This window comes from Hetaerina americana, unplaced genomic scaffold (assembly GCF_022747635.1).
Source record: "Hetaerina americana unplaced genomic scaffold, ioHetAmer1.1.p SCAF_24, whole genome shotgun sequence".
NCBI classification, from domain to species: domain Eukaryota; kingdom Metazoa; phylum Arthropoda; class Insecta; order Odonata; family Calopterygidae; genus Hetaerina; species Hetaerina americana.
Window position 1 is genome coordinate 6,613,968 of NW_027286808.1, and position 72,089 is coordinate 6,686,056.

Genomic DNA, 72,089 nt, shown 5'->3' on the forward strand with positions numbered 1-72,089 from the left:
TAAATGTCCTCAGATTAATAATAGGCCAGAAAATGCAGCATGGAAATGTCAAACAATAGAAGTTTCTGAGGCAAGATGCACTGTCCTGCATAATTTTTAAAGGTGTTTCCCTGAAAATGTTCCTACCTGTCTGGCTTGTGGTTCTGAATAATGGTAAATATTTATGGCTTTCTTGCTGCTTTATACCTAACCACTTATACTTAACCACATAAAAGGAAACAGTTTATACACAAAAAATATTTTTGATTTGCCTCTGAATAAGAAATCAATCATGTTTTCAATTAGTCTATTTCATGAGTAAAAGTGTCATATTTTCATTCACATACAGTGCATTTTTATAGACAGAAAATGTACATATGTACATGGTTAATCATGAATTTCAAGTAAATTTCATTGCATGATTATTTTCTTGAAGAATACAAACTGACATATTTAATCAATTACTTTACAATATATACAAAGAAATGTGATGTGATTCACACTAGCATAAATGACATGAGAAAGTATTTACATGAAAATTATTCAAAATAAATGCGAATTAAATCATTCATGTGAGACACCAATTCCCCACCAAAGCCGCGACTGAACAGTGATTGGATTAAGGTGACTCTCTCGTCAAGTGTCATGCAGCCCACCAGAATATACTTGACAGTCCCTTCTAAAAGGCCTAGGTCTTCTGGAGCCCTTGAACCACAAATGCCTTCTGTTCCTAAACACCACATGTAAATCTTAGCAGCTGACTCTGGACATAAATAATAATCCAATACTTGATTGGCTAACTTTTTACAAAACACATCTGGCAATAGGAAACGATCAGCAATTGAGACAAGCTCTAAAGCTCCGTACACTTCCTTTGGTTTATCAGCCCAATGACATGCATTTCGGGAGCAACTAGTCCCATTTATATTTTTACTGAGGGAATGTAAAGTACTAGCACTCTTTTTGATGCACTCAATGTCCCTGCACTCACCCAGATGGTGCATTATGTAACTAAGACAAGAATGCGACACACCTGGTAACTTCACTGACATCCCTTCCGATTCTACAAAGTTTCCCTGAAGCATGGCTCGAAACACAGGAGAAATGTTTGACATACCCTCCCTACTGGTGACAATTGATGAGCCATCATCAAGGGCAAATACAATCTCATCTGGGCTGCCATTTGGCTGATAATTTATTTTCTCCAAATGCTGATTTGAGGTGCTCGCTCCTGATCTTATTCCATCAGGTTGAGAGCTATTTTTCTCCAAAATGTTCAGGGAATGATTTTTTATCACCTTCATGCCAACAAATTCAGCCAAGTAAGACAGCCCATCTACAACAGCATTCAAAATGCTTACATCCTCCTCTTCATCCTTGTCTTCATTCTCCTCCCCACATTTTTCTGAGGGAATAGACTTATCATCACATTTTATGCTCGTGTTCCCAAAATCCTTCAGTATTCCCAGCAGGGCTATTAATCCATTACAGCCAAGGAGAAGCTTGCTCAGCATTTTCTTGGACCTGTAAAAAGGATAATTATTAGAAAAATTTAGAGAATTTCACAACATACACTTATTACTCCACAACATCAAAACTTACAACAGGGTCACCTTATAGAAAAATAGAAGTGCCTTGAAATTCTGCCATTTCTCTACATCGAACTTCACATCATACAACTTTCATGCAATTCTTTCCTTTGGATCAAATAAAATTTTGAATACAATTTAAACAAAATTTATCTGGACCAGGAATTGAGTCACAGACCTTGAATTGCTGGACTGATGCTCCACCAATCAACTTATTTTTTGCTTGGTTCTGCACACTTTCACCGTGCCTAGCATTTGTCTTTTATGTGTGTTTATAACTCCTCCCTATTACTATAAATGCATATGTTTTTGCATTTGGAGGGTTTTTGTTTGAATGTATACATGTATTGATGCAACAATTTCAGAGAGTAAAAATCATTCGCCTGGACTGGGACTCGAACCCGGATCCCGCAATGTCCGGTTGAGTGCTTTAGCCAGTTAAGCTATCGAGGTGTCCTCTTAAACTCTGAAATTTTGGGGGCTTTAAAGGAACAAGATGTTGTGACGAAATACCATACATACAGTGTCACATGCATTTGTAATCATGCACAACGCGTTACAGTCCACAAGGGCATTTTCAATATCTTTATCAAAGCCTTCAGCTTATTAGAGGCTTGAGGCTTCAGTGGAAAGATTGAGGTCTCCTGTCCTCTGAATTGGCACTACATCACATGTAAGGTGTAATGTAGAAGATCCAAAACCACTTTGGGGTAAATTATCCACTTTTATCTAATTAATAGTAGCATATATTTTAATCTTCCATTTTGAAAAACTGGGAAATATTTGGATTTTATATTTAATTACATCAAATACAATATGATGCATGATACTGAAGAGTTCATTAAGCTACATAAAAAATTTCACTTTTATCAAATTTTGAAAATGCAAATGCTAATATGGATGGATGGGGTGTAATTTCTATTTCACAATGCCAACATTTCATAACAATATTTTTCACTAAAAAGAGAACTCACTCTACATATGTAATAATCAAATAAGGAAATGACCACCATGTAAACATTACCCAGTTTAGTATGCTTAATGATAAGTTTAATTTTACGATACTATATCAGTTTATTCACTTTAAACTGGTTATATGAACATAAAGTTAGTGAAGGCAAAATCTCATTTGATTAACTAGTATTATGATCACAATTAAATGAATCTTGAATCTCCCATTCTTAATTTTCCTGTGCAATTAACAGTACTGCTTACCTTATAATAAATGGAAGGGATAATGCAATAGCCATGCGGTGTGCACTGTCTCCTTTCAGCAATCCATATGCTAATTCCCCTTCACCATAACCTGATTCAGCAGATTTTCCCAGGTCCAAAAGGATTGATGTTCCAAAGGAACGTAGACGATGGCATTCAGAACATTTTTGCCAAATCCTGACATCTTTTCTCATGGGCACTTTACCAAGGTTTTCATCACTTGTGGCCTCTTCCTTGTGCAGTGGAGTTGAACAAAACCAGGACCTCACTGTCAACACAAATCTTTGGTTTATCAAAGGAATTAAATAATGATCGTTTCTGAAATGAAAAGAAGAATAGAATAGCATTAAAAAAAATTCAATGTTCAAAAAGACAATTTTGAAGGGGAAAGAGGTGAAATAGGAATAAAATGCAATACATAAACTTGTACATAGATAAACGTACAGTAATCCCTAGATTAAGTGTTCAATGAAGGCTTCATCGAAAAAAGGTCATTTAAAGTGATGTTCATTTGATAGAGGGGTAGTTGCATTCTATTGTTTAAATGGTATCAAGAATTATGATTTCAACTGAACACACATAAGATTCATCCATGCCTTCTTATCTGTATATATTTACACCCCCAATATCATGATACTGAATTTTTTGAAACAATTCATCTGAACAGACATTACAACTACAAAAGGCATTACTCAACACAAAACACTGTGATCGTAGTAGGCATTTGGCTACTTGTACTTGTGGAGTGCCTATACGAGTATGTTCTGAGCAGGTAAGCAAAGGGTATCCCAGAAAACCACTCTTATATTTATGCATATTATGCTCAAGTAGTAGTAGTATTTAGGGGAGGCGACCGACAGCTGAGGTCATTTGCCCCATAGGGGATGGACAGGAAGGGATGAAGGGTGTAGAGAACCCTGGCGTCGGCATTAGCCTACTCTTAATGAAAGGTGCCAAGAGGTCCGCAGCTTAATGTCCCATCCGTCAGACAGCATATTCACTCAAAGTGCCCTCCACAAAGCACCTCAAGTAGGGATTGATATACCACTGAAAAATATTCAACACTGCCAGCATTTGAACCTGGGCCCTCTAGGTGGGAAGCCAGTACGGTAGCCATTGCACCATCCGATTCCCCTTATTATGCTCTATCATGTCCCTCTTGTCATATGAGATACTTTCCCTAACTTTTTTCTCTCCCTCAACCTCTTCCTCTCTCATGCTTCCTCTCCATTTCACACTTCCTCAGTATGCTCCTGTCATCCCCACTACTATTCTATGACCATAAATAAGTTGATTTGTAACTAGGACCTTGTATGGTATATCATTAAGGCATGCGAGTGATAATGCATCTTGAATTTACTAACCTACTTCTAACTTATTCAGACAGGAATTACACAGCGTTTTTCTCACCTTACTATTCTGGATAGGATCCGAGATGCTGTTAAACTGTAATGGGATCGAGGATCTGGATTGACTAAGTGAAAGCCTAGAAGTGCTGAAAAAGTATTGTAAGATGCCAAATCTTCAATTGGCTCTTCAAATTGAGATGCATGTGACAAAAGCACAAAGAGGTAGTCAACAAGGCTCTTTTTATTCTTGGGTTTTTCACTTTCCTCATCCAAGTTCCCTTGATGCTCATCCTTATTCAAAGTATCCCCTTCCTCCACTGCACTGTTGGCAGTGGCTGGTTCTTTTTCGTCAATTGATAAACTGCACTGCATCTGTTCAAATGAAAAGCTGGACTCTGACACTTCACTTTTCAACAAGGATGAACATTTTTTCTTTTGCCTGCTTACACCCATATCTTCATTTTTCTCATTAGTTTCACTCCTCACTCTCTTGTTAGATGTCACTCCAGTGTGTTTGGTAGATTTTCCCTGCTCCTAAAATGTGGGAACAAATATAAAAGAATTAAAACATACTCTAGATGAACAAATATAAATGACTTATATTATGATTGACAAACTTTCTAATAACCCTATCCTGTCAAATTATTAACTTTGAGAAAAGGTTAATTGGCTTAATGACCAATCACAAAAAATAAAGAGAAACATTTATCATGGCTAGGAAGTTAACAGGGAGCTATTTTATGCCCAATAGAAAATTCACTAAAGTGAACTCAAATAGGGGTCCACTAGGTGCTGAGACCATAAGGTCCCTAAGTCCTGGAATGGGAAAACGTGCAGATTACAAACAAAAAGAGAAATGGTTTCCGACTTGGGTGGTTACTTCACCCCTCTCACCCAAGCATTCACCACATGTAACCGCAGCACTTATTTGATATTCTTGAATCTGACTAAGACTGGAAGTAGGCAAATGCTAAGAAGAGCTGAATGCATGGGTAAAATCTTATCATGATAAAGATTAGTATTAGTTTGGATATTAATATTTTCTAATTGCTCGAAATTCACCTCATGCCCTGTTCCTATTTAGAGTAAGATTTTAGCATCAAAATGATTACAATACAGTCGAAGTTCCTAGTAAAACAAAAAGTTTCATCTCTATTAATGAAGCAGAGTATGTTCCTGTTTCCTGTCTTTATTTTATGACCAGTTTGTTGGTGTATTAGACACCAAAACCATCACCCACCAATTTGTACACACTAGTGAAAACCAGTTCATGCTACAATGTTAGTCTCTCGTAATAATAATTTCTGGGGTCATACAATGCCACTTGAATTTTATGAGCTGAAATGATTTTATGAATAGTACTTATTCAGAAATAATAATTCACAAAAATTTAATTAAGTTTAATGAGGTAGTACAATGAGAAGGCATTCCTGAAGTCAAGTATGTTAACATTATACTACAAAGGCTATTTAACTAAATTAACTTGACCATTCACAGGGTGCACGAATGAAAATATATATTAACAGTGTAACCTCTTCTGTGTAAACCAGCATAGACATTTGAAGTTTCTAACATGATTTTGATGGTATAATAACAATGCTGCAATTTTCCTCTTTAAATGATGCATGCTAAACCTATGCCGCAGTACATTTTGACACCTGCAGCCCTACCATATAACTGACAATAAATATAAGTATTTGTTTTTTATGGGTCCAGACAGTGACGCAATAAAAAGTACTTGATGTCCATGCATTAATTGAAGTCAGTCTGTCAATCTCAGTTAAAACAACCTCATTTGGCAGACAAATAATTTTAATAGGACACATTTGAATTAGCCTGAATGACTAAGAGGGGCTCAAATTAATCAGTATAACTAGCATTCACACTGTACAATTAATTACAATCCTAAATCATATCAATCCATCCAAGTTACATACTTTAGTCATGCCCTCACAATCCTCTTGACCACTGTCATCTGAGACATCTTCATAAACAGGAGAGTAAACTTCATCCATGGCACTGGCAGCAGTGGAGGTACCAGGAGATGGGGCATCAGAAAGATCTGAGCGAGGAGATGAGGCATAACCACTCGTACAGCTACTTGAACTCCCACCAGAACATGAAGATGCTTCAGGGCTGAGAGGCCCATCTTGAAACTGGTGAAATGAAGTGGGCAAAGGCATGGGAGATATGGGGTTTTGGCTCTGAAAGTAGCCACCAAATGAAAATGAGCTGCTGGCTCCAGCCCACGGGGATGCTCCACCGATGGAACCACTGGATAAATTGCATTCAGCACTGGCACAACTGCTTCCATTCCAGTCATTACTGCTAACAGATGGAGGAGACCATGAAGATGTATTTCTGTGCCCTTCTTGCTCAAAGCACACGGCCTGATAACTTGGACTGCTTATTCGGAAAGTTTTCTGTGTAGAAATTTTTCCTGGACTGCAGAGAAGAAATGAACATTGCACCATGATAAATACCCAAAGGCACAATTAGCAGGTTGCAATCAAATCATTACCGTAAACATACAAAATCTATAATATTCTTGGCAAACCGAAGCTTACTCTGCTAATGAAAAGACTGAAGCATTATAATAAAAACATCATGTATAAATAAAAATTATGGCAATACAGTATGTTGAAGTAGCATCTGGAAATGTGCAAAAAAAACTAGCGTAATATGGCTACAAAACATTAAAGAACAATTAATTTTAACCGTTTACTATAACATCTTCAGCTCTTCACAATTTCTACCTTACTCAGGGCATCTCACTGTTGGCTTATCCTCAGAAAATTAGTTTTAGTACATGAGGGTTAGCAATAAAAAAGTGAAACTTTATGCATGGGCCAAAATATTTCATTTACTATTTTACAATAGTTCATCCTACACACCAATCCCTTTCAGAACAGGTAAAGTAAAAAATAACCTGATTAACAGTGATTTAAAAAACTTGACCCTTTTCCTGATTCCATCCAAATTACCCCGCCCTTGAATGCTTCTTTTGCCTCTTTCACAATCACAAATAATGCCATGTATACTCTTCTGTTGCCTTGCTTTGAGTGCCTCTTCCACGATACTGAATGGCTATCAAATTAATTAAAATTATACTTAAAAGTTTCAATATTTTTCTGAGCTTTTCATAGAATTGAAAAATTATTTTCCTCCAATAAACAAAGATACTTTGCATTCCATGCACATCTTCAACAAGCACAACTAAATTTTAAAATTATGCAATTTGAGCTCCAGGTTATAAATACCTTTTTGAAAGTTTTTTGCCGCATCCTTCACCAGTTTTGATTTCTGGATTGGCTGATGGTGAACTCTGATAGGAGTCTTCAACTGATGTCTGACGATACCTACTCCTTGCGACCGGACTTGAATTGGGAATTTGCAGTGAATTCCTACGTTTTTGAACATCATCTCGTGGTAGAATTCTAGGGAGGAAGGTGTGAGAACGGCGACTTTCTTTCAATTTGACAGCAATTGCATCGCGGAGCTGATCTGCACAGACATGAATCAAACCATGGTCAACAAGCTGCTTGAATGCATTATCGTCAAATGCAAAGTTACACAATGCAGCAGCAACAGGACCATATTTATCAACTTTCAGGTGTATCATCAGCTGGTTCAATCCACCTTGATCACGCAGCTTCATTCGATTGACAGATTCACGAGAAAAGAGGCATAACGTTGACACCAGATCTGTAAGCAAGAGGTTAATGTTCATCACAATACCATTCAGGTGAGATAAAAATTTAAAAAATGTTGTCCAATGGATGCAACAAATTACCTCTTTGCTTCCACTCATTGTTGAAGTCCAAGTTGGACAAATATTGGAGTTGATTAATAACAGCATTTATTGCACCAGCATTTCCCAACAAAGGACGCATTTCAGGAACCCGAGCAAGATTCGAAAGACAAGTGAGAGCACTCTGAGTGAGAGATGATGGTGATTTTCGGACTTTGGATTCATCAACCAAAGCAGGAACTTCAACAAATGACACTAAACGTTGAAAACAAGCCCCATCCCCTTGCACCTACGGAAAAACAAAATTTTAATTAGGTGAGATTAGAGTCTAATGGGCTGCTGGTCACTGACCTGAAAATTAGACACTCATTCCACATCTAGGCAATAGCTATGTCTGAATTTCCTACAACCCATACCACAATTTTGTGTGTGACATAAGGTTAACAGAGTAGAGAACATTCAAGCATTATTTAGGAAGAACTGGAGCCTTCCAATTTTACTGCTGTATGTGGAAAAAGATGGAAAAGAGAACAAACAAAGAAGGGCTAAGCATAGTGGGGGAGGAGAAAGGATTTTTGGGAGACATCCATAGGAGGCAGGATGGGTGGATGCTGAGCATTTTAATTGGAGATGAACTATTGAAGACTGTGATATAGGGGAGAATGTTAGGTAGGCGAGTTAGGGGGTAGAAATGGATAGACATGTTGGGCAAAATGAAGGAAAGCAGAAAGTTTACAGAATTGAAGAAGAGGTAATTAATGCAGTTTGGGCTTTCAGGTTGTGTACTAGTTAGATGTAGCCGCAGACTGTAATGATGTTTAGTTGGTGTCCATCCAAAACCTACCATAAATGGTAGACTAACAATAATAATATATGCATGCAAATAAAAATGGGATATTTAAAAAATGATGTACTTCATACAGTTATATTATGTAGAGAAAAAAAAGAAGAGTAAAACATTATTTTGTTGACGAAAATACATAAATATTGTTAAAATTGAGCAAGAAGTGCTTATACTGCCCTGGAATGAATTTAATTATAACATATGAAGTCAAACAGTGTACAGCAGGCACTAATTTACGCAGCGTTAATACTAACTCACATTACAGATATGGATCACATCCCTATGTCATTATGTTGCAAAAAAGAAACATGAAAATTGTCCTGCTGTGGCTTGGTTTTTAATTTCAAGATCTTTGAATACCAATTTACAAAGAGTAAATATGGTTTTAAATCCAAGGTTGCAGATGTGAAAGAGGTACTTTGCCAAAAGTCTCAAAACAGAGTGTGGTGATAATAGAAACACCAAACATTTTAAATAAATACCTTTTGGCGATAATTTTATTTCAAAACCACCTGTCTCCAAGAATTTAAATGGACAGGCCAATGGAAATATGTGCTTTACCAACACACTACATGGTTAATGATGGTGTATAGAAAATATCTATCTATGAGAACTTCACAACATGTAAAAGAAAATATTATATACTTTGATTGACCAGTTGGTCTTCACATTTTTTATGCATGCACCTTCGTTATGGGGAAAATGCCAAAAACTATACTTGATGTTATTGAACCGGGCACTAATGCTCAATACCCTGTTACAAAGCAGATTATGATAGTGGGCTGAGAGGTACAGTCTTCGAAATGATTAACTATGGAAGTTGATAATTTGTCTCTAAGGTAGGAAGATGGTCTGAATGCCTATATTCTGTTAACAATGAAATGAGCACTGTTTTATGGCAATGCAAGTGAGACATGCTTTTGTTAATTAGCTACCACATGATCTAGTTCACTGCACTTTGATTCATTACTAATGTTAATCTTGCATCATTTGTATACAATGGAAGCCACTTATGATCATAAGAAAGCACAACGATTTTCAATTTTACACATGTATCGGAATAAAAGGAAAGGATTAAAGAAGTGGGGGCTCATTTACACGATAGGACACTTAAATAACCTATAGAGAGCGTGTCTCTCTCCTAAAAGCACTAGGGAGAAGGTTTTTATTGGAAGATCCCAAAAAATGGCCTTGGTCAAATGAAAATGATAAATACACTTCACATAAATTAATTTCATTATGAGTGACCCCAACAAAAAATGAAAACTTTCCAATTTGAAACTGGTATGTACATTTTAAGGCTGTATAAAAAGAATCATGGCTATTACCTGTAAAGCACATTCATCTGTGCAATACTGAGTCAACGTGGCCAGGGCTTTCAGAGCTGCTTTCTGCAAAGTCACACAATCAGATAAAATAAGTTCTGCAACCGCACGAACGCCACCTTGGTTTACTATCTCTCCTCTGCAGTCAGGGTTCTCGCCTAACAATCTGAATAAATTTAAGTTAGTTAGTTTTGTTTCAACAAAAGTATTCGATATTACAACACATCGGTAAAATTACTACATTTATAAGCACTTGCCTTAGGGCCCGGACGGCCATTTCTTTAGTCATATCACTAATGTGGTTCGAATCTACAGCAGTTCCATTAATTACATTGTTGGTTTTTAATATTTCGATGATAATAGGTACAGCACCTTCTCGACAGACCACCGCCGCTATCTCTTGATGCTGGGAAAGATTTGCCAATAACCGACAAGTTCTACCTTGGATGCTGTCTTTTCCTATACCATCTAGGATTCTTACAATTGGTCCAACAGCTCCAATACGCCATAACTGTTGAGGAAATTGATGTAATCAGATGGAATTACACATTAGGAAGCATGAACAAATTAATGTCAAGAAACATTGAAATTTCGTAATGACAGAGCGCTCAAATTAGTAGAAAATCAAGAATATATAATAGAAATGTCAATAAAAGTCATTACCTCCAAGCAACTTTCTGTTTCCATACAGCAATTCCCTAAGATACTTAGAGTTACATCTAGAATTTTTTCATTCGGTTTTTGTAATAACTTGACAAAATATCGGAGGATCCCTCGCTTCCTTAACAATGCTATCCCATTTGCAGAATTCACTTCTTTCGCACGGATCTCTACTAGCGTCTGATATACGATACAAGGTGATGAACATCGCAACTTCTGTACAAGCTTGTCATTCTTACTTATCTCCATACCAGAGTACAATTTAGAATAGAATGTTAATAAAATATTTTAAATTACATCAAAAATCCAAGTGCTAACACCCATTTTTTTGAACCTTGAATATACGGTTTATAGAACGCTATCAAAGCCCACTAACTTCCTATAGTTGTTTCACTAATTTCAGTTCGCTAACTTATCAACATAGCTAAACACAATTGCTTTAATAATATCGAAATATTGTAAAAATAAACATTATTTTATGATCTTTCCGCAAACTTACGCGTAAAACAAACTCGTTTGTTTTATTCTTTCGAAAAATCAATATTCTTCGGCAGAGCGCGCATGTATCAGTTATTACGGTATTCTAAAACATTCTGGCGGTGGAAATACATTCCACAAAGTCAAATAAAACGAGAGTAAATCAATCATTAGCGTCGGGATAATCATGGAAACGTAAGTATGATTTATTTAGTATTTATGAAAAATATCAAGTCGAGATCATCTTGCGGTATGATCCACATCCCAGCTATTATTTTTCAGGGTTCAAGAGAACGCAGCTATCCTGTGTAACTATGAGGTTAGAAATTAAAATGTATCAGACTGCAAGGGTATGAAAACTGGGAAAATATATCATTTAGGAGAATTTCCCCTGGATAGCTATTCATTTCAGTTATTCGATCGAATTAGAAGTTAGTATTGTTTCTTTGATTGTAAGGTTCTGATCGTATAGATTCAAGAATAAATCAGCCGCGAGAGTCTGTTGTAATGATTAATCAAAAGAAAATTGTGGAGTTAAATGATTTAAAACACTCGTGAAAAGGGTAGGTGAAGAGGAAATCGAAACGAAGGCTTATAGGTGTAAGGGGAATGTCGACGGAAATATGGTAAGCCATTTTGAGGCATGATAACTATACAAAACGATTGACTCGAGCGTTGAAATGGTAATTGTGCATATTCATGACTTCTTATATGCAATGGCCTTTTGCTATGCGCACCCTACACGTGTACAGGTAGCAACAGTTCTCTCCCATACGAATTAGCTTTTCTGGTGACTATAATTATGCACCCTATATTTTTCGTAATGTGTGGCCCTAATGATATCTGAAATGAAAACTGTTGGGTATCTAACCTATAGAACATAATCCTCTGTCGTGAAGTACACATGATTTCATCTCCCCAAATAACCCAAGCCATACCAACATGAAATAAATGGGTAGCCAGTGTTCCCCGTAACGTTCTCACTATTTTCCTCTTACATAAAGATTAACGATTCAAAGTTATCAATATTTTAAAACAGGGTAAAGTATAGAAAGTAGAGAAAATCCAGGTTAGATTGGTTCCCATGATTTAGAGAATTCTGTATCATGATACACGAGTGTGTATTTTGATGTACGTGCATTGTTTCGGCACAAAATATTTGCAGTAAGTCTTACTGATTTTTGCGCTAATGACCTTTTGTTTAATTTGATTTTTTTTGGCGGATAGCCTTTATGTTTAGACCCAGCCTGCCAGTACAGTTCTTGGTCACCATTAATGTTTTTCATGGGAATAAGGTCAATAATTCCAGTGGACCTGTAATTTTTACGGCAGTTGATGTTTTTTTAACATTTGGTTTAGGAGAAGTGTATCCTAATCACTCCCCGTGTCATGCTACAGAATTTTGTGTCATCTGTATTTTCTCTTTGGAGATGTAAGAAAAATCTTACTCTTTCATGTACTTTTATCATATACCTTGGAGCATCTCTTTCAGGTTTTAACTCTACTTGAAGAATTACGTAAACAGCCAAAACTTGGAAACAGGAAGAATCAACTAGCCACAATTGCTTATGAGGTATGTTTATGGTAATAGTGTCATTTTGAAACATACTATTATTTAAAAAAAATTAGGTCAACTGTTGGCTGCCTGAATTGGAGGCAAATAATTATGTTAGTGTTATACAAATGCTATGTAATGCAGTAGACTTCAAATTATTTTTCAGACAACTAAATACCTTAAAGGAACAGCTTGCTGCTGTCAAACTCCAGAGAGTATACAAAATTTTCTCTCTGCTCTTTCTCCCTTCAATTTGACCAAAGCAGAAAAGCTAATGCTGGTAAATCTTCGACCAATGACTCCTGTAGAAATCCAGCTGGTAAGCCCTACGTTTAGTCATGTTCAGTTTATACAGTCATTTATGAAACCCTCACTGGAATAGATAAATAGCTTTTGTGGGCCAAACTTGAAATGCAAGTTCCAAATCTCTCCTAAATTCATTTATTATAAGCTTCCATACAAGGAGAGACATAGTTAACATTTCTTAGTAGTTAAAAACAATTGAATTTCTACCCACAAACATTTAAAATTGGCTGTGCATGATGTAAGTTACCTAGCTATTATAATACTAACACAAAATAATCTACCAAACTGCTCATATTTAATTATTATATCTCACATGATTATTCTTAAAAATATCTAGAGCTTGCAAGGAATTTATTTTATATACGTCATGACTAAATGTTAAATCCTGCTTTAACCACCTGAAAAAGGAAATGTGCTGATAGATATGACACCTATATGTAAAACAGTTGAATAAATAATGCACATGAAATTGAATAAAGTATATGCAATGTACTATTAAAATCCACTTGCCTACATCAGGATCTTTGCACATTTTCCTATATTTACCTCACAAAAAGAAACGCCATGTTCAGGTATGTCAATGAGTCAGTTAATTTGTAGCTTAAATAAAGTAATTATAATCACTCCCATGTATTGGATGTTATCTGAACTTTGATATCTACATCTACACAATACCCTGTTAGCATGTGTGGGGGTGTTAGGCCACCGCCCATAATTATCAGAATGATTAAATTGATTCTATAATTAAATTAATTTCCAGGCTTGCATGACTTGTTTTTTTCTAAACATCAATCCAAAGTATTCTTAAGACCTACTAAGAATTTTATTTTTGCTTCCTCCCACGTCATTGGCCACCTTGGGGTTTATGTCAACAACTTCGTTGTCATCTTTGGGTCATGATGTACATCTTTCTGTATTTCTTATGCAGTCTCCCTCTTTTTTAATTTGAGGTTTGTCCCTTTGACTACAATCGCCTTTGGCTAGATGTTTACTGACAATTTTAACAAATCTCACCGAATAATCAAATGTTGAATTTTAAACTGCATCTTAACTGACACTACAAATATGAAGAGTGGGAAATCATGTATGGTATGCATGAACGGTTATTTCCTGGTGGCAGTGAAAATTAGGTCTCTCAAACCTAACCAATGATTCCAGAAACTGCAGGAGATGCCGCAATAGTAACTTTGACCGGTGTCATCCACCAAGTGTGCATTACAACGCCAAGATTTCAGAGTGCAAAAATCATTCCCCTTGGTCACAATGACTCTGTTAAAAGTTACTGTTGCGGCATCTCCCGCAGTTTCTTTGGAATTTGTCAAAGCATAAACACCATATGTGTTTAAAGTTGGCTTTGACCTCGTGGACTGCAGCGTTTCACACACCACTACTAATGCTTGTGACATTGTATGTATGGTATTTCGTCACAACTTCTTGTTCCTTGAAAAGCCCCAAAGCCCCATTTCAGTTCAAGAGGATGCCTCAATAGCTTAACTGGGTAAAGCAATGGGACATCAAGGAATCCAGGTTCGTATCTCAGTCAAGGCAAATAATTTTTCCTCTGGAATTGTTGCATTGTCAAGCTCACCAATAATGTTACAAAAACTCTGCATTACATGATGGGTTAATATTATATCAAGGTTGAGATATTATAGTATTTAATTTTTGTATCCTGTGAAAACTTTTTAAAATCTAAAGGAATTCAAGTATACCAGAAGCAACGAATTGCAATAATTAATTGTTTCTTAATCTTTTCAGATTGTTGAAGAGAGTGAAGAAAGAATGTCTGATACACAGGTAGAGCAATTACTTGAAGTAATATCACGTCACTTACCCCCTGATCCCAATGCTCCCATGAAAGAAGAAGTGGAAGAAGCTGAAACATTGGATGAGCCAGATTCCTAACTGTATGCACAGCTGTGACCATATTGATTGCTGTACATATTTTTTTTAAATGTTATCTTTTTAATTAATAAATGTTTTGATAATACATGGAGTAATACATACTTCAGTGCAATGAAGCTAAACAAGAAGACTGCACACTGATTGCTGTGATGATGAGAAAATTATCTTTCCGAGTAAATGATGAAATCTAGTCTACTCTTGAAATACGGAAACAATGAATCAGTCTCAATGATTTATTATATTAATATGGAAAATCCAAGATAAATTTTCCACCATAAGTGTTGAATTGGATATATTATACTAAGGGCAAAAACTTCACTGATGTCATATTAGTCACTACGATTTTAACCCTACTCCACACAGGATTGCCATTGCAAAAAATCAACTTGTTAGTAGAATACCCATAACTTCAGGATGGCTTTACCTGTCCACTACAATTTTACTAATGTATTTATGCTACAATCTAAGGGCTTTAAGACAAGCAATTTTTTCACATAACTTCTGACATTTCTTCAGGGACACATTAAAAAATATAGAAGTCCCTAGCATTCAGATCCCATATAGTACATGACTATACTTCTAAGCTTACGACATACTGTGATTCCAGTAATTGGGCATATTGGACAATGTAGATCTACAGTATCTCTGAATTTTTGTTTTATGGAGCCATGGACACCTTATTATCTGAAAGATATTTTCTTACAAATTAAACAAAAAAAAATGTGTCTAGAGTGAGTGTATGAGGAGGCATGGGAGTACATTCCAAACATCCAAAATATAATAGCTTGGGTAATGGACATCAAATTGTGGCACTAAGCATAACCATTGAGTAAGATTGTGTCATAAATTTGTGAACTTCACCTCCACATTCAAAAAAATTCAAGGTCCCCAGTGAAACTAAAAGGAAAATAGCCTTCAGAAAGATGTTCAATTTTAGTGGTGTATTCCAATGGGCCATCAATATCCCATTCTCCCTGAATAAAATATAAAATGGCTATTACATTAGTGAATTTAACCTTATGCCAATGGTAGTCACCATCACTTAAGACAGCATTGCTGCCAGCAGATCTGCTCACTGCCTCCTATGCAACATTTATGAGCACACACACCCAGTAACAGATTCTGCAACATATACAAGAAAATATCCTTGGTATACCTTGTATACCATAATGACATTTCTGGAATATTAACTCATCTCTCAAGCCTCCACAAGTTCTCCAAGTGATAACAACCCATTTTGCATCCCTTTTGACCATAACAAAATGAAGTCTTAAGCACTAACAGAAAATCAATTGTTCTGCACGAAGGGTCTTTTAAAAGGATTGTTTTATTGATGCTTGCCTGTTCACATTTTGCAGTACAGAAATGTCTGAATTATCCGAAGTGAGGTAGACCAAGGTGAACATCGATAATTATAAACATAAAACGAACTCAATTTTTATGAACTAATAAAAATAGGCAAACGCATGCCCAAAAAATTTCATTTGTGCCCACCAAACTGTAAGAGCAAAATATTGATTTTCCTTCAAGTAACCTTTCAAACATTTCTGTATCTCTGGTAAATCACTCCTTGGTTTCTGGTTAACTTGAACATGGGAATTAAAGTCAGCAGAGAAGAAAACCTCATTTATCACATAAGTGCACACAAAATGGGTTCTCCTAGAATTAAATATCAAGCATTATTTTTTTTAAAGCCATGATCACTCTTATTACAAAATTTTCTGTTAAAAGACATTGAAAGCTGGCTTTAAGTTAAATAGAATACAAAAGATGAAGGAAAAAAAAAAGATGTGACCAATTCCAGAATCTATTTCGGTAAATTTAAATGTGAATAAATGAAAGAAAACAAATAATTTAGATCTGTACTTTTCCACTATACTTCTATTGCAATAAATAGGCTTGGAAAGCAGGGATGTAATTTCTGTATCAATCTGTGCAGCTCATATAAATGGCAATATTAAAAAAAAAACAACTGGCTCAAATGCGGTTAAAAATGAAGCCAATTACATATAAAACAAATTTAGCAAATTAAGATGTCTGCACCCATGGTGGGAGAGTAAATGTTTATTCATTTGACATTGAGGTTGTTCAAGAAGAGATCAATTCATTTTTTGCTTGTAAATTATTTTACAATTTTGTGTATACATAACATTGAGTAAGAATCTTTCCTTTCCATTATTCTGCAAGGAAGTATTTGACAAATATTTGATACCTCTTATACCTCCAGTAAAATTCTAATTAAGATTTTAATTTGGAAGAAAAATAAGTGAAATTTTCCTGTGGAATTATTAGGAAAATATTTTTTAGAAAGATGTAACATTGTGTCGGTACATTCAATCAATAGCCAAAACTCCCAAAATAAATTAGATGAAGCCTTATGCAGCACTATTTTTACCTAAGTCCAAACACTTGTTCATTAAAACAATATTTTATTTCACTTGAGTAACAGCAGAAAATTATAAAGAAATTACTTGTGAAGTTGGCAGTAATGAAAATAATTCATGAACATGTGAAGATTATTCCTCCAGCAATTTAATGGCAAAGCTGAAGTGCTATCTTTTTTGATCTCCTAAATCTTCAATAAAATCTTCATCTATCTGCAAAAAAAATTAAAGGAGCAATTATTAACAGTATCCTTAAATGAATTTTGAGAAGAGGAAATTAGTAACATTCTTGACAAAAAATATTTACATATTCTGAGAAAAAGCATTTAAATGAGTTAATGTCGTACAAAGAATGAACTTTCCTGTGTAACTCCTTAGTTAAACACCTCTTGCTTTCATAAGAGAGTATCTGCAAAGTAGCCTCCAGTCAAATGTTCAAATTCATGATTTTTTTTGATATGCAACATAATTTTATTCTAACCCATCAACAATTTCGCATGAAACATCAGGACAAGGTATCTTATGTTCTATCTTAAGTTACTGCCCAACTAATTGTAAGCTAGTTATATGAATTTCGTCAAAATCACAAAAGTGGTCTTTAAAAACATTCAGCACACGAAGAGTACACTGAGTAAGTCCAGAAGATAAATTTAGATAAGTTAATAAAGCACAATTCATGCAATTGTTCACATGAGAATAGAATGAGGTTAGAATCAAAATTACCATACTTTCCCATCGATAACGTGCACCCAGAACTTTGTAATAATCATAGATTTGTATAGATAACGCATGCCCAGGGCTTCATAGTCATCTTGAATGTGCATAGATGATCAAAAAATGACAATGTGCGTTATGTAATGAAAATTGAATATATATATATATATATATATATATATATATATATATATATATATATGTATACACGCACACACACACACTATACATATATATGTGTGTGTGAGTAAAAATTATACATAGGGTGCGTAAAAATACATCCATGTATGGACTTCTTTAACTTTCATTATATAACGCACATCATTTCTCGATCATCTAAACATTTTTGTATACATGACATGCGCGTTATTGATGGGAAAATATGGTAAAGAAAAAGTACACCAGAAGACCCATTAGCTTCCATCACCAAATTCCTTTTATCATGACCTCATTAATCTCAAATCAATAGCTAATACACACTAAAACATTCACAAATATCTGCCCACCCTGGGTAACCTAATGCTAGGGTTAAGTAACAATAAACATGCAATCAATCTTACCTCTGGCCACTTTTCTGGTATAATGTAAAAAAGTTCATCCTTGACATCTCCTTGAATTACAATTTCATCATCACCAGTTACTGAGGAGCCACAGGAAAACTTTGTGGCAAAAAATTTAGATGCAACTTTTAAGTCTATATCTAAGGAGAAAAAAAACCAGAAAAATTAGTTTCTTAGCCACATGTATGTACAAATATTTCTATGAATATTTACTAAACATGCACTCCACAATTAGAGATAAACACTAGATGCTTTCCATTTCAAAAATGCTATGGGCATATAAATACAAGCAAATCGGATATATTTCCAAAACCAAACACCATATGAAAATATATCCATATTAATGAGAAAATATTTTTTTGTTGAGAGTGACTTTTATCTGATACCAAACAATGTGAGAGACAGGACTTAAATAAAGTAACATTAACTTATTCCTATTTCTCTATGATATTAAACTCAAGCTTGTTGTTTAATTAAAAGTATCACTTTTTTAATAAATGATTTTCCATTTTACAAAATCACTTTGGTATAACCAACAGCCCACATGCTAACAAAAATATACACGATGATGATAGAAATTAAAATATGAACGAAACAAAAAGTATTATTAAGCAAACCTATAATGTATTATTCAAATTAGAAAAGGTTTTTTAAAAACATCCAGTTTTTAAGTTTAACTGATATGGGCATCATTTCACTCCCATTTGACAAAAAAAATCTTATATTCAACAACAAGTTCTGAAATGCCACACAAGCTCGTGCAATCTAGAGTAAAAGGAGCTCTTCAACAGCATTCAAATATTTTTCCCCTAAACAAGTATCTGCATCTACATTTCTGCACTAAATATGTATTTTAATTCACCAAAAGATCTGCATTAATTTTCCAAGTTTTTTCCCATTTACTAACCAAATCAGTTATGAATAACCCAAATGGTGACTAAACATTACATTTCAATAATCTGAAGACAAGGGATGTTTCTTGTTTCTTAGAAATACATATTTACAGCCTTGAAAAAGTCAACATTCCCTTATTCCTTTGAACTTGCAGAAGCATAGAATAAATAAAATGAACAGTTAGGAAGAATACTTACCAAATGTACTTAGTCCCGTGACAACCGTCACAGACTTCTTTTTCCCACGAGGAGCCCTGGAAAGGCTAACTTTTTTAGGACCTTCATCCTTCTTCTTTGCCTTTAAAATTCCTTTCCCACCCCTCTTCTGCCGTTTCTTCTCCTCCTCCTGGCCACCACCTTCACCTTTGCCTTCCTCTTTGTTATCTAGTTGGCATCATGAAAATTAGCTCATTCCGAGTTTCTGTCTCATAGTACACCTTTTGTGACACAGAGGTTTTTCTCAAACCTAATGCACTTTTCAGGCACATGCAATAATGATTAAGGCCTTACCTATTTTCATAAACTTTTCAAATTCACTAGGTAAGTTTCTCTCCAGCCATTGCTTACATTTATCATATTCCGGGTAAAATTCACAATACTGGAAGAAAGATTGGGATATTTTTAAGATTATTAACACTAATTCTTAAGAGCAATTTAATTGATGGATATTTAACATTATATTTAATGAAAATTTATCATTTTAGTCAATTTCAAAGCATGGGAGAATATCACCCATGACATTTTTACACAGCCAAAGATGGCTATAATCGCATTACAGGATCATGACACTGCAGTAATAATTAAACTTTTTCACTTTTCTTGAAGATTCAGTCTAGAAGAGCAATATGGTTTGTTGGTGAATCTGATTCCTGTATTACATATGTTTAATTTAGATTTAAGCCACTGGAAGAAAAAAATATTATTTTTGATGGTTCTTTCATTTTTGCATGAAGAATTACCATTCCCATAGTTAGAAGCTAGGGGATATCAATTCAGCCAGTACTTTTCAGGAATGCACACCTTCCTTAAATATTACTTACTTTTCCACATTTAACATTATTAAGTGTTAGTGTATTAAATGTGTGTGATGTTGCTGGTAGAGCTATGGGTTGTCTCAATTATAACATAGTCTTATACCCCAGTATTTCTTACCAAAAGACCTGCAACACAACCCATAAGGCCGAAAAAAACCTTTAAAGGTCAGCATTGCAGGATTAAATGTTGTTTTTGGGCTTACATGTTGTAAATTGAATGCCTCAATCAAATTACTCTCCATTTATAAGTTGAACAATCGTAAAAAGTGCAATTTTGTAAGGTTGATAGCTTCTAGCCCTAGGTAAATTTGGTCAGTGATAAATAAATATCATTATGATATGAATTGCATATACTCTTGTATGTATTCAAAAATATATTTATCTGACCAAAAGCTCACCTGAATTTCATTTATGCTTAAGGTCTTGCACAAAAATGTCATAATACAAGAGATCATTTTCATCTAAAGTTGATGACGATGAAAGCCAATAATATGAAATATGAAGACAATTTCATTAAGCTGCATTATGAAGTGCAAAAGAAATGTGACTGCATTTAGGCATGAATATATAGAAATGGGAAAAAATACATTGATGGGACATCACACCATGGACTTGAGTGACATGAATTCGCTAAAAATAATCCAACTAAACTAAAGAATCCATGAATGGTGATCTTTATTACTTCAAAGATATATTTATGCAGGAAAAAAAATCACCTCAGCAAAAACAGAGAGATAAAAAATGCAATGAGTGCATACCATTTAACTGATTTTCTAAGTCACACATGACCTTTCCACTGCAGGAATAAAAACCACGACATTATAGATAGGATAGAAAGACCTAACAAATCACTTTTCAAACTATCCATTAAATAAAATTCAATCTGAGGTTCCCTACTGTTTTATTATGACCTCCAATCCAACTGTTATGCTCTGTCATGAAATTAGATTTTGCTAAAACTTAGTTCTTGGTTAATCATCTTATGCTCAATGACATAAAACCTAGGATTTAATCTGTCCTCTGTTTTTTCGAAGTTGTGAAAAGGTGTCAGTGAAAATATTGGGCATTTACATTGATTATAAATTAACCTGGACTTAGCAAGTAATAGAAGTAAAAATAAATCACAAGGTAGATGTGATATGAAGGTTAAATTAATATATTATTTAATTATAAATTATTTTTTGCACAATGCATAGCACTCTTATTTTCCTTCACAAATATAGTTTCAAATTGTGGCATTATGGGTCTGAAATCAAATGCATTTTTAAAATTACAAAGCCAATAGAGTATATTGTAATATACCATCAGGAGTTCATGGCAAACCTCAGGCCATAATTATTTTAAAGAAACTTTTTTAAAACATTTGTCCTGTATCTTAGCCAAAAACATTTATTTATCATTTAAGGCAGCGTGGCCGCTTTTTCTATGTATTACCATGACCCTCCACAACAGTTACTGCTATATTTCAAATTTGTATGCCGATTGAAAATTACACTATAGTGGTCCTTGGCTGACACCCTATATATTATATTGATTAATCGGGTAATCTTTATTTGAATGTTTTCATAGAAACCATATTAAATTTGTCTTTCAGTGATTTCAATGTAATTTGGATTTTTTGACCTATTTCATTCTTGAAGAGATTAATTACGGCGTATACTTCCAATTTAAGGATAAATAAATGTTAATATTACTACCTCCTAGTATTTTCCAAAAGCCATCCATAGACGTTCTTTCATACACGAGTTTAACGTTGGAATTAATATTTGCTACTTCATTTATAAACGAGGAACTATGTCACAAAAGCTGAAATTTTCAGCCAATTAGTGAATTTTATTGGTATTCATAGCATGTTCATTACCGAGAGAAGAATTTACCCCAGTTATAATTTATCACAGCTCTTTGGCCAGCGAGTGATAAACAGAACCTTACCTCTAAGGGGAGACTGCAGTTACCACAATACAGAACTTTGAGTGGATAGGAAACACCAGCCTGTGGTCCCAATGGAAACCCATTTTCTTCATTCACTTCATTATCACCCATTTAACAAGCTTGACGGAACAAATTATGACCTGTTTGAAATGAAGAAATCACAACTTTAAATAAACTATAATTTTCTACGAACAATCAACTCTCAGCCAACAAAACAACAATTCCGTCCATTCGCAACAGACATGAGGTCTGACATCACAATTTGACCGCGGACCCACTTCCTGCCGAATGTAAGAACTCTTCGAGCCAACGAAATGGGGTATTGTAATATAAAAAATAATTCAAAATGCTTAAATCATAAACCATTCTGTCATAATGAGATTTGTTTGGCAACTTAATACAAAAACTACCACGAAATCTGACCAATAGGTCAAAACACCTATTGCCGGATTGGCATTATTGCTTTGTCCACTAATGAGTCATTAAATTAACATACTATTCAACACTAACTTGTTTGGTACTTAAAATGCGTGCTAATCGTGAAAAATCAATACTAATTTTAAAACTAAGAGCTCGCCAGATATCTGTGAAACTTACAGGTAGCGTTGTCACCGGTGGTGATATTCGCAACGTGCAAAACAATTGACAGTGCGGGTGCGACCATAATTTCACTCCAATTTCGCGGCCATTTGAATATCTATTTTTAATGTTTCCTATAACTACCTACTATAGCATGATAAAAAAGTTTTCACTCCGCCATCAGGGCACCCTCAAAACTCATACAGAATCAATTGACATATGTAAATTACATTCCACCGAATTTCAGACTTTCCTTACATTTACAAATGGGATATAATGCGTATAGCGTGAAAAATCCACTATAATAGCATCCTTCAATTCCTCAACAAAAACATAGTGAATTAACAATACTAAGAGGATTCTGGTAAGAAATGTAATTTAGTTAAAAAAATTAGCTGATCACAATCGCTAGTTTAGTCAAGAAAATATTCTTTCGAATGATACTTGGTACCGACTCTTAGGGAAATTATCTTAATGAGTATAATTAATTATCTGGATGAGCATCTTATGAAGACATGGAAAAGAAGTCTCAGAAAAGAAACGAACAGAGTTTCACACCATGGCTAATCTGAGGATTATTAACTTCAAGAAGTTTTTACTTACCTATTTAAGTTTAAAATGTTGATTTCCAAAGCCCCTTACTAACTTACCTGCAATGACTGGAGTTCAAACTTAAGATAATAATACGGTAAATGGAACCAGAGTAGTAAATTTTCATCTTACACACTATTTATTGCATACAATAATTTTTTAATTAAATGCTTACGTACCTCAGAAATATTGCCATTGAAATCAGTCCATAGTCTATTCAACTGTATTTATTATGCATTCCAGAGAAAGGGAGGAAATATTTGTCCAGCATGAACCTTAGACAGTAGTAAGCAAATCAATGGATAGAAAAATTTCAGTCACTCATTGATCCATCACACAATACTCCACAATTCTGAGGTGTATTGTACTACCTGCCAAATATTTTTGCTGTTGGGAAGGATTTCATAGCATGTATTACAACTGCCTTTTTTTTCAAGATACATAATGACTTTGGTCACCTCAATTAAAATAATTTAACCAGACGATGTCTAGTCGAAAAGAAAATGAGAAAGAGTGTTAAGCTCTCACTGATGGCATATTCATTGGTGTGATAAAAGAACATTTATTCTTTCAGTTATAATCGAAATAAAGGCTTGTTTAAAACTTCATTTGGTTATTATTTTAAGTAAGGATTATGAAAATTCATCAGAATGTTTCAGATGATATGCCTTTGTGTAATGCACTGCTCCTTTCTAGAGAAAATTTAAACTGGATGGAAACACCATATATTTTGATGGAAAAATATATAATTTGAGATTTAATTGGGTAGGACCATAGTTTGAAAGAAATAACAAAATCCAATTCTAAAATTCTAATAATAATAGTTTAAATTTAAAAATTTGACCACTTACTTTTAAGCTGTAAGGAAATTTTCTAATATTTCAAATGCAGAACAAATCTTTTGGTATAACATGCAAGAGTTTTGTAGGACATTGACAGCAAGTAATATTGGGTATACCTCATAATGAAATATTATTTTTGGCACAGTCAAAATTTACATATCGTAGTGATCACATCATAACTGATGTCTTCACCTTTATCACTGTACCTAAAATTGCCATTCATAGCTTTTTATATACTAACCCTAAAAAACTGGGGTAAATTTCACAAGATTAACTGAAGTGGTAACCTGCCTCTGTGAACACAAATGCAAGATATATTCATGGAGACAAAATGTAGAATGTGGACATCTTACTGGCATAACTGGCTAAAGAACTCGACCAGAAATTCATGGATCTGGGATGGAATCCCAGTTTAGGAGAATACTTGTTTACTCTGAATATTTCTTACAACTGTGCACCTAGCCATAATGACTGGCATTAATTAAAACAATTTACTCTGTATAATAATATTCATTACACAGTGAAACTGAGGTATGAGTTATGGCTGCTGATTCACTTCAATGAGGACAAATAGCTTTTGCAATACAGCGTCCTCCTTAAAAACGATACCAAGAGAGAAGAAATTTGTTAAGGAAAAGGTATGGCAAGAGTGGAAAAAGATGGAGAAAACCTTTTTATTCTATCTTGCATCAATGTAGGAGACCAAAGCAGTCAACAGTTATCCCATGACAGATTACACGCTCTAATGGAAGTGTTCTTAAAAACATGCTCAAGCTAACCTTGGAATACCAACATACCCTTCCTATATTCAATGTTTTCAGACTTAACTTTGTGGGAATCCATTATCCCTGAAGTAAAAAATACTAATGTATCTTTTCCTTAATCATTTTTTATTTGGTACAACTAGTACTAGTACAACGATGTATCGACATCATCCTCAGATACCTAGGCACTTGAGGATGATGCCAATGCATTGAAACTACAAGTACTGAATAAAAAATAATTACAGGAAAGATACATTGGAAATTCTTACTCCAGGGATACCCTTCCTTTTCGAGGCAGGAAAAATATTGTCAGCCTTATCAAGAGACCAACTCAAACCATTCTTGAAGAAAATAAAAAAAATGACGAAGAACCTTGGGATATTGAAATAAAAATGGATAAATTGGTATCGATAATAAAATTACCATCATAAAGTATTAACTTGCTCTGCACTTGAAGAAAACATTTTGGTGTGTATTGTCAAAAGGGATGAAGAAATAATTTAAATATTTAAAAATTTGTTAAAATTTATACTTTATCTGAAAAAATTACTGAATTTTATTCACTTTGTCAAATAATATCTTCCTCTAGTTCTGGATTGCATCTCAAGTATATGCATTAAAATCATTGCATGATGTTTGAATTGTATTGCAAATCCAGAATATCTTTTACAAACTTAATAGCAAACCCAGTTCTTGCTTTTGTCCATGGCTTTGCATCAGAGAGATATACTCCCTACATGTACCTTGTGAAGGGGAATTGCAAAGAAAAACAGGAAAACTTGCAATCATTCTGAATGAAATTTGATCTATTCAGAATGTCTTGCTTAAAAAAAGAAATGAACTCCATCAGGTACAGTTATTTATCTAAATATTCCATGCAATACCATAATATTTTAAATATAATTTGAAAATGTTATTTGTTCATGATTGAGCCAATCATAACAAGTTGGAGTGGGACTACCTTCTCTTTGAAAGGAGTAAAGATGTAATCAAATGTTTGGGAGATAATTTCTTCAACACTTCTGAAAACGAGTTTCCTCCCCTTAACATTCCTGTATGGGATACAATCATATGATATTGCATGAGCAGAAGATAAAAATCACTAAATTCATTTTCAAATAGTGAAGGCCACTGTTAAGTCTTTTTTGGAAATATTTTCTTTAATTTTAGGATAATATTATTTCCTTCAGCATTTCATCCAAGTCCACCAAAAAAGTTCATTTCTCATTCTAGCTATTTCTAAGAGCTCCTTTTAAAAGGCAGAAATTGTATCTGCTCTCTGCATGGAAGTTTTCAGTAATTAAATTAATTTGGCTCATAATGTTCTACTTTCACTTCAAAATACTGAATAATAACTGAAAAACTTTTTCAGAACCATGATTACTTAATCAATGGGGACCACGTTATATTTCCTTCAAAAACTTCAAAGCAATCAGGTTATTTCCAAATAATAGTTTGCAAGGATAAAGTTCTTATCACTTTTGCCTTGGTTGCACAGGAAAATATTTTTGCTATTTCTATATAATTTGTAAACAATATATATATGCAATCTATTAATTTAAAACTGCTATGACCTTTAACAGTATGAAGAGCAAGGTTGCTCTTAGCTGCAGCTGTATTTTATTTTTGGTTTATTCACAATTTCAGAAAAAAGTGTTGCCTTTCCTGAAGACTTCTCATTTTATGTTTATCAATTGCTATAACCATAAACACAGTAATCAACCCGAAGGTCGGTTTAGTAGGTGATAGTAGAGTTCACCCAGTACTAAGCCCTACACGGCGTGTGAAATTCACACATCAGGGTAAGGGGGCCAGTTCTTTTCCCTGTGCCGGTTATGGAAGATCCCAGGATGATCTGGTACCCGAAAAATCACATAGTTTGGGTGGAGCTGCAGGTGCCCAGAGTGCCTTGCCCGGGAATCAAACCTGAGCCCCACCAGTCAGCAGTACAACGCTCAACCCCCTGGACTACCGCGACCCACATCAGTTGCTATGTGATATTTTAAATCATAATCCCCTGAAGAGCCATTGAAACTTATTCCCATTCTTCACATGTACCCACTTTGTACTTTGCTCCCCATTCATTTTTGCTGGCTACAAAACATGGATATCAATTTCTTTATATCATCTGTATATACGTCATTTTTTTTAAATTTAATTTTTTATATTTTAATTTAATTACTTTCCTTACATGAAATAATAGCCAATTTCCATTAAGTCAGTGGCACCTAATTTTGCATCTATTTGTGATACCCACTTTGTTACAGCAATGGCTCTAGTCTGTCATGCAATCTACACTATCAGCAGTACAGGACTCACAAAACAAGCACATGCCTGCACAAAGCATGATGGCTGAGAAGGGGAAGTATGTGTGGTAGGGGATGGGAGGAGAGAGCACATGAAAAGCAGAGCTGCCATATTACTTCAGTTTACCCTAAAGGAGCATGGACAATTATGATATTCCCTGCACACAAGTGCTAACGGTGACATATTATGCCATTTGGTAAATACATACTCTTATCTTACTGCATTTATTTTCATTGTTTCCCTTTCCACTCATTATTGGCATTGGGTAGCTGCATATGTGTAAAAATTATTACACTAGCTAAAGTCAATTATAATTCATGAAATTAGCTATGTGCTTTTGTTTACTTCAAAACTTAGTTTAAGTCTCTGAATACAAATCAGTGCATTGCATTTGGCTATTGCCTTGTCATTTTTCTATTGAATTTTAGTCACCCCACTGTAATTTTGTTGTTATATTAAGATCATAATTATGACTTTAAAGGATAATTGGTGGAAAAAACACTCGCATAGAATGTTAACACAGCCTTCAAGCACACAATTTGATCGGATTCCAAAATATGGAGATAGTAACATACTATGAATGAATCACAAGTAATCACATCTGTTGCTGTGTAGCTGACTGAAAAAGCCTGATGCTATGTTCTGTTTTAAGAAAAAGTAATTAAGGCCATGCCATAATTTTTGACATCAGTATATTATTTGTTCTAAAATATTTTATACTGCTTTGCTGTAATTATTCTTAGTTATTAAATATTCAGTATGTTTACTATTTATAGTATCTATAACTTTAAAATAGTTCAGTTAAGGAGAAAGACAATTTTAAAGTTGGTGACAAATGAAAGTGATTGCAGGTACCCTGGTGGACTCATGCATTGACTGCCTTTCTCCCCTGTTTTGAGCAAGTTTAGAGTAAATCCTTCCACTGAAAAGTGACTTCTGCACAAGTGCCTCCAAGTTTTGTGATGACCATGGCTATTCCAATGAACATGAAAAACAATATCTATAGAGGAACACCAGACAACCCACCTCACCAAACCAATTTTCCTTTAAAATATAAGAGACATAACTATTATACTGATTACAAAATTTAATGAAATACCAGACCCAAAACCCAACCTAACAACCATGCAAGAAGAGTACCCTAATTGTGTAACAACATAACAACTCAGGGTAATATAAGAGAACAATTCCTGAAAAAACACAATAAATAATTATTTTTGCATTCCTGGTAAAGAACTGTGATTTCAGAGAATAATTAATTAGACAACTATATGTAATAGTGATAGGTCATTAGTTAGACATGGATGCTTGAATTCTGGAGGCAGCATGTATTAGCAATTGCTTAAGTAGTGAACATCATCATCATCATGGTCTTCCATTACTAACTTGCTCACGTTGAAATTTGAATTGACTAATCCTCTCTACATATATGTATGTATACCCAAAAGATGAGTCCTATGATGCAACTTTTGGGGGTCTTTGCTCTGATCGCCTGAAACACAATCTCCAAACATGAAAAATTGGGCATCTTAGCAATTTTATTAAAATCCACAGAGGCAAATTAAAAAACAATTCATCCACATCCAGTTAAAAGAGATGGATTTTGACCCTATTGAGATATATTAAAAAGATAATGAGTGCTCTTTTTGTGGATCAATTTTAATCTTCAGTATAACCCAAATACAAAAACTCACAGATACATTCATTCATCTTAAATACCCATAGCATTTTCCAACAATGACATGATTTTTTCACCAAATACTGGAACAACAATCACTTAAAAGACATATCTTTTACACCTACTTGTTAAAAATAGCACACTTCTTTTATGGTTGTTATCAATATATTTCAGTAAATAAGACTTTTCATTTCTGGATCATTATAGCAACCATCTCTTTTTTGCCTCACTACCATAAATAAGGACAATTTCTTCTCAAAAACAACGCCAAAGTATACTATCACAGTAAAAATAACTCTTGGCTGGAAAACACAATGCCCTCATTGCTCTAACATTGATAAAAAGGCATGCAAAAGATTTTGTTTCATAAATAGAGATATTCTTATATTACAAAAGAAGAATATCAACACTTCAAGAAGACTTACAGATATAATTCATATTGGTTTGACCAGCATAATTTTTTACAAAACCAGTGCATGCATAAAAATGAGTGGTAAATGAACATTAATTATGGATTTTATTCCAAGAGTTTTAAATGCCTTTTGTCCCTGTTAAAAATAGTATTTATCAATTAATCAGTCTCAAATATGAAATGAGTTACAGGCATTCATGGCATAGATGTTTGAAATGAGTGAATGACCCTCAACAGTAATGCCTTGTGAGAATTTTTGCTCACTGAGCATTCAATAGAAGAATTATACTGAGGATTCAAGCACCTGTCACCCCCATTTTCTGCAGGAATGCTTCAGAGCTGGCAACTTGGGCCTCCAGACGTTCTCGCATAGCTGAAGTTCCAGCTGTACGCAAATTTGCTCGGGCAGACTCCAGTAATTCCTTTTGGCCAATCACATTGTGAAAAACATGTACATGCTTATCACCTGTAGTCAGCACATATTTCCCTGCAGCATCAAACAGGACGCAATTGATGGGGGCTAATGGAAAGAAGTATAATAAAATATTAGGGAGCTGGAGATGTTTTTAATGATTGAAAGACTTGATAATTTGAAGAGGTAAATTATTTTTAGTACCTGTTTTCATGTGCAGATTTATTTTATAAGTAACTGAGGAAATCAATTTCACACCATTAATGCAAAATCTTTCTCAAACACAAATATTCAATGAAGTCATCTTATTCACATGTGAAAACCTAAGTTGTATTTAATCAGATGTAATTTTTCCAACATTTCCAATAAAAAAATTAAATTTATATCATGACTTAAGCATGTTGACCAAGAAAAATTCTCGAGAATAGATATTTCAAATAAAATATTTATACCATTTATGTTTAATAAACTAATTTATACATTTATAGAAAGGATAAGCTTCATATGTTAAGTATATATATAATGGAAGATAATTGAAAATATGACCAATATTGAGTAAGTGCATCATCCTGATCAGAAATTCTCCTTTTATCAAGTTATTGAAAGTGAATGCCAATGCACCAATTTCACCCTTCCTGCACATTATTTCCATATTTTTCCTCATAGACAACATTCTCAGGTACATATTTTTCATACTTCCAATGTTTAATACATATGTGAGGGGGTTGGAAGGCTATGGGAATTAAGGATCTTGGTTATTGTGTGGGGAGAGGGGGGTCTTGGGTTTGGAAGATAGTAGAGGGGGTATGTGGCAGGACTTTACTCGTAATGTGATTCACAAAGACTAATTGGCAATCATCAATATCATTAGATAAAAATATTTACTAACCAGCATGAATATCATGGATGGAAGCTTCACATGTGCCCGTTCTTGCAGAGTACAAATAAAGAGAAGTCCCAGAAGCAACAGCCACAACTGTTCCATCGGGTGACAGAGCCAGCCTGGCAGCAACATCTGGTATGCCTTTATACTTTCCAGTCATGAGCAGGTGAGGGTCTTCCCCTTTTTCAAACTCAACTACAATTTAAAAAGAATTATCATTTATAATACACCAAAGATATCAACAAGAATTCTAAAAAGAATATGATTAGAAGAGATGATATAACAATTTCCAATATTTCTATTCTTAATGTTAGCATTAAGCTTCCAGTTTCCACAAATTAAAAAATAATGTTTTCAAGACTTAGGTGAATGATGGATAAAGGACAACACTAGGAAAAATAATTGGAAAGCTCACTGTAGTCAGCTTAAGTAGGTTCACACACATAATGAATCAGTTACATAAAAAGTTCATCTACTTTTTAGAATCAATTGATTTCAATTCAATAGAATTTGATTTTATCAATTCAAATAATTACTTACATTGAGATTGAAGGATTTTTTCTAACTCGTAAGATTTCTGAACAAAAGAGCAATTGCTAGAAAATTCTTAAAGGTGGTGTCAAAAATGTCATGCAGTTTCATGGCACTAAAGAAAATAGATTTTCAAAGGACTATTGCTTGGTTATCTCCTTACTTTTTTCATTGAAAAAGTATCACAAAATACTTGACATCGTTAACTTTACATGGTGTAACTCTATGGGAATATCTATCCATAATTGATTCCAATGGGGAACAATAATGGAAGGGAGAGGAACATTTAAATAAACTAGATGAAAGAATTATGCATTTAATCATTAGAAAACACATATCCAGGCAAACTACAACAAGTATTTTGATTATGACAGTGCATAACCTCTGACAAAAACCAAAATTTGAGAAAAATTATTGAAAAGAGAAAAGTTACAGAAAATGGATATTGGGAGGGTTATAAGAACAAGTGAATTATTTTCAGTTGAATAAAATTAATGTTAAGGAAAATCGGAAAAATAATTAAAACACTGCCAAAAAGTTTTTTATTCTAAGCTTAGAAATACGGATTTGAATTATGGAGGAAGTATATTTGAAGATAACATGATTGGACACTGGTAGAGATGGTTGGAGAAACCAAGTGGGCATTTGGAAAAACATGAAATTTCAGACAAGAAAAATAGCTTATTACTGGATATATAGTAAGATACTACATCTTAATATTGTACTCGAGATAAGCCATTTTAAGGCAAGAATCCATGTCAGCATGAAATATGCTAAAACATATCCATTAATCCTTTTTTCCAACCTTTTCTAAGTTGCGTTTAGAATATTCAATTCATTTAACAGATTTGATATATTTCTTTTGTATTGATATCCTGCAATTTTAGCAATGAAATAAGAATATACCACAGCAATCAAATCAAAGATTACTTTGGTAGGTGAGCATAGAGTTCATTCAATAATATTCCCAGCACGTGTGACATCCACACATTTGGTTAGGGCGGCCAGTTTCTCTCCCTGAACCGGCTATGGTTTCCTAGGAAGATCTGGTACAAAAAAATCACAAATCTGGAGAAGCTGAGAGGGCCCAGGAATTGAACTGGGGCCCTTAGATCAGTTGTCCAGTACTCTACTCACTGGATCACCATGCCTCAAAAATTAGAGCAATATGTGTAGAATGCTAAATGGAATATTTCAAAAGTCTTTCTTGAAAAATGAATTGCCATCATTTCATGAAAATCTTAAAATATGAGGGCTGCCCATAAAGTAAATTAGGTTTGCGTGTAGTGAGTGAAGTAGTGGGGGAGCCAAATGTTTGCTGTATTGACACACACACACACCAGGGCCAAATGAACAATATAATTAGTAATCCTGCTAAATGTAAAATCTCTTTAGTGATAAAGTTTTTACTGGCAATAAACTTCAAAGCTGCTGACATTCATCAGGAAATGTGAGCTGTGCACCAACTAACTGAAGAGTGATAAGTGTTGTATGTCAGTGGTGTGAATGGATAAATGTCCGTGATACCCAAGAACTGGCCATTCATCCAGTGCACTAGTCACAAGGCTAAGCCGACCATTGCTGTACTCGCTGTGAACATTGATACTACCTTTTTTAAAATGAATGCACCACTGCCTCACTCCACCTTCACTCATTATTTGGTCTCCATACGCTTCACAAAGCTGCCTATGAATTTCAATTGGATTGTGGTTTTTTGCCAGTAAAAACCTTATCACAGTTTGCACTTCACAACTTACAGGATTTTCTATTGCAGCGCATTACATTTTAACAGTTGGCAATGTGAGCAAAGTAGAAGAACCACAGTGTGCTCACACTACCACAGCAGGATGTGTACTGAGTGTAGGGACGTTGAGACACCAAGATGTTGGCTATAGCTCTACCAACTAACACGCTAGGCCGAAACATAAGTAACTCTCTGGACAGCCCTTGTCATTGACTCTAAAATATGACATACTTTTTGTATCATATAATCTCCATGTTCCATCTTTTGAAACAGTTGCCATTCTGGATGAATCACAGTTAAAGCCAAAGTCATGAATTCCAGATGTGTGTCCCTTCAGCTCGAATGCCCGAGACATTTGTTTAAAATCTCCAGATTTAGTGAATGAAACCTCCCAAACCTTCAAGTCCGGTGTGAATCCTGAAAAAAGTGCAATGAAGATACATCCATTACAATAAAATTACAACATAGAGAGTTTGCCTTATAGGGCTTAGTCAAACAATGAACAGTGAAAGGGTTTCAAGAGTTCAAGTAGTTAGAAAAGTACAATTAGCTAGAAATTAAATGAAAATTCAAGTAAAATTGACACTTTAATTCTGTAGGTTCTTGCCCCCTTTCACACACATTTACGCAAACTTGAATAGACATTGATAAAAAAATCTGCAATGGAATGTTCATAAAAAACAGCAAGGTATATCCATGTGGCTACCGTATGGCATGTTTATCAATATTGCCTGAAACAATGCATGTGAGAAGCGGATGTTACCATGAGTCATGGTCCATGTCCACATTTTAGAAAGGAAAAAAGAAACTCCGTAAAAATTTAGTGACCGAGTTCAGAGGCAGTACAGTACATATTTGTGATTTTCATAACTTATTTTAAGCAGTCACATTTTGATTGAAAGTGAGCAAAATTTGGGCCAATTATCTACATGTATATTATGAACAAGTGCGACAGCTGACCAGACTGAATGAATTTCAATTTAAAAAAATGAAATTTGACACACACATTGACGAGGAACAGAAGAGATTCCAATCGAAGGTATGCATTCAGTGAGTCTGGGGTGGAATCATGGGACTTCAACAAGCCTTGCTCCCCTTGAGGTGGTTACTCACAATCTTATAGGTGTCTTCAAAGTTACAACAAAGTTAATGATATTAAGAGATGCCCTCATCAACTTTCTGGTGAAGGAGAGTGAGGCAAGGTTCTGGTATACATTGAAATTATCTCTCAAGGGTCACCAATATATAAATACGAGGGTCATCCGGAAAGTAGTACCCGTTCGTGAAATAAAGACACAAAAGTAAATATTAACAAACATAAAAAATTTTATTTGAAAGAGGATACTTTAAACTACTTCTCAACATAATCTCCAAGCAAATTAAGGCATTTGTCATAACGTGTGACAAGTTTCTGTATTCCTGCTGCATAGTCCTTCGCCGCCAGCTCATTGAGATACGCGAGGGACCCATCTTGCACAAATTTTTGCATAATGCAGATGGTGTTTAACAATTTCATGAACAATTGTTCGAGAAACATTGGGAAAATGCTCACAGATGTCATCAATTGTGACGCGCCGATCGTTCCTCACGAATTCGTCAACTGAGCTCACCAGTTGGTCTGTAATGACAGACGGTCTCCCCGAACGCTCATCGTCGTGTGTGTTCCCCCTCCCCATGTTGAAGTTGCGACACCACCGCCGAACAGACGACTCGTCCATTACATTGTCTCCATACACCTCCTTTAATTGGCGATGAATATCACATGGGCGAACGTTTCTTGCATTGAGGAATTTAATCACTGCCCTCACTTCACAACTGGCGGCGTTCTCAATTTTTTTAAACATTGTAAACAATCACAGAAACAACACAGGCAATGCTAGCGTCACGCAACTTGGCTCAGAGAAGGCAGACAAGCCACTGAAGCTATCTAACCTCGTCCAGCGGCTACTCGCGTCGTCAGCACTTCATGCGGCACGAACGGGTACTACTTTCCGGATGACCCTCGTATATCACCAATTTAGAGTGATTGGGTTTAAAGTCCAAGAAACTGTGGGAGATGCTGCAACAGTAACTTTTAACAAAGTCATCCACTAATATTCATTTCAATGCAATGATGTCAGAGCGTAAAAATCATTCGCCTTGACCGGTCAAGGTAAACGATTTTTACACTCTGAAATTGTTGCATTGATTGGGTTCAGTTTACTGTAAATTTTGCATTAGTGTACTTGCAATGACAGTCTTTTGGCCCACATTTCTTATAGTGAGACTTGACAGGGTATTGTTTAGATACCGATGAAAGCACATAAGTGTCAGTGAATTTAGACTTTCTCTACTGTAGATTCAAGATTATAGAAAAGGGTAAATGATTTAAAGAAGCAGTGGTTGAACTGAATACATACAACATAGCTTTAGACTAGCCCAAAACCAGCCTTCTAACCTATTACTGAAAAGTGGTAGGATTTTTAGAATCAAAGGTTACATTTTCAGAATCGTGCCATTCATTTGATAGCAAAGGAACCCTTTAGTGCCCAATCAATTTTGAAAGGCTAGGGCTTCTTTCACTGCCTTTTATTTACATATTTGCTTGTGTAGTGCTTATAACATGCCCCAATGCTGGCCTTTAGAGGAATTCAGTATATGGTACCTTAGATAGGATGTTCGAACATAACCAGAAGCTGTAGTAAAAACTTTTTAATGAATAATATATTGCTTTAGAGGGTGAGCTTTACTTCTGAAAGACCATAATTTGGACTATTCTTTTCTGGATGTTGATATCTTATTTAAGAAAAGGGAGGACCTGCAAAACATAATAATATTTAACAATTTAGAATAGAATTCACATCATAATATTTCAATAAGACTTCAATTCCTGTTGTATGTCTTAGCTGTCTCTACCAAAAATATCTTGAATTCAGCTCATTTTGTAAACCAGGAACCTGTTAATAACAGAGACGAAAACCCATGCAATTTTCCACTCAATAATTTATATCAATACATTATTAATTATTATATAGAATATTAAATTAATATGTAATGCTATTTTAAATAATATTAATACTATTAAGTGGAAAATTGCAATAATTACGAATATTAAGTGGAAAATTGCTGAGTTTTCACCTGTGTTATAATGGAATGGTTCCACCATATCACACATGAATCTGTAATTTATATCACATGCCTGCTGTTCCCAGGGCATATTGAAAGAAATATATAGGTCCAGGAAACTTAACTTGGTACCTGTCAAATAAACACACCATTACTTCTTACCGGACAACTTTCATTTGGAAAGTTAGAATAAGAGAACCTAATCACATAAGTTTTATTCACATTTCAAGCTCAAATCAGGACACCAATTATTTATTGTATCCACAACATGATTACCATTCAGAATACGACAAATCTGGCAAAATAACAATTTTATCATCTGCATATATATAAGAGGGATAATTCCAACAAAGTCTTTACAGCAAGAGGAAGCCTTTGACATAAAGTAAGAACAAGGAAGCTCTAAAATTGATCCTAGTTAGATATCTTAAGGTAATAAGTTGGGAGTAGGAGAAATATTTCTGACCGTTGATTAGTAGTGACACAACCTGAGTACGATCACTAAGATTAGAGCCAATCCAATTATTTGGCACACCCCGTATTCCTAATCTTTCTGGTTTTGATAACAATATTTTGTGATTCACCCAATCGAAGGTCTTGGCTAGGTCAAATAGTAATTCCAGTTTTTCACATTTTTTGTCTTAAGATTTAAATTCAGCATGGGGTGCTTCAAAAATATCAGTAGCAGTTGATCATTCCTTCCAAAAGCCATGTTGAGAAAGGGATCGGATATCGTATATTTCCAGATAAAGAGTTAATTTGAGGTACATAACCTTTCAAATGATTTTTGAAAAAGTATTTTGGACAGCTATTGGTCTACAATTTTTGATATTATTTGAACAGCCCTTATTTTTACGAACAGGTACAATCTTACATGTTTTGAATTCGGATGGAAAAAACATCCTGCAGCAGAGACTCATTACTAAAAAATAGTAATGGTGATTCAATCGGTTCATAATTAGAATATTACTTTCCCAGGTATTTTGTCCAAACCACATCCTAAGTTCTCCTCAGATTTAGAGCAGGGATTACAGAGAAAGGATGAATGAAAGGAAGGTTCGAATCATTTAAAATATGTAACTGAAGATGATGCATGTAATGTAAAATGAGAATTTAATTGGTCAACTATTGATAAAAACTATATGCATCCATAATATTTGTCAACATTCTTTTTGTGGTCATTCCCTTCCAACTATTTACTATTCTCCAAGCAGATTTAGATTTTTTCTTTGTGTCTGATAATTTATTATTATTAGAGATTGCAAATTCTTTTTACAGCAATGATGACTTCACCAAAATGTTTTTTTGAACTCCCTGCACCTTACACACTGCTCATTGTCATAAGGGGTCCTCTAAGAAAGTTGCCAGTTTTCTTAGAATTCTAAATATTTGTTGAATACCACTAGTCATCCAAGATTTAGGATCAGCTATATTCTTTTTATTTTTCAGTATCAGAGGAAAACCAATATTAAATAAACATATGCGTCAGATGAAATCTGTTAAATCTATGTTTATAAGTTTCTTTGTAAAAAGGGTACGAACTAGTAAAATTTTCACATAGGTATGGGAATTTGTACTAATACTTTGACTTAACCTACATCAATTTATGACCACATGAATGAAGAACAATTTACTTATTCATTCTGTATATAGTTTGTTTCTTTAAATGATTGTGAGATATTTTCTTTCAAATAAACATGAAACAATTTTGGTTTCATTGTGCCTATTCTCAAGGAATTCATGACCATCAGACACTGCCAACAGTTTGTATGCTGCATGCTACAAAGGGATGGAGAGAAACATTATGTCTTTCATCTTCTCCCATTTTTCTCTTTCTGCAGGATAACAGACAGAGTGTAAGGGCCCAACTTAAAGATTAGCAACAACGGATTTAAAAAAAAATTTAAAGCTGATATCAAATCTACAGAAAATACATGGAATTCTTGTCTATAATCCCAAAAGACATGTGGGTCACATAATGCACACTTTTTTGTGCCCTTTTATGTGTGTAATACAGTATCTCTAAAAGTGCTTTTAATATAATTTAATCCTACTCAGTCTACTTACCTGAGGCAGCAACAAAACGTCCACAAGGTGATATGCGAGCGCAAGTGGAGGCCATCAGGTAAGTGTCCACTTTGCCAAGAATATGCTGCCCCTTCAAGTCCCAGAGAACCAAATCTGTTTTTTCAGAGCAAGTCATTATGTAGCGCCCACTGCAAGCAATATCCAATCCAATAACATCTTCAGTATGGTGCTAGAAAAAATATCAATGAATCACAGCATTAAAATTTGATACACTGAAAATAATCATGGCCTTTACCAATAACATATAATTTTATAACTATGGAGAATATATTAAAGTTCATATGACTCTAAAATGGGATGTGATAGTCTAGTGGGTAGCACACTGAGATACTGACTGGAGAGCCTGGGTTCCATGCGTAGTGATGCACCTCTCAGCTTCACCCCAGCTGTGAGATTTTTCGGGTACCAGAACTTCCTGGTGAATCGCAAGCAGCAGAGGAAAGGAACTGCCCTCCCTGCACTAATGTGTGACTTTGAAATGCCATTACGCTCAGAACTAGGGGAGCTCTATCTAGGTGACCTATTAAACCATTCTTTGGATTGATTACTGTGGCACATATGGTATCACTCTAAAAAGCATGTGTACATGAAAGCTATCAAAGAACCATACATTATTTTCTACAAAACTACAATACTCCATTTGTAATTTTTTGGCAGATGCCAATTCATGCAAATTCTTAATTTAAAGCAAATCATCATTTGCTTATATCCTGAGCTCTACCATGATGCAATTTTCCTGCATACCAACAAATTTATGCATAAAAAAATGACAAGTTGTATCCACCTACATGAGTACCTTAAAAATGTTTCCTGCACACATGAAGAAACAAAACTAACAAGGAATAATACAGTCGTCATTGAGATGCCAATCAAAGAAGAAATTGCTAGAGAGAATAATTATCACAACAGCGAGAGAAAAAGATTGCATGAATATTCTATCATAAATGATTGAATATTTTACCAATACTTTTTGCAATTAAATGATTTGCTATCATTATCTTCAAAGTAAATGCTGTAAAATATATTTCTCATATTCATCAAGACATTAGAAAACTTACATAAGCATAAACAGCAATTGTGGATGAAGGCATAAAAAAAGCAATTAGCTTAGTAGTACTTAAGAAGTAAATGCCTGAAACAGAATTTTTTCAATGAGGAGAATTGAGTGATTAAGACAGTACTGGCAGATTAATTAAGAACGTAAATGGAAAATGAAAGGCAGTTGGGTAGCTGAAAATTATTGAAATTCTGTGGAAATAACCTACAATTAAATAGTGGCAAACTTACTCTTCCAACACTGCATAGATAAAGCAAAGATAAATGTGAAATATGTCTGAAGATATAACAAGATAAAAAAATTACAGAGATCTTGTAATCAATAAAAGCAGCTTCCATCCAGAACAGATGTGACTGCTGACTCTAGGAGTTACCACTGATGAGCAGCCAATTTAAGGTGGATATTTAAAAAATACTTGAAAAAGCACAAAAAGAGCTAAATATTCAAAGAGGCTAGGTAGGAGGACATTAAAAATGATATATTAGAAGTCACAAAGGAAACCTGGGCAGTAGGTAAAGAAGGTATGGTTGAAGGTTAGCTGTGGACAACATGAAATAAGTAAAGAGGAAACCCAAGGTTTCCAGAAGGAGTACTGAGTCAATTAAAGGAGAGCAGACACATGAAAAACAGATGTACAAAAGTGTGATACAACCCCCTTAGATATAAATTTAACAAAAGGCAACTCAGGGTAGAGAAGAATAAACAATGAGTGTATCAGAAAACTTATTGCAAATAAAAGTGCAGATGCTAACAGAAGCCTCGTCAATGAACACAATAATTTCATAATTATGCTCCATATCAAAGTTTTAATGAGTCTTTTCTTAACATCCTTACTCAATATCCCTATCATCAACTCCATCCTCCTTGTGGAAGCCTCTTTGCCTGGTGCAATTCTTTTCCTTAAGTCCCTACAACTTTGATCGTGTTGATCCAAAACACTTCCGAGATACATAAACTGTTCTACCTGCTATAGTTTTTGCCTTCCTATTTTCATTTTAAGCTCAGCCTTTTTCTTTCTGGTAAATCGCATAACCTCATAACCTTTGCTTTATTAATATTAATTCTCATCCCATATCTATCACACTGAATTTCCAATTAACTCAGCAATGCTAGCAAACCCTCGGCTGACTGCCAAATAAAGAGCTTGGGCATCAGCAAACCTAACTGATTTTATGAATTCCTCCGATTTTCATTCCAACCTCCAGTTCATACCATGCCTCTTTAATCATTTCCTCCACATATATGTTGAACAGTACCAGTGATAATGGAACACCCTAAATCCCTTTTTTGATGTATTTCTATTTTTCCTCGATAGTACTCATCTCTTTACCTTCATCCATGGTTTTCTCTACAGCCTGCTGATACTCCTTTCTTGTCCATCCATTTAATGCTTTTACATTCCATTTCCCAACCCGACGCCCCTGCCTTATCCTTTAGAAACGAACGCTACACTTCATAACAACCAAACTGTTGTCAGAGTCCGCATCCGCTCCTCAGGAGCTGTGCAAATAGTCATGCGAATCACACTGTTTCTGAATCTGTGTCTAACCATAATGTTATCTAACTGATACCTTTCTGAATCACCTGGCATTTTCCATGTTTACCTATGCCTTTTGTGGTGTCTAAAATAAGTGTTAGGGATGACTAACCCGTCTCCGACAGAACTCTATTGCCTTCTTCACGCGGTCACTCCTCGTACCCAAACCATAGTCCCCCACCTCATCACCATCTATCTCTTCCTTTGCCTTTCGTCGCATTCCATTCCTCTATCACTACCAAATGTTTATCTGCAGGAACACATACGATTCTGTCCTCTTAACTGATTGTACATTCTATTGGCTTCTTCCTCCTTATGATTGCTTAGTGGCATGTATACCTGAACAATGACCAGGTTTGTTGGTCCTCCTTTTATCTCAACTAATAATATTCTATCCGTTGACTTGTTCTATGTTTACTATGCTTGTTCCTACCTCTTTATTCAATATTATGGCAACCCCTTGCTGACTCTAATCCCTGGCACTGTATATTATTCCTTAACTATCACTCCAGTAATCTGCGAGTTGATGACTCCTGCTACAAACCAATCCTAAGATTGGTTTGTAGCAGCTAAACAAACAGTTTTTCCTTTTTACTATTTAGTTATACAAAAACACCCACTACCAAACTGTTTACCCAACTAAAATGCAGCCTGACCGTACATTTGTCCAAATAATTCTTTCAGTCTAAATGAGAATGTGAAATATTATGCGATCTTATCATTTCACTTATTTACTATCTTTTCATAAGAACTTTCAACAAAACAACAATATTAGAAATCATCATTTTCAAATCATAGAATCAAAGAAAAAGGTCAAGGTCTTCATCATTTACTATGGAAGTTTAAATATTTTCAGTCTTGCAAAAAGCAAATAGCAACCCTGGAATATTTGTTTAAAAGCACCTAACTTAGCACTTGAAATTTAATGCATATGTTGTTAAATACAATGGACACAGCTCTCCATTCATTGGTTACAGTCCTCTATTAAATCAATTATTGACATTATGGTATGAAAAACAACTGAATTTTTATCCAGATAATTTATTCTTCATCACTGTCAGTCATAACAGATCTCCCAGGAGTCTCCATTAATTTTATAGGTCAATCGCCTCTTACCTTGGGAAACAAAAATCCTTTCTCCACTGATGAAATACCACCTTCAGGCTTACGATGCACCTTATACACCTCAATTGTGTTATCCATTGCTCTCAAGATAAGAAATGCTTTGCAGTCAGGGCTCCATCGCACCTTGGATGCGTGATCAAACTCCACATTCACTCTCACACTCTTACGCTCCTTTTGGCTGAAGTCCTTGGTTGTCCAAATGTGCAACGACCGGTCTGAAGCAGAACAGTGTGGAGAAATGAGCATTGAAATAAGAAAATAAGATGCTACAAGGCCAACGGACAAGTGAAATATGATTAACTATTCATCTCATTCTTTAACTGAGTAAATTATTTAAAAAAAATAAATCATTCAGTAGGTCAACCTATGAATCAAATCGAATTCCACCCAAGGATAAAACTTGATCTCCTCATGTTGGTCTCAATAACACGACACCAGGGGCAAGGAAAATCTTCATAATGGCCATTGCAGAGTAGCAGTACTAAAAAAAACCCCAGAAGTTTCAGGAGGACTACTGTTTAATCGGCTTCCTGAAGAGTTAAAACGAATACTCCCCCAAGAAAATAAATTCAAAAAAATGTTAAAACATTTCTTTTTAAATAATGTTTTTTATAGCGTCCAAGAGTACACAGAAAGAGCCAATGTAGGAAATTCAACTTTTTTAAATCCTTAATACTCATATATGTCATGTACATTATTATTCCTAAGAACCTGTATACAATTGATGTAATTGAATTTTTGACGAAGCCCATACAATTATGTATTGTTCTATGGCGAATAAAACTAACTAACAAAATAAAGTAGAAATTAGGTAGGAAAGTGCTGTAATAAAATGGAGATGGCGATCAGTGGTCAGACAACAGGGTTTTCACTAAGTTTAAAAATGGAAAGGGAACAATCGTAAAAATTATTCTTGACCATGGGTTCTGGTACTGTGATAATCATAAAGACTTGATGACATCAAGTAAAGAGATAAGGATAATACAGACTTGGAAAGCTTACCTATATTTATCCTATCTATGCCTATCTTTATGCTTTTTACTTTTATTATCATTGAGTAGTTGTACTGTAGTTACTCATTGGAACAAGAACCTACATACTGGCAATATTGCATTACCTAGAAGTAATTGAATCAAACATTTTTCACAGCACCCTCTATAGCTGTAAAATCCATAATATATGTAATTTTTGGTAGTGAATTGAATATTTTCCATAGATTAGGCAACACAGACTCAAATAAATGAAGTTTACCATTGCAGCCACAAATTTTATGTTAGAAGTGGCTTTACTTCTCAGTGACTGGAGTCTGTTTGATTAACAATATTTGTGTATAACATTTAAGAAAAAGTTAACTATATGCCTCATAATTTAAGTGTTACTGCGACTCCTAATTATAAACATCTATACTTCAATCTGTCGGCAAATCTTGATGAAAATGGAACTTAGTGGACAATAACACTTATTTCAACAATTAAATATTAGCCTGAGGTGATAACTTTATTAAATGACTGAAAATAATTTTCAACAGACCAAAAAATCATAATTAGCCGAGAATTATTTACCAATCAGCAATGAGATTTCACCGATTTAGGCTATTAAAAACCTAATCAGAAGTAGTTTTTTGACTCAGAAATTTTAATTCTCAGCTCGCAATAAACTATTTTGGTGATTCATATGGGGTACAAATGTGTATCTCCACAAAAAAAACCTCAATTCAGGGCTATGTTATCATAAGTGCCAGGACATGGAAGTCTTGAAGCATTATTTTACACATGCTACCCCCCCTTCACATTGCAGAACATAAATGACTTAAATAAAAAAAAACTGGAAAATATCTGACCATTATGTAAAGACCTTGATGAACTTGAACCAAGGAGAATTAAAAATTTAGAGGGCATTTTAAGTCAATGAAACTTTCCTTATTAAGCACACCTAGCTCCAATGCAATATAAATAAAAGTACCACATGGTTAATCAGAGTCTTATCTACTCACAGTTCACACAATTTATGACCTCAGGGCTGATGGATATCTCCTTGATAGGAAGGAGGCAAAGGCAATAATCAAGGAACTCTGAGAAATGTAAGTAATTTTATTTTTCTGTTTATTTTTTACCTTTCTATAAAAAAATCTACAAAAGTATACTTATCAAAACAAAGTATCAAAATTAATGAGACATTTTAAATCACGTGACATTCTTTTTAAATCAAGATGCCTAAGAAAGGCTCCCGACCAATTACCAGAAAATTCTTTTATTGATGCAGCAATTCATGTATATAAATATGAATGGATAAAACAGATGACTTTCTCAGGTGAACTTCCACATTTAAAATATCAATACATAAATATATTAATGACCAAAGAATCCAAGACAAAACTAAGGACACATGTTTGCTACTGAGACTATGACGCTTACAAGGTTTAAGTACATACAATTTCATAGCCAGTTCATTGATTTACAACAAAGATATTGGGAATGTTTAAAGGGAATCAAATGATTAATACAAAAATAATGTAGTTGTATAATGTTCGAATGAATTTCTGCTGTAGGAATTCTGCAAACAATGTCAAATGGGAAAATAATATCATATGACACAGGCTATATCCAGCAAATGAGTATTGCAACAATGCAAATCCTTTCGCTACTGTGAATGTACATGGTACTTCCTCCTTCCAAGGGCAAGGGCATTGCTCTTGTTAAGTGCCCCGCTCCACAGCACTGATTTGGGTGAGCAAAAAGTAATGCATGCAGTCATAATTTCAAAATAATTTCAGACTAAACCATAATGTAAAATAAATTTCAATTTTTCCGCAGCATAAGAGTAACTTGGGCAGAAGAAAAGCCTACTATTAGGCATAAGGATTAACCAGGAAAAATTAATTCCACATTAATTTGTCGCCTTGTGGCATCATATGGGAGGTGGTTAGACAGTAATGCCTTTCATAGTACATATCATGACCCTAGGAAAACACTGTATAGTGGTTCCATTGATAAAATCCTTGTTGTCTAAAATACATTACTTGAAAATTATTGTCATGCATGGTTAAATGAATTTTATAACCAGTTATAGAAATGCATGCACCATTGATTGCACAGCATGAAACATGAATAAAGAACAGGAAGATATATGAAAGGGCAACATACTTTCAAAATAACACCAATTGGTAGAAACAAAGAGCCAAAAACAATAAAGAGAAGCCACAATTCGACAATTTTCTTGTTTTCCAAACAGAGGTAAAACTCGTGAAATTATAATTAAGCCTGAAAAAAAACAATCAAGCACTCATAATGACCACTTATCATTATGTAAAATATTGTAATAAAATATGGGCTTCTCTTGATCATTGGACAATTAAGAATAAGGATGAAGATCACAACTTCAACCAAATTAAAACAGCAAGAAGCATCCATTCTAAAATTTTTTAAATGTAACACCAATAACATTTTCATGGTAACATTAGAAAGAAAAATCAATTGGCTTCAATATTTGGAAGTACACATAATTCCTTCATATGCTGGAAATTTAAAATTATCGATGAAATTTGAAACTGTTACCACTGGCTAAAAATTTTCAGATACACAGGCAAAATTACAATTATGGTACATTGTACACTTCATGGTGTCACTAACTTAGAAGAATAATAAAGCATATTAGTAAGCTGCCCGAACTACACACTGTTTTACTCACCAACCATAAAACCACACAAAGCATCAAATTACCAGAAACTTAAGTTGTGTTTTAAAAGTAAATGCTATGCATCATACACAGTCTGCATATTTATTTCCTCATTCCGAAGACACCGTGCAGATTAAGTCCCTTTGGAGGAGTAGAGTCTTTAGGATGTGACCATAGAAATCCTCAACAAAATCTAACCTAGCAGCATTAACACTAAATGATGGTTTTTTGAGATCAAAAAGTACACACTAGAGTAAACCAGAACTGATTTGACATTGTATGACAGATGAGCAGGAAGGGGAGGGCAAATATACAAGCAAATACTATGCAATTAATACTAATCTGCTTCTAATGGCAATGACCTAAAAACACAGACCACAAAGTATCTTAGCAATGTCTTCACCTTCTTCACATCTTGTCTTTCATGCCCCCTGGATATGAAAAATTCATCAAAATAAGCTCTTAAAAGAACAATAAATGGCAGCGATCACAATTCAGGCCACATGTGGTACAGATATGTGCAAGATCGGCACTCTTGAAGAATGTGTTTCTTTTCAGAGGAAGGGCAGGCGGTGGGGTTTTCTTGTTATGTACTATACCTTATTCCACATAACAAAAATTAGTTTCATATCAATTTCATAGCTAAATAAAAACTATATCTTATCTATGAGATATTCAGAAACCTTGGGATGTTTGACAACATTTCAAGATCTAGGATTTTCTGATACTTTCGTACCTCTCAATGACAAAAAATAATGAAATTTATTAAACAAAAGAAGCCCTTTCAATCCAGTTCTGAAATCTTCAACACCTCTAGGGAAGCAATTGACATTTACTACTTAAGAATAATTAAAATGGTCCGCCATAGAAGGTTTTGCTAATAAATGACAAAGGAACTGCTTCTGTTCTCCATTAAGTGCTTGAGGTTCGCTTGCTCATGCATCTGGTTCCAGGAACAATTAAGTAGTCACTTAAATGTTATTGGGTGGTATTAACCCAAAGTGACTGACTAGGTCAAAGGTTTAGTCTCATTCTTATACCATACACTAATACAACCACTTACTTCTATTGCATATGAGACTAATTCTCAGGGAAAGACTGTGCAGATCTTAATCTTTCTGAAGGAAACTCCAGAAAATTACTAGATACTCACTATCACCTTCTGACCAGATCACAAGGATGCACAGAATTAAAGAGAATGCAACATGTGATCAGTGGTTAACACCAATCAAACATCAGATCACAAAAAGACTGCATTAATAGATGCATTGCATATTTTCTCTTAATTTTCTAACACAGACCGAAAATCTCGACGCACCTTCCAGAGCATTACTTCCATAGCTGCACGTGCATCCTCACAACTGTCATGGCCAGACGATGACCCTTGTATTTCACGCCCTAAGTATAAGGCTGTAAGAGAACGTAAAGACCGCCGATACGGCAGTCCATAATAATGTGGAAAGACAACTGCTGTGTCCACAACACAACCATGAATCAGTCTAAGAGCTCTTAGGTCATTCTCTAGCCCATGCCCAACAAGAAGTGTGTCTGCATGTATAAGAGAAAGAAGATCTTTCTGCACATCTGCGAGCGACTTAGTCGCCCGGGATAAGTCACCGGCAGTCACTCCTGAAAATCGAGTATTGTGGTCCACAACCGGTCGGCCAGGCCGAACTAATGCGTCATACACGGGTCTTCCGTCGATGCCTACCAGTGTCACTTTACTGAGTTCTAGGCCTCTACCTGTGAAGCACATTTCACAGTCAAGGGCGTACACAAGTGCACTGACTGACGATGCCGAAAGCACCCTCTTTCCCTGAGGCTGAGTTTTGACGTATCCTCCAAATGGCCCATTGACACCATCACCCGTTCCACACCACACATGGAGGCGTCCGACAGAGCATCCTCTCGACCCTTTCCTCCCACCACAACAACCGAACTCTGTACGTGTCACTGCGCCTGGTCCCAAACCCTTGTTGTTGGTCGAGGGCACGGACCTATTCACCACGGTGCGCTGAATTTTACCCCAGTGGTAAACGCACCGCTCTTGAGTCAAGTATTCCCCATCGTTAGTGACAAAAAAACCCCTACCACACCTCACACAGCGTTTCTCCTCACTAGTACTCCTAGTTTCCTTCGAGGAGGACACCACTCTTGAGACACACTCCCCATCTTCAAAATACTGCATGCACTTCACATCTTCAGAGATCACCGTCATGCCCCCAAGGTCTTCGTCCTCGTCATCATCTTGAGGTGCGAGGTCCCCAAGATCGCATGCCTCCTCCGAGCTCACGGACACCTCTGGTGAGGAAGTGGACCCACTATCGGTTCCGGTAGAATTTCTGGGTGACCCTCCTCTAAGGGAATTCCCCGACCGGTGGCCTGCATTCCATTCGGCACGAACGGTCCCATAGTCAATCCCCCAGCTTGTTTCCTCAGTGGCAGGAATATTGCTGCGAGGCACGAATTCTCGTGCATTCACATCGAAGAAATGTGCGGAACGAGGGGGTTCATTCGGTAATGTTTGGACATTACCCTGATCAGGAAACGTTGACCCTGAGGGGTCTTTGTAAATGATGGCCCTGCCTGGGTATAGGGCACTCTCTACGGGGTAACCGAGGACCAAAAGTTGGTCTTGGGTCAAAAGATAATGACGGAGCAAGGCTGCTACCTCTACATCGCCCAGGGTCAACTTGGCATACTGACGGATGATGGGGAGCCTCATGGCAGAAGATTTGAAACCACTGCCACAGGAATCTATTTTTGTTTTGGCAGCGGTTCCGCCCACAACACTATTGATATTATTCTGCCTTGGACGGCCATTCGTGGTTTGGGCCTTTGGTGCCCTTCCCTTTGCCTTCCTTCTGGAGCGGACAGGGGCCACAGGCGAACTACCATTGCCGCTGTCATCCTCACGCCTCATGCGGTTACGTTTCTGCTTTCGACTAAGTCCTGTGCGTGCAGCTACTTTCTCAATCACGCCGACGTCGTTGTCACCCTCACAAACGCCCTCATCCTGGCTGCTCTTATTGCTGCTGCTACTGCTGCTGCTATCTAGAGTGCAGAGGCTGCTGTTACTGCCACTGGCATCACAGCTGCTGCTGCCACTCTCGCTGTTACCCTCACTTGCACTGCTGTCGGCGCTGCTTCCAAGCTCCGAATCCAACGTCTCTCCATCTCCCCCATCAGCCTCGCCTCCACCTGGGTCTTCCGAGTCTTCTGCAAACGCATAGGTGGAGAGGTCACCAACCATCGGAAAGTAAGAGAGGGGGTGGAGGGAAAACCACTGTGACCATTTAACTCATTTTGGAGACAGGAGGCTGACTGTTAATCTCCCACACCCACATCCAGGTTTAAGAGTTAGGACACACATCCATAACCACGCCGAAAGAATTCTCTTTTAGCCTAACAGTAGAAAATAGTCTCTCTCTCCCCCAGTTTTACCTAAGCACTGAAGATCAATACAAATGTGGTATATGCTTCGTGGCCAAGAGATGTGGTAGAGAGTTATTTTCCACAATTATCAGTCAACACTACGACTCATTCGTACTTATTATCGTTCAGCTCAACACAAAGCTCTCAATCAAGGAAAATTACTTAATTTGTAAACACAAACTGTAAACAAAACATTATTGGGAAGCTTTACAATATAATGCTTGCGCATTAATAATGCTTGAATGAAACATTAGCAATGTAAAATAATTTCATCGGACACACGAATTCTAAAAAATCTTCGGGTGAAAATTCAGTTTCCAATTACATTAGCCAAATTGATTCATTAAAATAAAATTTCAGCGCTTAATTCAGTGCAACAAATTTCATAACAACACAGCAAGGACATCATGACAATATTTCGCAGTGAACAACTATTCAAACTTAATGAGGTCCATAATGCGAAATCCAATCATGCTGTTCGTACATTACTCCGAAACAAATTCGAACAATTATTAACTAACACCTCAATTAGCTGATATTAATAAGACGAAAAACCTGGATATATTTTGAAGCCATTCACTCTCACACAAGAATTCCATATAGCTCTACAATAGGCACGAGAAAGAGATTAAGCAACAGCCTGGCATGCACATCAAAGAGACATCCGCAAACATGTAGCAATGAAATATTTTATGTTCACCAATATGGTAACTAAAATCTAAGTATTTATTATCACCACAATAATTACGATATATTCATGCACTACTTGAGCATAAGGAAATTTTAAGGTTCAACACAAATTTATGGCAAAAATATGATACTGCAAAGCAAACAAAAAATACCTTCAGCGCATGTAGCCAAGAGTTTCCCGTTACTGCTAATATCCATATCTAAAATCCTTCCACTGTGTCCCTTCAGGGAGGTCATCAACCAGGGGTGGGCAAATGTGTGCTTCGTATCGCGTCCCCACCTCTCTCCAACATACTTTTTCTTGCTGCTTTTATTGTGCTGAGCGCCACCGTGCAGACCTTCGTTCTTTTCCTTGGTTTTGGTGTGCTCTTTCACCTTACCTGCGGAAGTAAACTCTGTTAATTCACAACTTAATACAATGCACATGTTTATCTTTGATAAAATACAATTATGCAGTCATAGCTTTCATTCATGCTCATATTAAATCAAACAATTATACTAAGTAGGGCAATAATACAACATTTTCTCGAGTGAAAAGTAAAAATCTATGACTAAAAATCTTGAATTCTACTGAGATCACATCACTTCAAATCAATTCAGCATCGTGGTCGGGTTCCACAACGCGTGCATAAGCGTAAGAAAATTAACCAAGCTCGATACTAATCTTAAGGAGCACGTGTACTCAGCATTAATTATTTCACTAAGTACCTCAAGGAAAATGCTAATATTAAAAAAGAAATGCTACTTGAATAATCCGGTGTATTACGGCGGCAAAGTATTTTTAGAGGTACTAATACCTTACTCGTTGCAACTAATGCAACAGAGTACATTATCGACACAGAAATTATGACTTAAAAATCTTACTTTTGACTTCTTCTGCTCGCACGCTGGACTTAAATAACGTAGATATGTATATTAAGACAAAAACAGTCGCCCCCACGATCACTGTAAGGGTGATTGCAGGAAACTCGGTCAATCCAATGCCGGCGTCCGCCATCTCCTTACGGACTACACGAGGAACAACTTCACTCCGTACACTACGAGATGAATCGTGCGACTGCTTGCGAGACTGTTTCGTGCGGCAGCTGAACGAGCTTGAACGAGCCAGCGGCGCAACCATGAGCGCAAGTGGCGCGGGAGGGGAAGAGAGGGCGTGGGGGAGAGGAAAGTAGGGGGAAGTGAAGGCGGGTGTGAGGCGAGTAGGAGGAGCTAGAAAAAGGCGGCAGAACCTCTCCCGCAACGCGAAGAGGAAATTTCTCATATTAAAGAATCAATTCTCCTCCGTGGCGATCGCACACACGGTAGTCGCAAGCTCAATTCCGTGAAAAGATTTAATGATTTCTTTCTAAATATCGCAAATAAAAGTCGCGAACGCAACTGAATAGTGAAGCGAGTTTATCTGCAGCCTACAATACGAAGCAACAAACTCGTTTTTTGTCACGGTTCTTTCTAATCTTCGTTGAATGGCAGATGGTACTCACCATAATAAACGGAATCCAACTGACAACTGCCCTGAGCCACTATAGAATACGGCAAAGCAACACAGCCCATTCTAGGGGACCGCTGAATTGCTTCTCCGAGAACGAACTGCTCTAGACTGGGACTCGTTGGCTCTAAATGTGTGCTCTCGGACGTGGATTCCCCAGGACCGTGAGTGGCGGCGTTCTCCTTCGCTTCCGCGGAAAGTTAGTCACCCGCTTGTCGTCATCGAATACACTAAGAACTTCCCGCTCTTGCTTCAGTTTTATGGAGAAGGTATATGAGTCATGATAGCGTCGGATAAACACCTACGTCACCGGAGAGATCGCAAAAGTTCGCATCCGCGCATTCTTGCGTCCATAGGATAACGTGTGCCGCTAGCACTTTAAAATGCCGGAATTTCATTATTGAAATTTTCCTGCATCAAATTTTTTGTAGCTGATATCGATATTTCCACCATAAAAGTACAAACTATGGAATACGTGTTACTCGGTAAGTATTTTACAGTGAACGCCAGATGGCTGTGAGATCTTGCGTAGCTTATTTGGTTGGATTTCTCCTACACAGCGATCATTTGCGTCTCTCATAATTTCAGTTACATCTATTTAATGATGAATTTTTCGGATTGTATTTTTGGAAGTGCAATTATGTAACATAAAAATATTCTACACGCTGCTAATGTCGAATTAAATATTAAAGAGAAACGATACAAATTAAATGAAATGTGCAGTGCGCTAATATGTATTATATGTACAATGGATGTTCAATAGAGAGAGATCATTTATTCAACGCCCAATAAAACACGTATAATCTTACACCAGAAACAGTGTTTAAGCATTAATTATGGCATTATTAACATTCTGAAATTTAAATGCATATTGACGTAATCTGCTACTATTCCTCCATAATGTAATGGTACTGGTGGCTTTCAGCACTAATTTAATATTGCCATGCAGGTTTTTACTTGCTACTAATGTTCGGTGACGCGCCTCATTCAAATCGACATACGTGCTTTCCATAAATATTTGATGGGCAAAAATAAGGGAAATGAATTCAAGATCACATAATTATCCCAATCGGATAATTTTACTCACTTTTAATACATAGTATGAATGCATTAACGGTGATGAAATGATTTTCAGCCGCAGAAGAACTTCTGTTTATGTCCCGTAGGACCACCACCGAGTCTTTGTTGTATACCGTATTTTCATAAATTTTTAAAATTTAACTCCTTTGATAATACATAATGTTTCCTGAGTTCCATAGTTTTAAATTTCTTGGTGCTAATGGCATCCGAAGCCAATATTCCCCGAGCAAGTTACGGTTTTCATTGAGGCCGAAATATTTGAGTTAACGCGTCTCCAGCCCAGGGCGAGACTCGGAAACGCAATCTACGCGCAATACCTTGGTCGTGGATCCCAATATATAGAACTCATTCATGCCTTTTTAATTTGCGTATTACCAAGAGTACAAGTAATTAGTACATTATTAAATGTTTCCTTATCAACCTGCATCACAAGATCATGAAAAAGGTTTATTGTTTATATTTTCAAACAAAGTGGTTTGGAATTTTTTTCCTCGCGGAATTCTTTCAATAGTGTGAAAACCTTTATCTTGAGAATCTGGCTGTGTCCCCTTTCATATTCCCCGAGCCAGAAAAAATATTCATATTTTCTTGGTAACAGTGTAATTGCTCAAGGCAAAACTTATATCCACCAGAATACCAGCAAACTTGATTGGTGCGATATGCAAACGTCGCAGAAATACATTTCATGGCGTCCCTGGAAACATAAAACTTTTTGAGGTAGCACTGACAATGCTTTTAGACGAAAACAAATCGCTATGTTTCTACACACATACTAATCGGGGCCAATCAATACGATTTCACGCGATATATATGAACAAAAGTTTAAACCATAGAGAAAGAATCATCGAATATTTTAGTTTCGCTCTCAGCTATGAATTCCCGGTTTCACGTCTGGCACACCGCACCAACGCTCGCATGTGTTCATCTAATCGGAGGACTGAATGCGGTGGACGAAATCCCGCTACGGGAGTCCGTTATGAAAGAACCACAGAGCGGCAGGCAAGCGACGGAGGAACCGTGGAATCACATTAAACCGCTGAGGCGAGATGGTGGTCTTTGACCTCGTCATACGCTAGCAACCAGTTGTGTTCAAATTGAAGAGCGTTGTTTTGACAGAAGGAAATGGTAATTCCACAATTTGTGCCGTAAGTAATGGAGGACTGACTTGGATACGTACCTCATTCTGGCGATGAGAGAAAATAAAGATCAATTATTTTGTACACTGACAAAGATGGATGTGTCGGTGATGAACTTCGCAGGGTAGGACAGGAATTAGTACATAATATTATTATAACTTGAACGAATTATTGCTTAAATTTTTTCACGTATCTGTATTCTCATTTCATTAGCTGTGGAAAACCATATTTTTCATAGAGCAAATTTCCTTTTCATGTGGAAATGTTATAACTAATTTCCAACCATTTATTGTGTACATAATCACCAAAAAAACATTCATGGAGCTAAATGCACATAAACGCTGTCCTTATGATCAACAGTAATATAATTGATGTTAATATCACCTGATCCCCTTGAAAATGGAAGTTCAAAACAACGCTTTTATCAGCGAAATGATTGCGTTAAAGAATGTTGCCAAGAGACCATGGGATGTAAAAAAAATAAATCATTTTAAGAAGAAAATTTTGAATTTCTTGGTATTGACGCTTGCATTCACTGAGCACTAAAATGAAAACTCGAATTTTGTTCTTATCACCTCCATGACAAATCACACAGTAAGCCCAACAGGTGCAAAATTATTTTATAGTATTATAACTGTTTTATAAGAAACGTAAATGGAAATTACCCAATGACAAATATCGAGGACCTATTAGGCTGATATATAAAGATCTATGCTAAGCTTGTGAGAACTAACCACGATTTTATGAATTTTTTTCTCAGGCACACAAAGCCCAAGCCCGGTATGAGATTTGAATCACATTTTCGTATAGGCTGATATAGTCCAGAAACCAGACACGATAAACCAAGTTACAAACGTGAGCGTACTCTAATTGGTACATTGCACATTGTCGCACATTGATCTCAATCCCTCAAGTCTCCCACGTGAATTTTTGCCATATCCATCGTTAATATTGTATTTGGTCAGTTAGGGTGCTTAAATGACAGTCTTCATACTGATTCTACGATGAATTAAATTTGTCACCAGTATGCCACCCAATACTGTTAGATTTCACGTGGCGTGCGCTTTAGCGTCAGTTTGAAGGAATTTTCATCCGCCCAGGGGCGTACTTCCTCTGGGATATTCGACAGGCAAGCATTCCGGTCCTAGAGCATGGCACGGTCTGTTCACCCAATAGAAATATCTAAAATCTCCTTCTACCTACATACGTTCGACAACCCGTGGGCTAACACCACGCAAAAATTACTCCATTTCGCGGGGGAAAAACTGTGGTGTGACCGCTGATTCAAGTTTTTGAGGTGTAAAGAATTTTTTTTTGGTAAAAGGGCTTTGGGGTGAAAGGCTGATATTCGACAACGCGATGAACGTTTCTTAGCTAAAACTTCCATCCAGTGTGTTTCTTGTAGTCCCGAGACACATTATATTAGTCTACGAATCATAAAACTTACTATTCATCGATGGCAAATGGTCAAGTTTTTTGGTGCAGTTATCCGCTGATAAATCGAAGTAGATCGTGAAGTTAGAGAGTAAGGGTTGCATTATGAAACTGAGTTGTATCGCGTGCAAAAGAACCATTGTTATATTTGTATTGTACTTGTAAGGGGCTTACGAATATATTTAACTCTCATTTGTTTTCAGAATAATCAATGTACTGACGTTTGAACCAAATTTTCCGCTGTGGCTCAAGGTTTTTTAATGTTTTACGTCTTCCTGAAGGTTCACTCAGGAAGAACATGTCCCTTCATTACACCAGGCTCCACCAATGGCTCAATATTTTGTACCTTTCATCACATCTTTATCGTCATGAATCGATCAATAGTTACCCTTCCCGCCTCAGAGTAAGGGAAATAGGTAAAAAAGAGGGCCATACCTGTATGGAAATTTAAACTCTCAAACTTAATTCTTGAGTTAACTCATCGATTAAATCTATGTAACTAAATATCAGCGGTCGGATCGAAAGCATCATTAAAGAAGGAAAGAAAGAGCAGTCCATTAAGTATTAAGAAATGAAACGATTTCGGAAACATGCGAGAAGGGCCGGAAATAGGCGTGTGCCTGCAGCATGAGGCTCCCAGGGTTGTAAGGTGATGAAAGGGTTATGTAGTGCTCCAATGCCTAAGGCGCGTGTAGCGGCTAACGTCTGCTCTCAATTGTGACTGAACTAACGCTTAGTTAAGTGATTCCCTTAAAAGGCAGACAAACATCCAGATTCAAGAAGAAATGAGGGGCATAATTACCTCCTCAAAATTTCGGAACACTGTACAAAATTTCCCGATAAATTACGCCCTCGTGTTAATACTGCAGATTTGTAAGAGTAATTTAGAAAATTCAATTAATGGCATGAAAAGGCAATTGCATTAAGTTTCCATGAGCTTAACGATGAAAAATAAATAAATATCTATATATTATGAAAATAAATAGTAAGTATTAGATGAATTAACTTCGCATCAAGGACGTAGAGTCGTAGTTGTCTTCGCGCCCGTTCCACCTCTCTCCTTCCAAGCTGCGCATGCGCGGAAGGGGAGCTATGTTTTGACGCGAGAGAAGAGAGGGCTGAGGACGAGGTGGAAGGAGGGAGAGACGAGAATGTAAATAAATATGGTCGGTAGCTGAGGTTATTTCGCTTTCTGTGCGTTTGAAAACATTGGATCGCTTCGGCAGAATCGGGGAATGTCGACTTTTGAAAAGGAACGAACTTAGATAACTCGGGGAGTGGTTGGCGACGTATCGTCGTCAAGGCGATCGATATCTGTCTCCTCACAAAACGTAAACAGATTAGCATACTCACTCGCAACACTCAACGCGACTCGCTTTTTGAGCGGAAATCGATGCGGAGAATGTGAAGTTTATGAAAGATGTTATTGAATACTTCCGATTCATCTACGAATCTCGGTTCATAATATTTATGGTGCGCGTTATACAAACTAAATTTCAGGCTAACGCTCTGTAGAGGAAATGAAGAAAAATGAAAATCTCGTTTTTTCCTCGCACAAATATAGATCAAAATAGAGAAGCTAGCAATCGCGTAGGAGATAATTAGGACTATCAGTATATAGATGTTGTTTCGGTATCTAGTATGTTATTTCCTGCATGCTTTTTTATTTTATAGACCCATATTTTTAACAATTTTATCGCATGAGTGAAATATACGTTCACACCGCGATCCGAGGTAATTCCGCGTTCTTTTGAGGAGCTGAATTCGAAGGTGAAGTGGGTCGGGGCGCAGTTTATTGTCCGTGTAAATTAAAGCATTTGCCCAATTGTCCCACGATTTAACCGGGGTGACTTGGTTTGGAGTCGGATTTAAGGGGTAAATAATAGATTGGGAAATTTTTATCGGGGCATTGGAGTGGACTTCATATACTTGCCGCCTGTCCTTGCCTCGTGTTGGGAGCCTCTCAATCGTTCGGGAGTACATTATACGATTGAGGCATCGCGGAAGGTAGCGAATAGGATTCAGGAGCATATTAGGAGAATTTAGCATATTTCGTTGTTAAGCGGATAAAATAATACTTTGTAATTCCACAGATTTACAGTAAATCTGTGGAATTACAAAGTATTATTTTATCCGCTTAAGAATGAACCGATTCCATAAAATAACGCCTGAAACCATCGATCATATTTCGTTGGTTAGAAATTATGTTTAACTAGTGGGAATTTAAATAGATGTATTTTGTTTGTCCTCCTGATAAACTTGATTATAACAACCAAAATTATAATAATCATAGTTACAGGTACAGGTAAGGCCCTAAATGAACGTAACTTTGAACTTTACTGCTAGAGTCATCTATGATGTCAGAAGAACAAATCGTATCAGGTCCTATTTAAGCTGCATAGTAGGACTGAAGTTACAGACATGACTTTGTAGTCCCTATATGAATTCGCAATGCTTACCTAAGATAGGCTAGGCCGTCTGATTAGTGTTTGGTACCTGATTGACACTATTGATACATTCATTATTTGCCCTATCAACAAAACGTACCATAGGTTCCACAAAATATTCACCACATCTACAATTCATCTCTGTAGTTCGATTAGTAACAAATAATAACGTACTATTCCACTTTTAATAAAATATACTTGTGTTGTGACGGAGGTTTCGACTTTACATTGTCATCTTCAGGGATATGATGTTGATGGGTGCAAATTTATATATTTTCCTCTTAGACAGAAAGGGGAAGTTTGGGGGTAATAGGGGGGGGTCTATCTTTCTAATCTTGAATGATCATGTCTTCTAAAGTAATTTGGGATTTTTTTAATGTGTTGAGCGTCTTCGGAAAACTGATCAGTCTCCAATTTACTTAAGAGATTTAGTTTAAAAATTAATCTTTGTTTTCCGAGGGGATCCCACCCCAAATCCTTTAAAAATTTTGTCACATTGCTGTATCTGTCAGGAACCGATTTACTATGATACGAGTACATCAGATCACGAACGTAAAATTAGGGAGACACATTTATTGCTCAAATTTCTTGTGTTTAAAATACTTAGTGCTTTTTTATGTCACATTTACGTAATTGGAACTTTGAATATAACCAATATATGCATATCTCACTGCGGCGAAATATTCAGCTGAAAATATAAGATTTTATAATGTGTAGGGGCTTAGTGCAAAACGAATAATATTTGCCTCAGGATGTTTTGTACTTAGATGAATACTTATCCCCACTGAACGGCGATCAATATTACTATCGTCATCTACAAACAAACGAATATAATGCTTATGCATTAATATCCAGCACTTGAAATAAATTGTTTAGGCTTCGCTGGCGTTTTAACTTTAAACCATTAGATTGCAATATACTTTTAACCTCTCGCATTCGGAGAATTGTTTCATAAATTAAAGTTAATCCTTAGAGTCTGTGAGTCATTCCAGATTGCATGTCTGATACCAACGAGAGAGATTACTCAGGTTTGATTACACGGTCAAGGATATGAAATTTTTAGATAATATCAAGTTATTCTTTCCTTAAAACTGGCTATGATATCGTCAACCTTCACCGTGCATTGCGAGGGTGTTGGCAGATTCAGGTGAAGGTCCTATTTCTACTGGAAAACTCACTCTCAGCGGAAGGCATAGGTTTAGGTCGAGAAATCGTCAACGAATATCAAAATGGTATTTTGTTGGCGCAGGGGGGACGTCCCGGAATCGTCCAGAATACACGTCTTTTAGCGACCATGATTAGAAAATTTAACGGAAACGAAACACATAACTACCCTTTGAGTGAAAGTTGAAGCAAATTTATGAAGCATTGCTTATTTGCTGACTGACTGATATCGTGTTTTTGAGATATTTCAGTAGGGACGGTGGAGTCAGCTCAACTACAATGTGCACAAAATACGATTACGCTATCCGTATTATAAAACAGCGATGGTACTTTTTCGCGATCATATAAATTGGTATGACACGTTTTAACGCTTTACGGCATTATCAGGTACTATTATGCGTAATTGCTACTATAATTGTGTTTAATACGAGTATTCAAAATGTTCACGAAGTAAAGCCTAAAGAAGTGGTGTTTGCGATTACACTACGTTTAATATTTCTTTTCCAGATACACCTATGGAGTGGTTTGGAAGAATAACTTCGTGAGAATTAATTTTGCAATTAAAAACGGCATCTAATAAAATTATTTTTAATTCTAACGGTTAAGACAACGGTTATAGGTTGGTTAAACGTTATATTGTAACATATTCCGGACATCAACGCGACCAATTATGTCAGATATCCCCACTATTACTGCAAGGGCTATATGAATATTTTATTTCTTTCAGTAAGGGGTTTCTAAATAATTCAAGGTTTGCAACGTATTTTAGGGATCGGGAATAGGGCACCACCCAGTTCTCTAGAAGGAAAACTATTAAAAAAAAGCCCCTCCGCAAGTAAGCACAAGACGGTACAATTCAATATTAACGTACTCGATCATCGAAAGTAAATCATATGGGAATAATCATCTTGGATAGAACTTAACATCAAATGCGTCGCAGCGCGTTGAATCTACCTATTTTGCCTACCTACTACCTTGATCAAAAAGTTCCCGGAATAACCACCGTGTGGCGCTCCCATCGTTTCGATTTGAGTTCTGTTTTTTTTGTTAAATTGGTACATCTGTTGTTGATATTCCCTTTAAATCTTAGTGTCATAACTTGACATTTGCAAAAGTTACGTAGCCAAGAGTACATCTATCTCTGTGTGTGTTGGCGATTTTTTACAATTTCAGAAATGGATTTAAATTTGCAACAACGAACTTGTATTAAATTTTGCGTAAAAAACGGATTTAGTGGCGCACGGACGTTGGAAATGTTGGAAAAGTGTTTCGGCAACGATTCTCTAAAAAAAACGGTCGTTTACCAGTGGCACGAGCGGTTCAGAAGTGGTCGTGAGTCAATCTAAGATGATGAACGCAGTGGCAGACCATCGACATCGAAAGTCGGTGAAAAAATTGATAAAGTAAAAGAAATGTTGGTCAATAACCGCAAATTAACCATCAGAGAAATAGCGGAGGACTTGAACATTGCCTATGGATCCGCCCAAGACATTGTGGTTAATGATTTGGGTTTCCGTCGTGTAGCAGCAAAGTTGGTTCCAAAAGACCTCAATTTCATGCAAAAAAGAGACCGTGTTGACGTCGCAAAAGACATGATTTGCGAGGCTGAATCCGATCCCACATTCATCAAAAGGATCATTACTGGAGACGAGACGTGGGTTTATGAGTACGACACGCAATCCAGACATCAGGCAAGTGAATGGCGTTCACCAAATGAGCCGAGACCAAAAAAACCACGTCGTTTTCAGTCAAAAAAGAAGGCAATGCTGACGGTTTTCATGGATTACAACGGTGTAGTGCATCATGAATTTTTGCCAGAAGGCCAGACAGTAAACAAAGAGTATTATTTGGGCGTTATGAGACGTTTGCGTGAAGCAATTCGCCGAAAGAGACCAGAAATGTGGGCAGAAAACTCGTGGATTTTGCACCATGATAACGCACCGTCGCACAGTGCTATCATTATTCGTAATTTTTTGACGAAAAATGCAACAAATACCATCCAACAGCCACCGAATTCACCTGATTTGGCTCCCTGTGACTTCTTTCTGTTCAATCGAGTTAAAAAACCATTACGGGGAACGCGTTTTAGCAGCCGAGAGGAAGTAATGGAAAAATCGCAGGAAGCACTGATGGACATACCGAAAACCGACCGTAACTTTTGCAAATGTCAAGTTATGACACTAAGATTTAAAGGGAATATCAACAACAGATGTACCAATTTAACAAAAAAAACAGAACTCAAATCGGAAAGATGGGAGCGCCACACGGTGGTTAGTCCGGGAACCTTTTGATCGAGGTAGTATATAATCTATTTTCTTGAATTACAAGATAGACTTCTTGTAGAAATAATATATTTTGAAGCACGATCCTAAGTGTACCTTTAAAAATAAAATGTTCATAAATAATATACGCCACGACATGGCAAAGCGGAAATTAAATTCTGAGTGACCAATTTGAGAAATTAAATCTGGCACATATACTACCGAGAAACCTTCAGAGGAAACGTTAATATGAGATAGCAATTGAGCGGAGCTAGGAGCATTTTTATCATCATCCTTCCGGTCTTCTAATTTCCACTCACCCCATACTGCGAGCGATGATAATTCTTTGAGACGTTTTGCATGCCTTCACAAACAATCATCAGGGTATTTTTTAAAGCAGGCAATTTCTTGTCATGAGAATTTATCAAATTCACACATGTAAAATGAATTTAGATTTAGATGCGTTTTGAAAGAAATACATCTCCATTATCACCGAATAAAAAATAATTAATGGAACTAATGGTACGGAAAAAACATCAGAAAGTTCCTACCGAAGCACTCGTTTGGAAGTTCAAAGTCTCAATGTGGGGTATTGTTGTTCCAATGTCAATTTGTCGTTTTACTGATTGGGCATTTACCGAGTTAACTGATTAAGCCTCATTGAATTCGCTCAAATAACGACTACCAATAGGATATCGACAAAATATATACAGTACCAATACTAATTATTCCCTCCTCGCTGGCGATCATATCTATTCTGATATCTAATAGTACGAGGAATAAACGACATTTAAATCTACTCCTTCTACTATCTATATCCCTCATTTTATGTACGTGAACTGATCTACTACAGTAGGTCGGGGCCTTTAATACAAGATGTCTTTAACATCCTCGGATAAGTGACCTGCCTGGAGTTTATGCTGAAAATTTAACCTGTATTTCAACCTACGGTCAACCATTGCCTCCCATCCTAATTCTTCCAATAGTATCGTGACGCTGCTATGTTGTTGATAACATCTTTTCACAAACCTATCTGCCCTATGTTGCACACGATCTATTTCCGAAACTAAGCCTACCTCGTGAGGATCCCATCCACTCTCAAATCAATCTCGTTTAGTTAATTATGAAGCACACGAGTGATTTTAAATACTTGTTCATGTAGGGCGTTTGTATCATCACAATAATGCGGCACACCAAATATAATTTAAGGAAGGAAAACACCAAGAAAAACACTTTTTTTAAAGATATTTCGGTGAGCCCTGGCAACTTCATCGGGACTCATCTCACTCTGAGGAAGGTGGCAGGGAACAGAGAAAGGTTAAAATAAAGTGAATCCTTTTTTGTCTATATCGTTTGGTGTATCGCATTATTGTGACGATAAACGTTCTACAATGCCACAATGGTGTAATGCCTTTGGGCATTATATATTTAATCATGTTGAACAGTATGAATTTTCCGGCAATTCCAGTCGCCAACACAAAAATATGCTTTGGATAATACGCAGCACACCGAGACTAAATTACGCTCGGGCGTATCATCCTCAAGAATGAAGAAACACAACGGGTTGCGGGAGCGTGTTTATTTTGCTGACATTATTACCTAGCTCCAAGCAGCGGGATGCGTGACTGGCCTAGACCCGAATCTGGTGCTAATAGAATCCTTTCGTTCACAGGTACCTCTATCGGCCCATCGTTCGAATCTTCTCGTTTAGATCGTGAGAAGGCAATCACCAGCCGCGAATTAACTTCCAGCCGCAAGAAGACCCTTGGGCATCGGGTTGCTACCGAGTTCTCGTGCCAATAACCGGGGTGATAAAACATCGCGAGTTATACACGTATATTAATTCACTTCATCAAACCGTGCACGAAAATATAATTCATAATGACACACATTAAAATACATAATTATCGAAATTCAGTAATTCACAACGATATCATTCGAAGGAGTGAAAATCTGGCAACACGGAGGAGAGGGAATTGTCAGATTTTTTTCTTAACGAGCACACAAATATTCTCTCACTTGCGCTACCATTGTCTAGCGCAGTGGATGCATAATTCCTTTTCTATCGTGCACCAACGGCGGAGGTCACTTCACGCCACAAATTACACGCTCGTGCATCTATTTAGAAACCGTATGGACACTGTCCACACGAAGAGGTCATTACAGGGCATTCGAAAAATAGTCCCTCTTGGCTTTCCTTACTGAAGCCTTAACACAAATATATAACGAAGTGATGATGCACGTCGGATGCTGGTTGGTATACTACGAACACAGAGACAGAAAGGAGTTCAAATCTGATGGACACAGCACTCGCCTGGGACGAACGTTATCGCCTTACGGTCACGCCTTCTGGGGCATGGTCCTGTCGTCATGATTTCATAATTCTCAAAATAAATGTATCTAACTTTGCGACCTCAGCTTTAGTGGGTTTTTTATTTATGCCTATACAGCCATAAAATAATATGACAACACAATTAACTGAAATACTCACCAAACTTGAAAACATCATGTGATTAGTGGTTTAAAAAAGATAAATATTTGGAAATTGAACAGTTTTCACGATAGCATGATAATTTGAATAGACCATGGGGTAATCGATTTAGTCTGATAAAAAGATTGGGCACATTGGACGGCAGGAAGAGAGGTAAAAAATATATTCAGCTGAATAATGGTTGGCTGCAATGCGGGATGTCGCAGTATTTACTGTCGCGCTAGTCAGGTCTTAAAAGTGTAGCAGTCTCTAAACCCGTCTGAAACCTTCCTTGAATGGCAAACTACTGATAATAAAGGTGAAAACTTGGCCGAGCTGTATACTCTTAAACCGGCGCCGGAGCTTTGGCGAGGTCAGCGAGGAAGTCCGTGGTGTGGGCTTTGGGACAAAAGGCCTCCTTCACTGTCGGGTATTGTGAGGCGAGCTCATGAGAAACCTTCTCACCTAAAAAATGATATCCTCGACGATTTCCTTCCTGCGAACCCAAGCTTTTCACCCACTCTTGATTAAGACGCCTAGATTTCTCGGCAGTCATGACATCGTCGGCCCTGGATCATGCTTTTGGTGCGGATGTGTTGCATCGCCGTTCGTATATCCCGGTTGACTGGCAACAAATTCTAAAATTTGTCTTCACCTCTTTTCCCGGCAATCCGTCATACACTCCGAAGGACCTGATACACATTTTGAAATCGACTCACATTAAGAATGGTCGAGGATACCTATTGTCGGCAGAATACTTTCACGTTACTTCAAGGTATCTTCTTCGACCGGCAGTAATACTTCCAATTATCCGTTTCCTTTTCATCTGTTTCGAGTTTCACCGAAGTATTGGCCGTCCCACCTTGGTTCAACTCAACGAGTTTGTAAGCAATTGCCAGCTGCTGTCGAAGAAAATACTTCAGATAGCCTCAGATGGGACGTTCTCATCCGGACTTCCCGATGCATTGCGTCAGGATTGGATCCAAGTGGGCGGAAGTGAAGCCGGTTTCCACTCCACAAAAATATACTCACCCTTCCTTCCCCTTCGTCCTGATTATCGCCTTCATGCTGCACACTTGGCAGTGGCAGAATACCTCTTGCGATATTTCTTATGACTTTTCATTCCCTAAATATTTAAAAATACTAATGCCTGGGTGGTAAGGAGATAAAACTTTTAAGTGCCAACCCCGATTGACAATATCCTCTAGTGACTTCGATGACGTCGATCAGGAATAATCGATAACTATTCCCTTTTCAAGTGAACTAGACTGCCTACCGGATGGAATATTGAGGCGATGGAAATATATCCATGTACTCGGCATATTAGCCATGCCAAACGATACCTATTCCATTTTCAAGTGGGATAGACTACTTACTGCATGGAATATCGAGGTAATGGGGATATATCGATATTGTTATTACTCTTAAGTAATCTACTGGTTCAGGTAGGTTTTGCACGGACACAACTACCGAATAAATATTTTGTGACTCCTAACAAAACACAATCCAGCAACCTACTCTATATCGTCCTTCTTCATCTCCGCGTACTTCCTCCCTTCATCCCATCCAACATCTCGATCCTATTCCTGCCCTTTCCTCGTTTGCCTAACATTCTCCCCTCTATTACAGCCTTTAACATCCCACTGCCGATCAATACGCCCTTCATCCATTTTTCCTGCCTCCTTAGGATTTCTCCCAACAAACCCCTCTCCTCGCCCACTATATCTAGTACTTCCTCATTTGTTTTCCTTTCGGTCCATGTCACATTCTCCATTCTTCTCCACACCCGCATTTCAAAAGCCTCCAACCTACTTCTATCCTCCTGCTTCAGTGACCACGTTTCCGCGCCGTACATAGCTACGCTCCATATCAAAGTTTTGACGAGTCTTTTCTTAACATCCTTACTCAAATTCCCTGTCATCAACTCCCTCTTCCTTGTGAAAGCCTCTTTGCCTAGCGCAATTCTTCTCCTTACGTCCCTACTACTTTATGTATATGCTTGGAATATTAGCCATGCCTAACGTTATGAGATTTCGGTTCCATCAATAGCGCATGCCGATATTCCCGACATTGCGGGTGCCTAACAGTTTACCTATGGGTAGGAGGGGTCGAGATTAGGGGGATATTTATTCAAATACACATATCTCGACATCATCATCGTTAACCGTAACCTTTGAGTTGGCTAAGTTTGTATCGGTCTTTCTCTTTCTGATATTTAAAAAGTGCTTTAAATACAATGTTTTCAAATTGTTTCATTTGTAAATACTGCAGCTTAAATTTAGCACTGCTGTTAGAGAACTCGAGTACGCTAAGCTGATCAGAGGCAGACTCTGAGCTATGAGGGAGCCAGAGGTGAGGAGAGCTGATATTTTACATTTTTGAAATCAAGCAACAATCATGATTTCATTAACTTGCGAGGTAAGATCACCGTGGAAGTGCCGTTTAGCTACCAAATGCGAACTATTAGATTGTCAACGGCCCGGAAACCTCGTGCCCGGGACTCCAACGCTTGTTCGTCCCGTCCAGGTAGCGCTCACCTCACGTGCTCGCCCTCTCCCCACTCATTAGGATTTATATCACTTTCTGATTGTTAAAAGCGTGCTTTACTTGCGCGGCGGACGGAGGTAGTCCCATCGTGAAAGAGGGACAAGGCACACAATACGGAATGGATGGGATTTCAATGCGTGGCTATGGAGGCCGCAAGTCCTTTCGCGCGCGCCTCTCCCAGCCGGCTCTCCCCCTCACCGCGGGATGACCTCATTCCGTAAAACTCGAACAGTTATGGGAAGGAGGATCCGGCGAGGGAGGGAATGGGCTCCTTTAATTCGCGGAAGAAACCGAGTTATCGGGAGGAAGTTAGCGTGACTTCTGGTCTGAGCTATGGTCACGGTTTTTGCTCAGCAGGGAGTCTGAGTTAAGGGCCATGGCAGTTTTTAGGAACTCAAAAAAAAGGAAGGATCAACGAAACTTTTTACCTCACTAGCGGCCTCATCCCGCACTTAAGCGTCGGAAATGAAAAGGGGAGAAAATTTCGTCGGAGAAGAATACACTCGAAAGAACGAACGGACTAGTGGGAGAAAGACTAAAAACATTCCATGCCATGCTCGGGCCACGAGACGTTTAAAGGCTGAGGCCAAAAAGTGGATTCAAGTTTTCAATGAAAGAGAAAAATATATTTACGTCTAATTGGGATGATATTATCTACACCCTTCCGACGGATGCTTCAAGGGTCGCAAAATGTCTCTGATAATCGAAACAGGCCATTTTTGTCGAAGGAAATTCATCAAAGTTTGTTACTAGCTCACGGAAGAAATGCATTCTGTGCCAATTCACTGAAAGTTTCAAGGCGTAAACTGGAGGAGAGATCTTAAAAAGAGTGGGTGTCGAAAGAAGACCACGAGAAACACAGACAATGAGAAAGAACAAAACCAACGGACGCACTTTGAGCTTGCAGAAAACAATGGATTCCTTCACTGGTTTTTATATTACCGGTGATGACAGTCTGGATAATAAAAATAATCGCATTTTTCTGCCCTTCAATCGCTCGCTTAGTTTTCGAGTTGCGGGTTGCCAAACATCAAAGAACCTAATCCTTCTGCCGAAAGGAGTTTGGCGTGAAGTGTTTATTACGCCACAAGACTCTTTCACGGGATCGCCAACACGCTGCGATGATCTCGTCGCGCTTTAAGTGTGTTGAAAATGTCCCATGCTTCCTACTCGTGCGTTTAATTATGTAGGGAAACCAACCGGAAGAAAAACCAAGTAAAGGCGGAATCTTTGAGAGGGGGGCGAAGGGACGGAACAAGCGGTGGGTCGGTCGTGCCATTTGCTTCACTAGTGAAGTCGATTGATTCCCATCCAGGAGGTTTGGCATTTTCTCGGGGCCCGTAAGAAATGGATTCGGTCACACAAAATTAACTTTGCCCAGAAAATATTCCGTTATTTCCCTTTACATCTGCGATCTGAATGACGCAGTCTCTTTTTTTCCCGAAGGCGGGAGAGCGAGCCGGTTTTCTGCATATTTTTGGACGGACTTCCGGAGGAAATAATGCCAAGAAACATTAAACCCCGTCCATTATGTCCATTTCACCATGGTTTGCATTCACTTAAACTTACAACCATCTGACCGGAAATCATAAATTCACATTAGTAAGTAGGTTAACAGATTAAACAAACACAATTAAATTGGCGGCTTATGCTGCCCAGGCCACCATTTTTGCAATTTAACATTTTATTTCCAATGTAGTGTCGATGAAGCGTGATGATCGCCTCTCAGTCAATGATAGGATACATGCTTAATGATGATGATTGAATATTATCATGTACCAACCCAGGTCATCACTGTAAGAGTACTATTTGGGCGCAATTCTCACTGTCTGGGGGGGGGATACAAAATATGATTGCTGTGCTGTGGGTGAATGGCGTAAAATTTGGCGCTGTCAAAGAGAAAGCTTTCTCTCCTCCACAAGTTTCTCAATGTGCGTGAGGTGTGTCAAAGAATTCATTTAGCTGTGGCTGGTAATGTGTAAGATATTAAAAAAAAATTCAAAAAATCCAAGGCGATATTGTTTTAAATGCCTTTAGGTACGTAACAGACAGCCCTATGTATTCCTAGCACACAGCACAAAAAAACGCGTACCTTCACCCACTCATGACAAATGAGATCTTTATCTTAAGACGCCTTTGCAATGAACACCAATGAAGTCTAATACAATACCAAATATGGCATCATAAGCGCAAATGCGGTGACACATAGGAGCTGGAGATATGAAGAGGATCAGAAACGAGGGTTTGAATCCGCAGAATCTTGAAGTGGGCATATTGTTATATGTGTGTGTATACATGCTTAATGCATATATATATATATATATATATATATATATATATATATATATATATAAGCTAAAGTGATTTTTCGGGTACCAGGTCTTCCTGGGAAACCATAACCGGCACAGGGAAAGGAACTGGCCCCCCTACCCTGATGTGTGCATTTTCACACGCCGTATAGGGCTTAGTACTGGGTGATCTCTACCATCATCTACTAAACCGACCTTCGGGTTGATTACTGTGTTTATGGTATATATATATATATATATATATATATATATATATATATATATATATATATATATATAGACACACACACACACACATATGGATAATGATCATTCTCCGTCTAAGAATGCACATTTTCTTCTTTTTAATATTAAAGATTTTTTGGATGATACGATACAATCGTCCGTCAAATTACGAATAGAATGGGGGATGGGTGGAAAGAAAATTGGAAATTTTCGTGCAGGTCGAAGGAAACGGGTGGCAGGAAGTGAGCAAACTATGGAGAAAGGGGTGGAGAAATTGAGGTAAATTTTGAAGGGAAGAAGAGAGAGAGGTATGCATAGGGATGTGAAATGAGCGGGAAGAGCAGGGAGCACCAAAACTGTCGGCACGCGATACGGAAAACAACTCATCCACCGCGTTCCTTGACAGCATTTCCGCAAAATCCGAATGAATGATTGAATAAATGTCCCAAGCTTATAATTTGCTTTAAAATATCAACATTCAAGACCCAGCGACATTGTCTCTCCTTCTTCCCCTTGATAACTCACTGTCTCCGTATCTTTCTCTTGAAAGCGCAAATTAAGGACTGGTTGACAAAAACAAGCAAGGGGGCGATTCGCAAACCGAAGGCAATTTGCGCTGCAAGACGCTGTCGCGGACAGCGATAACGTCAACACTCCTTAATCCCCGGAGACCTCGAAATGAGCTCTCAATCAGCTGGTTTCCAATTGCGTAGGAAAGTTTTATGGGCCGAGAAGGGAAATAACGAAAAAGTACTCACTACGTAATAAGAGCAAGAGAGTGTTCGGCGGTGTGAAATAATGAGAGGAGAAATCGAGTAGCAAAAATTGGACACGAATAACCGTTATCCTATCCAGTGTGGTTGAGACAATAGCATGGCAATGCTTATACCACAGGCAATATGTTAAAAAATAGGAAAATGGAGAAAGGGGAAGAAGAAGAACAAACGGAAATTATCATTCATTATTCTTCCCTGAATACTTTTTTCTTAATCTTTGGAATGCAAGGAGTCACCGAGGTGAACATCTTGTAATCACAAATGAGTATGCCATTCACGCATTTGAGCTCATCGACATTTTTGAATTCAAGTTCCAAACCTTGTTTTCTAGGCTAAAATATAACCTGCTTTGGTAAATACTGGTTACGGCATCGTCGCGGGTACGAGGCCTCGAAAGAGGTCGCTGCGTTTAGTTTTTGGAACAATATGTTTTTAGTTAACGTTGACATGAAAAACACTTTTTCTTGGATGTTTAAAAGGAACATTTTTTCTGCTTTGCCTGCAAATGAATATTCATTTAGCCCCGCGATTTCTAGCATCCCGTCATATCAACCCCGTTATTTAATAAGCAGGGATGCGAAAAGACTCACTGAATACTAGGGACGATTTTCAACCCCATGAAAATGAAATTTACATATATCAGAGTTTGAGGCATCCTGTTTATGCAAAGTACTAAATGCTAATTTTCCGCCGAAATAAGAAGTAAAATTCTAAATTTCAAAAATACTCTAATGCCGGTCTTCCCGCGTGACTTTCATCGGACCCACCTAATGGGATGAGCATCCATCCGTAGGTACCTTCACTCACCAATTTATTTGGCGTTTCAAAGACATAAGGCGGAGGTTCTATGCTGTTTGAAAGTCGGAATTTGAAAACTTTGAATGCTTTCAAAAGTTCTCTTTTTTGGAGTCGCGGGATACGAATTTCCCTCAGAAAATCAGACCATAGTCAAATTTAGAATTTCCTCCAACAGTTTTTGACAGGAATGGTCATTCGGCATGGTATAGTGATGACTTAAAATTTACAGAACACTGAATTATTACAAAAGGAGGTGGAAACTCATGTGGTAACGACTATTAACAAGGTTTACTTCCCGTACAGATGCACCGACAACATTGTAAATAGTTTACGCCATAACTATGAGAATATGGAATATTCTTGCATGTAAGTACCTTCTTTCGTGTGATTAACTAAAATCGATTGTATGATCATACTGATATTTGTGTAGAGATGTCATTATTAGGATTGGGCATGCGTGTCTGGTGACCTAAAACCCCCCGCCTCTTCGTCTCCTTGCGGGGAATTATATGGATGTAGATATACGTTAGAAAAGAGTAAATGAGCCCAAATAAATAATTTTTCCACATAATGACAACGGAAAAAAATTCACGTGGGAACTCTGGAAGTTTCAAATTTTCCTTTGTTGATTTTACCGCAAAAAGGAAAAGAAAGACTGTCAATAATCAGACCTAACCCATTTACGTATTTACGAGTGGACGCGCGAATTCCACTGAAAAGCATTAAAGATGAAAAATTAAACTTTTAGATAATAATTTCTGTACCAATTACAATACCTCCGTAGATAAAACATCCTGTAAATAATTCGCGCGGCATGCGCCCTGTGGGAGTATGCTAATGGAAGAAATGTCGGAACGATCTGGTATATAATCAGGGCTAATTTACAAATAGGCAGAATAGGGACCGGCCTAAGGGCGCCACACCTTTCAGGGCAGGAAAATGAATCAAGATAGGAGAGAATCGATTTCATCTTGAACGGCAATTTCTGCGAAATTAAGTGACATGCAAGCGTGTTCAATAACATTAATAATAGTTTCTACATCTACATAATACCCCGCAAGCCGCTGCAAGGGCGTGTGGCGGGGGGTGTTAGGTCACCAACCGTAGTTTTTGCTTGTTTTACGCAATGAAATTTGTTTCCTGACATTTTTGGTTGGTAGAATCAAAACCGTATTGGGAGACAAATGTCAAGGTTTCGACCTGCCAAGATTTCGACCGCCTAGGGGCCTCCAGAGACCCTTTCTCATTGTTTATCCGGCACTGAATATGACATAGGAAAATAGAAGAGGAAAACATGGCGTGAGATGGAGGATCAGCCACATGACGGAGAATTATCAGCCTATGGGAAATCGAGGAATATAAGGATACAATAAACCATCCTCCAGTTGCTTAACTCGTGAAACTTTACTCGGAGGTCTTCGGAAAGCTCACGCCCACACACTCGATCGTTTTGCGATGACCGACACGTACTTCGGGGTGGGTAGGGGGGCGAGGGGGAAGCAAAAAAAAACCTCCAGTGGTTTACCATCCATGGAGGAGAGGGGAGGCTAAGCAAGACTCGCAGAGGAATCCAAACTCTCGCGAGTGGATCTTGACACGTCTCCCGCCGTCGCCTGCGGAAAAATTTCGGGCGCTTGGACGGTTCGCAGCTCATGTGCGAATGGGGTGGGAAGGGATAGGAAGGGTTGTGGTCGGGTGCTGAGGGGAGGGGGTGGGTGGGAAGGGAAGGACCCTCCGTGAGGGCCAAGAGACCAGAAGTCATTGTTCTGTTCCCTTCCCTCCCAACGACTTGTTCTTCTACCCACTCGCCTCCTCCTGCGTGGATTTCTCTTGGCCGTTGTAAATTTGGTGGCGCTTTGTTTAAGGCCGACGTGGAGTGACTATAGCGCATTCGCAGCGCTTCAAAATACTCATGAAAAATGATATGTTCCCAACATTATATATATTCCCGATTCCAAATTATATTAATGAGAACGATTTGGCATGGTTTACTCGACAATAAGCTCGTACAGTAAGCAATTATTTTGAG

At 36.9% G+C, this 72,089-nt stretch overlaps 4 protein-coding genes across 9 annotated transcripts; 1 reads left to right on the forward strand and 3 right to left on the reverse strand.

Moving 5' to 3' along the window:
• Positions 1-290: 290 nt before the first annotated feature.
• Positions 291-11,208, reverse strand: Rnb (R and B). The gene is made up of 9 exons (XM_071586663.1): positions 10,716-11,208; positions 10,310-10,563; positions 10,056-10,218; positions 7,926-8,172; positions 7,393-7,837; positions 6,070-6,577; positions 4,194-4,666; positions 2,784-3,101; positions 291-1,503 (listed from the first exon to the last, which is right to left on the reverse strand). The coding sequence occupies exons 1-9, from the start codon at positions 10,959-10,961 to the stop codon at positions 519-521; spliced, it is 3,639 nt and encodes a 1,212-aa protein (XP_071442764.1). The 5' UTR covers positions 10,962-11,208; the 3' UTR covers positions 291-518.
• A 66-nt stretch (positions 11,209-11,274) lies between these two features.
• On the forward strand, positions 11,275-15,040 carry Polr3I (RNA polymerase III subunit I). Its single transcript, XM_071586611.1, has 5 exons — positions 11,275-11,384; positions 11,472-11,508; positions 12,682-12,762; positions 12,911-13,063; positions 14,809-15,040. The coding sequence occupies exons 1-5, from the start codon at positions 11,377-11,379 to the stop codon at positions 14,953-14,955; spliced, it is 426 nt and encodes a 141-aa protein (XP_071442712.1). The 5' UTR covers positions 11,275-11,376; the 3' UTR covers positions 14,956-15,040.
• Positions 15,041-15,107: 67 nt separating this feature from the next.
• DENR (density-regulated protein) lies at positions 15,108-23,098 on the reverse strand. Of its 4 annotated transcripts, none has more exons than XM_071586609.1 (6): positions 23,050-23,098; positions 22,473-22,612; positions 20,017-20,104; positions 19,705-19,890; positions 18,614-18,753; positions 15,108-17,552 (listed from the first exon to the last, which is right to left on the reverse strand). In XM_071586609.1, exons 2-6 carry the CDS (start codon positions 22,581-22,583, stop codon positions 17,508-17,510), a joined length of 570 nt encoding a protein of 189 aa, XP_071442710.1. In that variant the 5' UTR covers positions 22,584-22,612; positions 23,050-23,098; the 3' UTR covers positions 15,108-17,507. The 4 variants fall into 4 exon arrangements, with proteins under 4 accessions (XP_071442710.1, XP_071442708.1, XP_071442709.1 ...); XM_071586607.1 differs by having other exon boundaries at positions 23,070-23,095; XM_071586608.1 differs by having other exon boundaries at positions 22,983-23,065.
• A 6,097-nt stretch (positions 23,099-29,195) lies between these two features.
• On the reverse strand, positions 29,196-51,611 carry LOC139689520 (transducin beta-like protein 2). 3 transcript variants are annotated; one of them, XM_071586692.1, is made up of 7 exons: positions 50,792-51,004; positions 50,080-50,307; positions 42,119-42,342; positions 38,388-38,577; positions 33,447-33,632; positions 30,947-31,135; positions 29,196-30,165 (listed from the first exon to the last, which is right to left on the reverse strand). In XM_071586692.1, the coding sequence occupies exons 1-7, from the start codon at positions 50,922-50,924 to the stop codon at positions 29,942-29,944; spliced, it is 1,374 nt and encodes a 457-aa protein (XP_071442793.1). In that variant the 5' UTR covers positions 50,925-51,004; the 3' UTR covers positions 29,196-29,941. The 3 variants fall into 3 exon arrangements, with proteins under 3 accessions (XP_071442793.1, XP_071442792.1, XP_071442791.1); XM_071586691.1 differs by lacking the exons at positions 29,196-30,165; positions 30,947-31,135; positions 33,447-33,632; ... (1 more) ...; positions 42,119-42,342; positions 50,792-51,004 and adding exons at positions 44,200-49,021; positions 51,409-51,611; XM_071586690.1 differs by lacking the exons at positions 29,196-30,165; positions 30,947-31,135; positions 33,447-33,632; positions 38,388-38,577; positions 42,119-42,342 and adding an exon at positions 44,200-49,021 and having other exon boundaries at positions 50,792-51,007.
• Between the last annotated feature and the right edge of the window lie 20,478 nt (positions 51,612-72,089).

Bases quoted from the DNA above. Each gene is read 5' to 3' on its own strand.
- Rnb (XM_071586663.1), bottom strand. From the start codon at position 10,961: ATGGAGATAAGTAAGAATGACAAGCTTGTACAGAAGTTGCGATGTTCA. The intron at 10,219-10,309 runs GCAAGTGCTTAT...AAATTTATTCAG, and splicing joins ATGGCCGTCCGGGCCCTAAG to ATTGTTAGGCGAGAACCCTG. The intron at 8,173-10,055 runs GTAATAGCCATG...GTTTTTCCGTAG, and splicing joins CAGATGAATGTGCTTTACAG to GTGCAAGGGGATGGGGCTTG.
- Polr3I (XM_071586611.1), top strand. The intron at 11,509-12,681 runs GTTAGAAATTAA...CATCTCTTTCAG, and splicing joins CTATCCTGTGTAACTATGAG to GTTTTAACTCTACTTGAAGA. The intron at 12,763-12,910 runs GTATGTTTATGG...ATTATTTTTCAG, and splicing joins TAGCCACAATTGCTTATGAG to ACAACTAAATACCTTAAAGG.
- DENR (XM_071586609.1), bottom strand. From the start codon at position 22,583: ATGGGTGATAATGAAGTGAATGAAGAAAATGGGTTTCCATTGGGACCA. The intron at 18,754-19,704 runs GTAAGTATTCTT...TTTTCTCCTTAG, and splicing joins CACGGGACTAAGTACATTTG to ATATAGACTTAAAAGTTGCA. The intron at 17,553-18,613 runs GTAAGATTGATT...TTTTTTTTGCAG, and splicing joins TACCAGAAAAGTGGCCAGAG to ATAGATGAAGATTTTATTGA.
- LOC139689520 (XM_071586690.1), bottom strand. From the start codon at position 50,924: ATGGCGGACGCCGGCATTGGATTGACCGAGTTTCCTGCAATCACCCTT. The intron at 50,308-50,791 runs GTAAGATTTTTA...TTACTTCCGCAG, and splicing joins GCGAGCAGAAGAAGTCAAAA to GTAAGGTGAAAGAGCACACC. The intron at 49,022-50,079 runs GTATTTTTTGTT...ATGCGTTTGCAG, and splicing joins CTTGGCTACATGCGCTGAAG to AAGACTCGGAAGACCCAGGT.